The 72,089-nt window shown below is 42.8% G+C and overlaps 2 pseudogenes; both read left to right on the forward strand.

Annotated features, from left to right (window-relative positions):
• Nucleotides 1-18,159: 18,159 nt before the first annotated feature.
• Nucleotides 18,160-21,251, forward strand: LOC123085761 (protoheme IX farnesyltransferase, mitochondrial-like; annotated as a pseudogene).
• Nucleotides 21,252-22,661: 1,410 nt separating this feature from the next.
• On the forward strand, nt 22,662-25,109 carry LOC123076449 (protoheme IX farnesyltransferase, mitochondrial-like; annotated as a pseudogene).
• The last annotated feature ends 46,980 nt before the right edge of the window (nt 25,110-72,089 follow it).

Here is a 72,089-nt window from a genome sequence, read left to right on the forward strand (position 1 = left end):
TGCTATATTCCTTGGTGGTTGGGGGAGGCTGCGTCGCAGCCACGGCTAGAGGCGATTCTATTGTCGGCTCACCCACGGGTGGCCCTTGTGGGCGTTGTATGAGGTCTTCGATGGAAACAGGTGTTGGCTGGTCCAGCGCCTCCCACCGATTGGCGGGTGATCGGTCCTACTGTTTGCGGTGCCGGGCGGGGAGACGTGGCTGGACGTCACATGGGATGGTGTTCGAAGTGGTGGCAGGAGGATGGGTGGCGCCGACGAGGTTGGCACACCCGTCGCCAGCAGGGGTGCCGAACATTCACGTGGTCCGCTCCTACCTCACCGCTTCCCTGGTCTAGTGGCTCAAGGTCCCGGTCGGCTTTGGTCTTCATGGCTTCCCATCTCCGTCTGTAGTCAGGGCATGTCAGCCAGGCTTGGCCTGGACCCGTGGTTGGTGTCGGTGTCAAAACCGGCGGATCTCGGGTAGGGGGTTCCGAACTGTGCGTCTAAGGCTAATGGTAACAGGAGGCTGGGGACACAATGTTTACCCAGGTTCGGGCCCTCTTGATGGAGGTAATACCCTACTTCCTGCTTGATTGATCTTGATGATATGAGTATTACAAGAGTTGATCTACCATGAAATCGTAGAAGCTAAACCCTAGAAGCTTGCCTATGATTCTGATTGTTGTTATCCTACGGACTAAACCCTCCGGTTTATATAGACAGCGGAAGGGGCTAGGGTTACACAGAGTCGATTACAGAGAAGGAGATTTAACATCGGAATCGCCAAGCTTGCCTTACACGCAAAGGAGAGTCTCATCCGGACACGGGACAAAGTCTTCAATCTTGTATCTTCATAGTCCAACAGTCCGACCAAATTATATAGTCCGGCTGTTTGGATGCTCCCTAATCCAGGACTCCCTCAGTAGCCCCTGAACCAAGATTCAATGACAATGAGTCCGGCGCGCAGATTGTCTTCGGCATTGCAAGGCGGGTTCCATCTCCGAATACTTCATAGAATATTTTGAACAGGAGAATTGTGTCCGGCTCTGCAAAATAATTTCCACATACCACCGTAGAGAGCATAGTTTTTCACGAATCTAATCTGCTGACAATTTTTCACAGCGTGTCCTCACACCGCGGCCCGGTTTATCACGAACCGTTTTTTCCAGCCTGGCACTACACGTGTTACAAGGCGGTTTTATTGGCACGTCTTGTCGAAGCAGATATTGTGTTCCCCTTATTGCAGGATTCTTATCAACAGACCCGTCTACAAGGCAGACCAAAGTGGCCGACCGCACAGGGCCCCCAAATTTTTGAGGCCCCCAAATCACTTGATATGTGTAGGCTTAATTAGAGAAGGAAAAGCCAGGAGCGAAACTTCGAGTGCCCAGCCGTCCATCACCTATCGATCGCGCGCTTCGCCCGTTCGCAATTTGCCTATTGCCTCGATCGCGTGCCGCCTTTGCCCTAGTGCGCCGCTGCAGACGAGCGATCAAGGCCCCCTGCGCCTGCCGACGGCTGATTCCTTTCCATCTGCTGACCGCCGCCCGTACCGTAAGAAGATTTTGTTTAATCTCCAGTTTCACTTTCTACCTCAAATTCAGCACGCACGGTCAGATCTTCTGATGGGATTTATTAATCCATGCATCACAGACTTGTTCGGCCTAATTTGTTTTCTCCATGTGAGTACGTGACAGTGTTATATGTTGTCAAATTTTAGGCTTTTTTTGTTCTGGAGAGACCTTGTAGGTTGTATAGCTATTTTCAACAATGTGCAATACACTAGTAGCATAACTGATAATTAATCAATTGTAGCATTATTTGTTATAATTTAGAAAGACAAATCATTAATAAATTACTTTTTTGGTCTACAGCCCAAGGTTCTGACTTCACATGAATTGGTAGAATTGTTTTATGAAGATGGGTGCTCATACATCAAATTTTTTTTACAGGTGAGGCAGTTTATTAATTTAGCGCTACATTTCCTCTTTCAGCAGTCATGTTTGATATATTTCTAAATATTGCATGAAGTAACCCATATTTGTATGGAATGACACATATTAGAATTATTCGCAAAAAACACATATTAGATTTTATACAATTAAATAATAGTCTGATTGGATTATATTATTCTTTAGTTTGGGATTAAAAAAATCATAGCCCCATTTAACATTTCGCACCGGGCCCCGAAAATCCTGGAGACAGCCCTGCTCATCAATACGGGTGTGGGTAACCCAACTACGCCCGTTGGTATGACTCCTTATTTTTAGGCAAGTCCCAAACAGTCACGCTGAGAACGCTTGGTATTCTTCCCCTTCATAGAGGGACTGAGGCCTGTCCCTTTCTTCCCACGCTTGCCCCTTTCCCACCTCGAGTTCCAACACCCAAAGCTCAGGCTTAAGCACTTCAGACCTTCAATTATGTCCAGATCCAACCTTCAAGGTCGTTGGATGGCCTCCTCTGTCACAGAGGAGGACATTAAGAAGCTCAGGGAGGCCAGGTATCTGACCGCTGAAATCCAGCACAGGCTTCCTGCCCAAGGGCAGGTCATCCCTACTCCCGAACCCAACGAGAGCGTTGTATTCGTTTCCCACTTCATCCGTGGCTTAGGCTTTAGTCTTGATCCCTTTGTGAGGGGGCTCATGTTCTATTACGGGCTAGATTTTCACGATCTTGCTCCGGATCTCATCCTTCACATCTCGTCGTTTATCGTCGTGTGTGAAGCCTTCCTCCACATCACCCCACACTTCGGTCTATGGCTCAAGACCTTCAATGTAAAGCCGAAGGTGATCGATGAGCGACACGCGGAGTGCGGAGACGCTATAATAAGCAAAAGCGCCGATGCTCCATGGCCAGAAGGTTCCTTCCCGGAGGTGTCTGATTTATGGCAACGGAGGTGGTTCTATATCACAGCTCCCCGAGGCACAAGGTGGGCGGCCGCCCCTGCCTTCCGCTCGGGCCCTCCGCCTCAACTGGCGTCCTGGGTCAATGAGGGACTAACCTGGGGGCCTGCTAGTGATGTAATGACACTGCAGAGCCGCATTCGGGATCTTCTTGAAAGGGATGTCAGCCTCATCAAAGTAATTCAGCTAATGCTAGTTCGACGGGTCCTGCCGTGCAAACGTCGACCCCTCCGAATGTGGGAGTTCAACCCAGAAGGACCGCGAACTATTCAGCACTTCTTCGGCATGACACTCGAAGGGATGTATCGGTTATTCTTCGGACCACGAATAAAGTGTCTGGACACCACCGAGGATGCGGGCTTGAACTGCAATTGTCCAAATACCCAAGTAAGTAACTTTGCAACCAAACACACTGTTCATGTTTATCATAACTTTATTCGGAAACCTATCCGCGGCCAGGATTGGCTAAGGAAGGCGGAGAGGATCAGGTGTCCGGCCCCTCTTCCTGAAGGCTTGACGAATACGGTACTAACCTGGATGCTTAAACATGCACCCTATCAAGTGCCATCGGGGAAGGACGAAGGGAAGAGCAGAGAAGCCGAGAGCGGGCTTCACACATTGTACATCCAAACCGGGGGAATTAACGTCTCCACGAAGGAGGATAATCGGGGAGGTGAATCTCAAGTCCCCCCCCTCCCCCGCGGGAAGAAAAGGGCTGCCTCCGAAGATCTGGAAGCCCGCAAACGGGCCAGCCTTTCACCGAGCTGTAAGTGGATTAAAAGTATTTTAATAAATATATATTGCTTTTCCTCCGCGAGTAATAACCAAGATCTATCTCTTGCAGTCCGGCTTGTAGCCCTTCTCAACAGAGTTCGTCTTCGGGAGATCTTCTTCCGGAGATGATGGAGAGTGAAACTCCACCTGCCTCCCCGCCCCACGGAGCGGGCGACCCCGAAGTGTCGTCATGGAGGATTCCGGATCCATCATGGCCAGAAGTTAACGCTTTGGCCACCCGAAGCCCGGAGTGTTCGGCCCCCAAGGAGGGCAATAGGAAGAGTCTGAGACTGTCCGGCACTCAGCCGGACACACTGACGGGCGTTCTGGAGCGAGCTGCTCTCTCAGAGGCTCACCATACTTTAATGGGTACGGTGTTTGAGAAGATTTCATCTGCCAAAAGCGGGTTGAATGAAGCTTCTACGAGCCTGCTCAAAGGCTTTGAGGTACACCACGAAATACATAATCTTTCGGTTGTACCGCACACGCTAGGTGTGCTCCGTATAGATAGTATCCCCTGGGACTCTGTTTGCCAGCCCTAGGCGGCAAACGGAGGATCATACTCCCAAGTAATGATCGCACTGTATTATGTGCAGATGGCTAAGGGTCCGGCGGTTGACCGGACTACTGACTTCACTGAATTGAGGCGACGGCTTGATGTGGCGCATGCCGACATCGCGCTTGTGAACAAGCGGCCTGACGAGTCACAGGGTATGTGTTTTCTTTTGGATTATCAGCAAATATCAAGAGGAGCATGATGCTAATATCTATAATATGTTGTGGCTGCAGATGGGGCTGCTGTCGTGGAGGCCCTAAGGGCGGAACTTGCCTTAGCCAAGGAACAAGCCAGGATAAGCAATGAAGCAGCCCTGAAGGCGTCCGAAGAGTTAAGAGCCGAACAGGCGGCTCATCGCCGAAGCGAGTATAAAATAGCCGAGATGGCTGTGGAGCTGAAAGATACCGCCGGCCGATATGAGCTCCTTGGAAAGGAGAGCCAAGCGAAAGCAGCTGACCTGAAGAAGGCCTTGGATGCAGCCAAGGAAACACGCTATGAAGTCAGAGCTGTGCGGGAGGAGCTTCGACAAGCCGGACATATCACGGCTGGGAGTTCCTATTTGTCGCGGATGAAGTTCGGAGATCAAAAATACGCTCCTCTAGATCAGTTATGGAGTGCTGCAGACGCGTATGCAGACCTGGCAAAAAGTACTGCTGATGGGACCAAGTTCTTCAAGGATCAAAAAGATCATGAGGTGGAAAGGTTGTTCTGGTCGCAGTTCAGTGCTCCGACGCGTCGGCTGCCGTTGAATGAAAGGATGGCCGCTTGGGCCGAGCTCCATAGGTTGTCCGGACTTGCAATGAGATCTGTCCTAGATCATCTTTGGCCGAAGGGACCAAGGCCGGACAGTTATTTTGGTTTAGTGCAACCATTCCTCGGCGTTGTGTCGCGTATCAACGCTGTGAAGAAGTCATCGTGCATAGAAGGTGCGCAGATGGATCTTGCCCGTGTTAAAACATATTGGGCAGATATGGAAGCCACCGGTATTGCAACCCAGAGTCCGGCAGGAAGCCAGGACCCGACCGAGCACTATTTTGAGCAAGTCCTAGCAGGCGCCCGTTTAATAGAGGCTCAGTGCTCAAAGAGTATCATGTTCGAGTGACAAGTCTTTCGATTGTAAAAACAATGCTATTTTAATTATAAAGGTTGTGTTTATACTTTTGCCCGAAAGTATTGTAGTGCCTCCTGTGCGGCCGTTTATGTATGTATATAACCTGAAAGTTTGCAGTCGTTGGCTTCAGCCACCACGCCTATAATGTGGGGGTGTTTGAAAAATGTGTGTAATCACACTTGTTCCAACATCTTGGTCCATTAAGGAGGTGATCGCACGTCGAACTAGGCAACCGGACTATATAGCTTTAACACTTTCACTTAGCCATAGGAGTTTGACGGTGGGGCTACTATATAGCCCCTGGTACTTCCGCGTGTATCCGAATACGGTACGCGTATGTACATGGCCGGGAAACGGTCCTTCCTTAATGCGGAGGAATCCCGAAGATTCCGATAAGTCCTTGAGTGGTTGACCAGTCTCTCGCTGTATCATGACAGTCAATTTTCGGCTTTCTCTACTGAGGTGGTCATCCAGAATAACCAGGGCACAATCGCAGTAGTTCTCCTTTGGCCGCCTTAGCCGATAAAACGGAACGTAAGGCAGCAACCCAGGAGCAGGGCAAACCCAACATTTGACCAAAGACATGATTCAGAGCTGATGCATATAAGGCCAAACTCGCGACGCCGAACACTCCGAAGGTATTGGGCTGATGCATATATTGGGCCGAGTAACGCCCTCGATAATGAACCCGGTATTTCCAGGTACGTGCATTAATCTGTCATGGTGAAATGCCAATAACGCCAGTATCCCTCGTGGGTGTATTAAATACCCATGGGATGTCAAGCAACAAGAGACATTAAAGAAGGTTCACACAGGGGCTTAATCTAAAGAGAAACCTTTGAGCGGGGCCCTGCTGCATGTCTGCGCCTTTGTCTCCGTTGTGCCGTATCCTGGAAGGGTGTAGCACGATTGTCATCTGCAAGAAGGGAAAAAACACCCAGGTAAAAGAGTCTGGTGTAATCGTGCGAGAAGTTGGTTATTATCAATGAAACATGAAAGTGCAATATATTGTTATATTAATAGGTTCAAGCCGAACCGTGGGCTTTATTACATGTTTGCAGCCCCTAGCACCGCCTATGGGGGTATATCAATAGACCCCATCTCAGATTTATCTGGGCTATTACCACCGGCGGTGCACCGGACTTGTCTAACTGTGTCTGTGGTCTTGACGACCGATCATGTATTCTGGTTGGAGAGGCTGCTTAGTGTTCGGCTACTAGAGCCGCTACATATTCTTTCGCACGTAAAGAACGCTCTATGTTTCTGCTAACTGTGATTATGCCACATGGACCGGGCATCTTGAGTTTGAGGTAGGCATAGTGCGGTAATGCGTTGAAGCGAGCGAAGGCCGCTCTTCTGAGTAGTGCATGATAGCCGCTTCAGAATGGAGCGATGTCGAAGATTAATTCTTCGCTTCTGAAGTTGTCGGGAGAAACGAATATAACCTATAATACGAGGGAGCCTGTGAAGCGGGCCTCAACGCCTGGTATTACTCCTTTAAAGGTAGTGTTACTTTGGTTGATTCTCGACGGGTCTATCCCCGTCTTGCGGACAGTGTCCTGATATATCAGATTAAGACTACTGCCGCCGTGCATAAGGACTCGAGTGAGATGGTATCCATCAATTATTGGTCGAGCACCAAGGCAGCCGATCCTCCGTGTCGGATACTAGTAGGATGATCACTGCGATCAAAAGTGATCGGATAGGCCGACCAAGGGTTGAATTTGGGGGTGACGGGCTCTACAGCGTATACGTCTCTGAGTGCGCGCTTGCACCTTCTCTTCGGTATATGAGTTGCGTAGATCATATTCACTGTTTTGACTTCTGGTGGGAATTTTTTTCTGTCCCCCAGTGTTTGGCTGGCGAGGCTCATCCTCGTCCTCACTTGGTGTCTCCCTTCCTTTGTGTTCGGCGTTTAGCTTGCCGGCCTGCTTGAAGGCCCAACATTCTATGTGAGTGTGATTTGCAGGTTTTTTTGGAGTGCCATGTATTTGACATAGTCTGTTCAGGACCTTGTTCATGCTGGATGGTCTATCTTTGCCGCCTTTAAATGGCTTCTTCCGTTGACCGGGTCGAGAGCCCCTGAATCCGGCGTTGACCGCCGTGTTGTCCGGACTCTCTTCAATGTTTCGACGCTTGTTTTTATTGTGTCGTGGCTTCCCGTTGCCATCCCTAATTTCAGATGTGCCAGGGTCGCTGGTGACTCTACGGGCCAACCAGCTGTCCTCACCCGCACAAAAGAGGGTCATAAGGCTTGTTAGGGCCGCCATTGTCCTTGGCTTTTCTTGGCCGAGGTGTCTGGCGAGCCATTCGTCTCAGATACTGTGCTTGAAGCCCGCTAAGGCTTCGGCATCCGGACAATCAACAATTTGATTCTTCTTAGTGAGAAATATGTTCCAAAGCTTACGGGCTCACTCTCCGGGTTGTTGTATTATGTGACTTAAATCATCTGCATCCGGAGGTCGGACATAGGCCCCTTGAAAATTGACCCTCAAAGCATCCTCAAGTTCCTCCCAACTTCCAATTGAGTTTTCGAGGAGGCTTTTCAACCAATGTCGAGCTGGTCCTTTCAACTTGAGGGGCAGATATTTAATGGCATGGAGATCATCTCCGCGAGTCATGTGGATATGAAGGATAAAGTCCTCGATCCAGTCCCCAAGGTCTGTCGTTCCGTCGTATGCCTCTATATTCATGGGTTTGAATCCCTGTGGAAATTCATGATCCAATACTTCATTGGTGAAGAATAGGGGGTGTTGGATGTGTCGTGGCATGCTTTCGACGGTTGTTGTGCTCGAGGTTGATTCCGAACTGGTATTTGATCAATGATCATTTTGGTGGCCCTGATCTTGCGCCGGAACACGTCCTCTGGATCCATAGATGGACCTGGTCGCACCAACCTTTTTGTCCAGGAGCTCACGTAAATCGTGTGCTGGCTTGGGTGTAGCATCAGTAGCCGCTCTATCGTGGCCACGAGGTGGTCGGTCCCGCTGATCGGCCGTATTATTCTTCGGCGGAATGGGTCTATGGCCTCGTCGTCGAAATCGGGCAGCAGCTTGCGCTTTGGGTAGCTCTTTGTGTTGCGATCGTCGCCATATTTTTTCTTCAGTGTCTAGCACTTTGTTCCATCTGCGGTTAAGCGTATCATGCGTGGCCTTAAGCCTTTACTTCCGCTTCTTTAGGCTCTTGGCGGTGGCCATAAGCCTTCTGTGGAGGTTCTCTTGTTCCAAACGTTTTTTCGGAATGAAGAATGCATCATCGTCCGGATTGTCCTCCTCTCTGGAGGCAGGTTGATGAGTTCTACCCTCGGGGTCGCCGTGATCGGATGTCTGCTCCAGGCTATGTTCAGCGTGCCCTGGCTCATCCGGCTCCATCGCTGGGTCCGTAGGGTCGTTGTTGCCTTTGAGTCAACCGGGGTGTCAATTTTTCTGGCGCTGTTATCGCTATTTTTACTATGGCTGGACTTAGAGCGGCGTCTGCGCCGTTGCTTTGGTTTCTGCCCGGGGGGATTATCCTCCATTGCATCCTTTTTGTCGCCGTTGTTCTCCTTGGGTGTATCCACCATGCATATGTTGAGGTGGCTGTCCAGCGCCGTGTGGGCGGTGGTTCTATATCATCTCCCGCATCGACGTCCATACCGTCGATGTCTTAGGAGTCGAAGTCAAGCGTGTCGGTTAAGTCATCGACAATGGCTATTAAGTGGGTGGTGGGTGGGCAGCGAATTTCTTCGTCGTCCGTATCCCACTCGAGCCGGACATAGTTCGGCCAAGAGTCTCCTGACAAAGAGAGAGACCTTAAAGAATTTAGCACGTCACCGAAGGGTGAGTGCTGAAAGATATCCGCGGCGGTGAACTCCATGACCGGTACCCAATCAGATTCGATGGGCACTGATGCACGCAGTCTGGAACCTACGACCAGAGACAAGTCCGGGGGTTCGGTGACACATATTTCCTTAGAGGTGGAGTCTACGTTCGGCTCCAACGCCGATAAGTGTGCGGCCTCCGTGGCAGGGTCCATCCACCCATCCTCGGATGGCACGATCTGCTCCAGATTGAAGTCCGGAGCTGCAGCAGATGCGATATCCCGAATACTGTCCGATGGCAGATCTAAGTCATGCTCGTCGTGATCGTTTGGCACTCCTGACGCGGGCCCGAACCAGTCGAAGATCAAGGCTCCGCGGATGTCGGTTGTGTAGTTCAAGTTTCCGAACCTGACCTGATGGCCAGGGGCATAGCTGTCGATCTGCTCCAGCTGGGCAAGCGAGCTGGCCCGTAGTGCGAAGCCGCCGAATACGAAAATCTGTCCGGGGAGAAAAGTCTCACCCCAGACCGTACCGTTGTTGATGATTGAAGGAGCCATCAAGCCTCGTAGCGACGACACAGAGGAACTCTCAATGAAAGCACCAATGTCGGTGTCAAAACCGGTGGATCTCGGGTAGGGGGTCCCAAACTGTACGTCTAAGTCTAATGGTAACAGGAGGCTGGGGACACGATGTTTACCCAGGTTCGGGCCCTCTCGATGGAGGTAATACCCTACTTCTTGCTTGATTGATCTTGATGATATGAGTATTACAAGAGTTGATCTACCACGAGATCGTAGAGGCTAAACCCTAGAAGCTAGCCTATGATTCTGATTGTTGTTGTCCTACGGACTAAACCCTCCGGTTTATATAGACACCGGAAGGGGCTAGGATTACATAGAGTCGGTTACAGAGAAGGAGATCTAACATCCGAATCGCCATGCTTGCCTTCCACGCAAAGGAGAGTCCCATCCGGACACGGGACAAAGTCTTTAATCTTGTATCTTCATAGTCCAACAGTCTGGCCAAAGTATATAGTCTGGCTGTCCGGATACCCCTAATCTAGGACTCCCTCAGTTGGCCTCTTGGACGTCAAGACTCTAGGGCGGCAGTCCTGGTGGTGGGGGCCGTGGTGCTCGTGGGCTGAGTCCACGGCTCAGGTGCGGGCTAGTGTCCATGGCCGCGTGGGAGGCATGGCGGCTTGTGCTTGTCGCTCGGTGGCTGTGATGCGGCTCTGTCCCCGGGATGAATCACTTCCAGTTCGGAGGTGGAGTGTACTTCCTAGGTGAAAACCGTGCCTAGCATGCCCAGGCCGACGAAGGCGACATCCGTGGACGTCGTCATCTTCTTGAAGACTCAGCTGTGGCTGCTCTGTTTCTCTCTAGGTGCCCCGGATGAAAATCTCGATCCTTTGGATCGGGTGGTGGCAGCACTCCGGTGGCGTATCCTTCTTGAAGGCTACGCCTTGGGACTCATGGACCGACGGCTTGCAGCTTGGTTTCTTCTCGAGGGCTTGTTCCTGGTTGAGTGCTCCCTCGACTTCGTGTGGCCTAATGTGTATCTGTTGTGTACTTTGCATTGTTTTGGGAGTGTTGGCTGCTTCTTTGCACCTATGTGTCTTGCCCTTGGTGTGTTGGCGTGTGTGGTGGTGTGTTGTATCTCCAGTTGTAAGTTGGTTCGTGCTATATATATAAAGCCGGGCTAAAGCCTTTTTCGTAATGATGTCTCCTTGATTATCATGTGTGACGTGTGGAGATTATCTGTTGATGACACGTGATTTGCTGCCTTGTGGTGGACGATTCTGGTCCAGTTCGAAAGTGGGTTTTGATTTCCCACGATAGTGCAGTTGCGAGGCCAAGATGGTTATTGCAACATTTTGAGAGAAGACAATGATTTTTCCAACTTGTATTTCCGTGCAAGGATGAGGGAAATTGTGTACCAATGAGATAATGAAACATGCGGTGTGCACATACATGTGTTCCTAGATGGTCGGTAGTCCAAGCATACGTCGGCTTTAGACAAGCTCCCTCGTCTTTATTCCCAAATGTTATGGATTGTTTAGATTTAGAAGAAGAACATGATGACATGCTAGAGCAGCCCGTAGAAACTCCAAGAAGCTGGCAGAATATTTTTAAGACTCTACTAGTTGATCGAGGAGAATGTGAAGAGGCAGGAAAGTGATTTGTAAAATATCCGCCATTTCAAGCTACTCTTCCTTTCCCTATGTCTCCCATGTCTTGGCTTGAAACGGATTACCCTTGTGGAGAAACAAAATCTCATTCTCGAGGCTCGTGATCCCCTGATTCACTCACTCATGTTGCACTCCTCCAAGAACAGACCCCAGATTGTTGAGAAGGCTGTGCAATGCGTTGTGGCAAACTCAATTAATGGGCATGCTCCCTCACCATCCGTTCTTGTTTTCTTTCTCTCCTCCCACTTATATCATGACTAATTCAATAAGGGATTAGAGAAGGCAAGTAGTAGCTAGATACGCTTGAGCCACCCGAGGGAAGTAGGGATGGATCTGAAGGTGAGTGGGGAAAAAGTTTAGTGGTAAATGAGGACAGTATATATCACAGGAAGATGTGGAAAGTATATATCACGAGAAGATGTCTCAACTGGAACTACCATGTGAAGCAATTGGAAGAAGAAAGGAGAGAAGGCTAGGTAGAAGGCACCATTTCAGAAGGTGTGAAGAACGTGAATAGGTAGGACCGGAGGATACGTGGGTCATGGGGAGTGGATGGAGTTAAAATGTTGAAGCAGTATATTTCACATGACCATGCATATAAGCTCAGTTCTCGCACATGGACATCGTACTCTTCTATCTTGTTAGGTATTATCTCCCACAAAGCCTCTAGCAACATCATAAACCTGATGCATGCATCTACCAATTCTATTTTATTTTGTTGTGTTCAATGGTGCCATTACTTCACCATAGATTTCTCCATTAGTGGTGCTCCGTTACTTTTGTTTGTTTTTCATTAACCATCACACTTTGGTATCGATGTTGGCGGCGGTGTTTTTGTACCACCGCCCGAATCCCGCGAGATCCACCAGAGACACACCTCCACATACACTCTGACGGTTCTAGACGCACCACCAAGATGTGGGCTTGGCAGGGAGAACCTTTTTCCATCTTCAGGGAGTTGCCCCCGTCTCATCTTTCCAAACAAGACACAAACATTAGCAAAGAAACATATAAAAAATGAGCCCTCCCACCGACAAAGGGTGGGGATCCACCGCGCCCCATGGCTCTAATACCATAGGAGATGAGGCCGATAAGCGGCCTCGCCGACGGGAGATAGAAACCCTAGTCGCCTGTTCGCTTGGAGGAGGGGCAAAGGGGTAGGTCACTTTATTAATTTAAAGTCAGGCGCGTCTTGTGCCTTTTATCTAAAAAAAGAGTGGCACGGTGTAGCTTCAACATTTTTCCGAAACAAGGCAAAAGACCTGATATTTCATTAATTAAGAAGGAGCTGTAACAAAGTCTGAAGACAACAACTATACACTAGCGAATATAAAGCAACTACACACGGGGTAAAATTACGCCTAAACCTTGGGCACCCGCCAAAGCCCACAGTCCTTCCTCGTCCATGATCTTGTCCAAGAGAATCATTTAAGGCACGGAGACGTTCCAAAAGACCATAGCATTCCTCTTCTTCCAAAGTTCCCAAGAGATAAGCTTAAGGAGGGAGGCCATTCCTTTTCCGTTCGGCGAGCGCGCAAGGGCAATCTCAGTCCACTAGTGTCTTACCCTATTCATTGTCGCACAATTCTTGTCACAATGTCACCCAATCTGATCCTCGCCTTTATCACATTCCAAACCACAATCGAATATCAGCATTGGAATAGAAGACGCCCTGCTGATTCCTGAACTTGGCTGCAAAAAGAACTTGCATTTTGGGGCAACCACCCTCTCAGGTGTAGCCTATCCGCCGTCCAGACTCTATTGTGAATGATTAGCCAAACAAAGAACTTGCATTTTGGGGCAGCCCACGCTTTACAGACAATCTTTAAAAGTGGTGTGGTGGTACCCACCCCACAAACTGCATCTAGTAGGCCGAGGACGTGGAGTAGGTGCCGCTCTCCATAAGTTTCCAAGTGATCATATCTTGTGTGTCGTGGTCGAGAATTACCCAGTCCAACCTCTCCCATAGGGTAGCAAACTCCTGAATGTGGCTGGTGGCAATGCCATTTGTCATGTCAATTTGTGATATCCAGTGGTCATCGATGAGGGCCTTCATCACAGAACAACCTTTCTTTTTCGAGATCTCATAGATTTTAGGCGCAATGTCCATTGGCCTTAGGCCATGAAGCCAAGAGATTGCATCAGGTCACATCATGTGTCTCACACCTTACTTGTGGATCTGTCATGTTATTTCAGTGTCAAACAACAAGGTCTCGGTTTGTGTTTGTTGTCAGAGATTACCACATTACATTGTTGTGACTATTTGTTATATCAACCATGAAAATGACTATTATTTCTTTCTTGCTTGCTATCCTAAAGACAGCGTCTAAGCATGACTTGGCTTGAAAGACAAGTATTCGCTCATAATATTACTTCTCCTTTGAATGCTCATAAGAAAAATCATAAATAATTTACACTGATTCTTTCAACTATGCACCTTGTTGCAGATTGGATGCCAAACATCATGATCTAGTGCCACTTTTTCATAGTTGTAGCATTGCCCAAAATCGACGTGGTATTTTCGTGCCCTAATACAAATCGATCTTATAAAAGATGTGCTTCGGTGATTTATTTCTCTCAGATCATACATCCAACAAAGGCACCATGTGTTTCCGACTCCTCTCATTCAAATTCGCAAGACTATAAACTTGAATTATCTTCAACTTGCTCTCTCTCTCTTGTATTTCTTCTTGCTAGCTCTGGTATTCCATGGATGGTTTTGATAAGAGATGGGGAAGCAAGCAATGCTACAACCTCTCATATCATGAGCATTTGAGTAAGCGTTGCATGATGTAACATGCAAGGAAAAAATGTTCTATGATTCCTGCTCTATCTACTAGTAGTACCTCTCCCTTCGGGTTTATTTTTTTTCGTTTTATTAGCCGCAGTTGTATTGCTCTCCATCATATGTTCAAATTTTCAAGGTGCACTAAATTGTTGCATGCAAGGATTAAGTGAAAACTCATCAATGCATGTAAAAGTTGTGTTCATTCATAGATCTTGGTGTCACGCATGCATGCATTACAATTAATGCATTGGTGAGCACAATTTTTTTAGGAAATCAGTGCATTAATTGAGTATTTTTGGAAATTAGAAAAAATATTCCACTATTCACCTTCCACCTTGCTTGGTGAGATTTTTGAATTGAGGCCTATAAACTGGGGGGGGGGAGAGAGAGAGAGAGAGAGAGAGAGAGAGAGAGAGAGAGAGAGAGAGAGAGAGAGAGAGAGAGAGAGAGAGAGAGAGAGAGAAATTTAAGACATATCATAAGTTCATTTGTTGGGAGAATTTAGGAGTCATGTACCAAACCGTGTGAATGGGACTGAAACCCACATGAAGCTCGATGGTAGTCTCATTTGATGGCACATATAGCGAGGTTGGGCGATCGCCCTACCTTGATTTCCTGCAAAACGTTATATCTACGTATGTATATGCATAGGCCAGATTGATCGCTAATATTTTAAGGGAACTAAATCGCATCGTTGGAAAGGAAAAATGCAAAGGCATTGTGGTCTCTCTGTTGTTGAGCGAGACAGCTAGCAAGTGCTCACGCACGATTCAGTGGATGCCTTTGTTCGTTCGTGTACACGCACAACACGAGGTCATGACTCATGAAGAAGACCCACAAAGTCCAGATAGCAAGGGCTAAATTTTTAAAAAAGTTATATTTCAAAAAAACACGAAGTCATGACTCACGAACTCTACAGCAGCTAGCGGCGCTCGGCGTCTGCAGGTCAATGTACGCGACACACGACCTAGCGCTAGCTACTAGCACCAGCAGGAGGCAGCAGCGCTGCAGTGGCCACAGCCAACTGGACGGCAGCGATCAGCAACGGGCAAGATTTGGCGCATGATGCTACGGCGTTCTCGACTTTCCAGTGAAAATGGATAGGCAACATCCATTGCCAGGTTTTCTAGTATATCACATTAGCTTCATTATGGATATATCTTTAGGTCGGTTCTATCGAAATATGTTCCAATATTCATTATATTAGGTTATTAGTTTTAGGATAAAATAAAGGGAAGTGTGCATTGTTAGTTGTACGACTATTTTTGTTGTGCATCAAATTTTGTTATGTGCTTCATAATCCGTCCAACCTCAAAAAAGATTCGTCCTCCGCCATTGCATATATGTAGTTGGAGGTAATATCATAATGTCGACCAAAGGCACTTCTCACCTTTTTGGACAGTATAAGTAGAGAAGTAATAAATATGTGTAGGCCACAATCCCATAGATTGCTGTAACAAAAGAACCACAACCTTTTAAGTGAACTGTAACATAGACTTGGACCTGGAAGGCAATAAAGCATGCAAAGAAGAATCTTGAGTTCGCTAACGCTCCTAAAACAAAGCAAGAACCAACCCATGTCATCGTGGTTGCTGTCGTACTATTATGCCTCAAGACAAGATTTTTCAGAACTATACGGTGCTGCTGGAGAACCTGTATCTCAGTCTGTACATCCTACATAGTCAGCTTCTGCTTCTGGTAACTCTCATTCCTATCAGATTGTTAACTTCAATTATCTTCACCTTGCTCTCTGTCTTGTATTCTGCTAGTTATATAGTCCCCTGTATGGATTGGTATGTATGAAAGTGATACAGGAAAAGCTAACAAGACACCTCCTCTTGTATTGGGAGCTTCTCAGTAGGTGTTGCATGCTATATAACACAAACAAAAATGTCTTTAACATTAATTCAATGCGAGATTTCTGCTCTGCCTAAGCTAAGACATATGTTTGAAAAATGACTGTCGACATGCCATGATTCTTAGTATGACTGATATGCCATGTACCAAAGCAATGACTTCTGCTTGTAGACCCCAACAACCAAGGAGTTACTTCGAATAGCTCCAGAGGCCCATTACTAATTACCTTTTTTAGGGAATCTCATTACTAATTACTATTCAACCGATACAGAAAACAAATAGTTCCAGTACAATACATCAATACAAACAAAGCCACTTGTGGAGGTTCACCAAAAAAAAGGCTCCATCGAAATTAGTGTTGTTGTTGCTGGACTATCTTGCACATACTAGGCTGCTAATAGACAACGTGTGCCTCCTTGTCAACTCACACATACTTCTGTACACTTTTGGACTATCTTACACATACTATGAGAAACCTTCACATCTGACGTCAATCCTCATGGCTGGTATCCTGGTAAACTGCACCGTAGATCTGAAAATGACCGGTAATGCCTGAGGAGAGGTTAATTGCTTCATGATTATTGTGATTTATTTGGACAGGTCTGTACTCTTTCATGCATTGTTTGAATTTTTCTGTTGTAGACAGATGGTGTATACAACTATGCTAAAGTTTGTATCTTATTAGGGCTCCTTGTCTTTTCATGTTAGGGATCTGGGTGCAGTTATTTTTCATAGAGAGACCCTGAGATCGGTTTCCATTGACAGGGCCTAAACTATGGGAACCAAACTCCTGGAAATATGTGGTTTTATCAAAGCACAAATACTGAACAGCGATACGGATACTATGTACGTTTCCAAAACTAACTTTTGCATCTTGAATTCTATATTAGTTTGGTAGGGTAAAAGATTGAAATTTTAGTATGCCCCGTCTTTTTTGAGCTGAATACGTGGATTCCTTGCAGGGTTGCTCCTGCACATACAGATGATCAAGGCAGTCGGTATAGTTGCCCTCTTCAAGGGAAATCTTCAGTGTGAAGTTACTCTGTTTTCTTTTCTTCTCTGTTCTTGTGTGGTACTGGCCGCCACTGTTAGCCATGGTGTGGTGTGGTGTGGTGGCAGCATGTACAGTTCACTGTAATATATACTGTGTGTTACTATTTTGCATCTTTTTAGATATCCTGTAGAGTAGAACACTATTGGGTGATAACTACCGGTGGAACAGTGTGTGTGTGTGTGTGTGTGTGTGTGTGTGTGTGTGTGTGTGTGTGGATAAGTCAGACGCTGGTTGTGTTTGTTTTGTCCATTCTCAAGATTAAATTTCTACTGCAAATCTCAATTTGGTTGTTGAAAATATAAGTAGAACGAGATAAGATGCAATATGGGCTGAAATCTAAATTCAAAGCTATATCATGTATAAGTGACAAGTGTCACAACACCAGAGGTGGGAAGTGACCTTTGCAAAGAGTGACCCTTAACTAGTGATTTCGAACAATCATGAGCATGTATGCCACCTGCCGGCCGGTGCACCGTAAACGGAAGACAACCCGGTGAACGGCTCCAGGCAAGGACACGGTGGATACCTCCTCCAGCTGCCGGCTGGTGCATGCAAGTCAAGTCTAGAAATATGTCTTCTTGATCCATTCCTGTTTGTTCAAATAGGGTGAGAGCAAATTGAGTGATAGTATAATTTCCTTTTGTACTTTTGGTCATGTGTTCTTGCTCTGTGTAATTAGGCAACCAGGGGGCACATCCCATGTGTATTCCAATGATATGTTCTTGAGGTATATTTTACTCTCTCTGTTCCTAAATAAAAGTCTTTTTAGAGACTCCATGGGAAGTCTCTAAAAAGACTTATATTTAGAGACTCTACAAGGAGTCTCTAAAAATACTTATACGTAGGAATGGAGGGAGTAATAATTAGGTAAGTAGTTAGGCCTAGGCAGCACACATGCATGGTCTGTATACTTGCATACCTAATCTAACCAAAGATGGCAATTAGTGCCCTAGGGTTGTATAATTAGTGGTCTAATAAAGTACTGGCTCTGGGTTTGTATAATGAGTGCCCTCGCGTTGTATAATTAGGGCCCTGGTGCTCTCTAATAATTTTCATTCATTCCGAAAAAGAAAAAAGGAGAAGCTCTTTGGACCAAAGCATCCATCCGATCTTCCCGGCCTCCTCGTTGTTCGCTGTCGCCCACGCCACCATGTGGATAGGCAGCGCCACTGCCGCCTCCGCCTCTGACGTGCTGAGGCACTACGGGCGGTGCTACTGGGAGCTCTCCAAAGCCCGCCTTAGGTGCACTGTCGCCTCCGCCTCCAACGTGCTGCGCCACTACGGGCGGTGCTACTGGGAGCTCTCCAAAGCCCGCCTCAGGTCCGCGATTTGCTCCCGTTTCCTTTCACATTTGATGTTTTTCATAATGAAGTAAAGAAGATATGATCTTCAGTTCTTGTGGCTAAATTCTGAAGAAATGAATTTTTTACTTGCTCTGTGATTTGGGAATTATATGATGTAGAAATGGAATTGTAAGTGTATTGCAGACTGGGTTTGTTTGACACATGACCTCTCCTCTTCTTGTTCTTGTTTCTTGCTTCACCATCCAGTTTTGTTGTGCTTTTTGGACACATGTCCTGAAATGTTAGAGCTTGGCCAAAACTTTTGTGCACGATGGAGATCCTAGATAGCAGATCGTGGCCGCTGCCAAATCGTTACTGGTCTGGTCGGTTCACCTTGACAATGTATGCATAGTGGTCGATTAGTGGTTTAGTGTGCCCTGAAAATCTAAGATGACCTTCATAATGGTAAAAGTGAACTAGCATTTAACTACGTCCTGTTTGTTTTTGTCAAAAGGTGTTTAGTATCATTAGTTTTTGCCATTCATAAGATTTCATAAATTGTAATGGCACTCAACTTCTTGCAATCTATCCGCCTATGGTAATATATATGAGTTTGCCATGGTCTGTGTCTTGCATCTTGGAACTCCTTGTAAATGGCGAATTATTTGTTCTCTTATTGCATTTATTTTATTTTATTTTATTATATGTTCCCTTCTTTATGGTATAGTGCACTTGTTTTGGCAACATCGGGGGCTGGATATGTGCTCGGGAGTGGCAGCATTGTAGACATTGCTGGACTTTGCTACACATGCACTGGTACCATGATGGTTGCAGCATCTGCCAACACTTTCAACCAGGTATTGGCTTGTTTTTTTGGGGTAGCCTTTTCCATTGGCAGGATGGTTAACCAAACCAATGTTCATTGTGTTCACATTCTTGAAATCCTTGTGTTCATTGTCACGCAATCTCATACTTCAATATCAGTTTTTGAGAAGTCATTCTGATTTTCCTACATATTTACATCTATTGGGACTTATAGATATCATTATACAACCTGGTTATCACGCTTAGAGACGATGAACATGGTGCATCGACATCCTTTTCAGGTGTTCGAGGTAAAGAATGATGCTAAAATGAAAAGGACAATGCGACGGCCCCTACCATCAGGGCGTATTAGTCCTGTGCATGCTGCCATGTGGGCTACAAGTGTCGGAGCTGCAGGAACAACATTATTGGTTTGCAAGGTTCGACTCTTTGCCGTTTGCCTGTACTTGCTCTACACTATGTTTCAATTGTGTACGGTCACTGTAGTTGGTATAATGTTGTTATTGGAACTAAACATCGCGAAATTTTGGCAATGTCTTGCAGGCTAATTACTTAGCTGCTGGGCTTGCAGCATCCAATCTCATCATGTATGCATTTGTATACACTCCACTGAAGCAAATACACCATGTCAATACATGGGTGTGAGCAGTTGTTGGGGCCATTCCGCCACTTCTAGGGTATGTTACTGCTGATGACACATGTCTGGATTGTCTAGGTGCAGGCTGAAAAGGGTATTTTATATGTTGAATATTGGAGCGAGTCCTTCCTAATTGTGAGTTTTGCCACCGCCTTGTGCTTTTTTGACCAAAGCACATGCTTAAGCACAATTATGCTATTGTCTACTGCCTAGGCCTGCCTCTTTTTTACTATGGTTTATACTCATCTAGGCTCTTCTTAATTTAACTACACTTTTTGTAATGGACCCAACTGTATCCAACAAGGACAATTACTACTTGAGTTACTACTTTTCATGGCTTTCCTATCTCTAGCATAAGCTATCCAATGCCTTCACCGGTAAGCCTATTTCCTGCTGGCTTGTGTACCCAAGGCCATATCAGACCCGTTTGAATAAAAGCAACATATATATATCGTAGAGACATCTGGACCTACCAGCTTAAACAAACAAATTGAAGTTATGAACTACTCTCAAATCCATGGCTGCTAACATAAAGCACCAAACTGATGATACCGCTGCCTTGGAGGCTGTTTCAGGTCATACACTGACATGTTAAGCAAGCAAATAAAAAAGGGGGTTGCTTATAGGCATCATGGGCATATATTCTGTATATTATAGCACTCATGTTTATTTACTGAATGGAGCTGTGCAATATGTTCACATGGCATCTGGTCCTTATTTTTATCATGATACCGGTGGGCAGGAGCAGCATCAGAAGTGTCACTCAACTCTATGATTCTGCCTACTGCTTTGTACTTTTGGCAGTTACCACATTTCATGGCCCTTCCGTACTTATGCCGTGACGACTACGTTGCTGGAGGGTAACTCAATTATTAATTCCAACTGGTTATTACCAGATCTACCTAGTGTCTTCAAAATGTTACGGCTTTTACATTGATTCACTTGTTGATTCAGGTACCGAATGCTCTCTTTTGCTGATCCTAGTGGTAAAAGAACTGCATGGGTATCACTCAAGAATTGCCTCTATATGTTGCCGTTGGGTTACTTGCATATAAGTGTAAGTAGTAATCATGCATATTTGTTCTCTAATTTCCATTACTTGTAATAAAATTGGTCAAACTTGGGATATGTAATCATGCATATTGGGTATAACTGTAAGTACCAATAATCATATAGGTTCTCTAATAATTTCCATTTGCTTCTACTTGTAACAAATCAACTTGGTCAAACTTGAGATGTTACTCATGGAACTAACATATGGTTAATCTGTAGGGGGTCTAACATCTGGATGGTTCTGTTTTGAAGCATCACTTCTAACGACGGGCCTTACCATTGGAGCTTTATCATTTGTACTGGATCCTACTCACAAGAGTGCAAGAAGAATGTTCCATGGTAGCCTTTTGTATCTTCCTGCTTTAATGGCTGGACTTATATTGCATCGGCTGCCTAACCAATGAGACTAGTGAGATCGTTGTGGTTCTTTGTGTTGCTGAGCTGCGGGAGGACGAAGAAAGTGCTAGACAGAAACGGGAACATTATCGTGCTCAATCACGCCCTCCAGTTGACTATGCTTCTGTAGCCCAATACCTCTTCTTACCTGTACCTGTGTACATATCTGCACAAGCTCATGAGTAATGAATGCCTTACTTATCATAGCATTCCTTTTTTTTCTGTTATCAGGAAATTCTTTTCCGCTCTTCCACAAGAATATGTCCTGCTCAAGGGAGATCCACTTTGTATTGCTAAAATAAAATCTGAGAATGATGAACGTAATTTTTATTTGGAAAAAAAACATAAAGTTGAGCTGTGGCAGGGGTTTCGCGGCAATGCTCATGATTTGGAAATTTTGTTTAATGCAATCTGCACGTTGATAATGTAGGTATGGGATGCGCACGTAGAAGGTTTTACCCAAGTTAGGGCCACCAGTTCTAGTGGTAACACTATTGTTGGATGTTTTTTCTCGTATGAACGATATGGTTATGGCATGTATCTCTTGATCTTGTAAGTCTTGTCCAGATTCTATCCTGGCTTCGTCTTATGTAGAGGGGACGGAATTTGTCCAAAAGACACATTGCCGCTACATTCGACTGGATGGGACTTGTGGGGATGCCGCGCTGCGCCTCGATTACCATGTGTGACGTGTGTTGATTATCAGTTGATGTCGCAATTTGCTGGCACACGTGGTGGACGATTCCTGTCCAGTTTGAAAGTGGGTTTTGATTTCACATGATAGTGCATTTGCGAGGCCAAGATGGCTATTGCAAAATTTTTAGTGCAATATTATGTAAAGACACAAAGGCAATGATTTTCTTCTAATTTGTATTTCCGGCCAAGGATGAGGGAGATTGTCTACCAATGAGACAGTGAAACCTATGGTGTACACATACAGATGTTCCGAGATGGTGTCCAAGCATACGTCAGTCGTACACAAGCTCCCTCCATCGTGTTCCCAAATGCTATGGGTCGTTCAGATTTAGAAGAACATACTGAAGCTTGGAGGAAGGTCGTAGAAACTCCAAGAAGCTAGCAAACTATTTTTAAGACTCTACTAGTTTATCCAGGAGAATATGAACAGATATGGTCAAAGATCTGCCATCTCAAGCTACTTTCCTTTCCCTATACCTCCCATGTCTAGTGGATTGAAATGAATATTCCCCTTGTGAAAACAAATCTCATTCTCGAGGCCCTTGATCCCCTGATTCACTCCTTCAGGTTGCACTTCTCCAAGAGCAGACCCCAGACTGTTGAGCAGGGTGTGCAATGTCTTGTGGCTAACTCAATTAATGGGCATGATCCCTCACCATCCATTCTTGTTTTATTTCTCCCCTCCCACTTATATCGTGATTCAAGAAGGGGATTAGAGAAAGCAAGTAGTAGATAGGCTTGAGTCACACGAGGGAAGTAGAGATGGATCTGAAGGTGAGTGGGGATAAATTTAGTGGTAAAGGAGGAAAGTGTATATCAGATGTGGAAATTATATATCATGAGAAGGTGTCTCAACTTGAACTACCATGTGAAGCGACTAGAAGAATAAAGGAGAGAAGGATAGGTAGAATTCAACGCTTCGGAAGGTGTGAAGAAGCTAATTAAACATGCAGGACCAGAGGATAAGGGGGGGTCATGGTGAGTGGATGAGGTTAAATGTTGAAGCAATATCTTTCACATGACCATGCATACAAACCCAATTCTCGCACATGGACATAGTACTATTCTATCTAGTATGGTGTTCAATCCTATCTATGAGCAACATAAAAAAAACTACAAATACTTCACCTGGCTCCTCGGTTTTATTTGGTTTTCACATCAACCACACGACTGCTCGCGGTGTTTTGCATATAGTTCGGCAAAAAAGGTCCTTCAGATGGCTCAGCTAACTTCTTGGTTGATCATAGATTGTTGTCGATGAACAGACAAAGCCCTTTCCTGCCTTTGTACAACATGAACCATTGCCCAATCTGTTGCCGGGTGATCCGACCTACCTACTGGAGGGTAGGTAGACTTAATTCCAAGTTTGAATTATTAATTATTAATTCAAACTGGTTATTACCAGATCTACCTACTGTAGAAGTTAGATCAAAATGTTACAGGCCTTTACATTGATTGACTTGTTGATTCAGGTACCGAATGCTCTCTTTTGCTGATCCCACCGGTAAAAGAACCGCATGGGTATCACTCATAAATTGTCTCTACATGCTGCTATTGGGGTTAATTGCATATAACTGTAAGTAGTAATCATGCATATAGGTTCTCTAATTTCCTTTACTTGTAATAAACTTGAGATGTTACTCATGGAACTAACTGATGCTTAATCTATAGGGGGTCTAACATCTGAATGGTTTAGTTTCGAGGCATCGCTTCTAACAACGGGCCTTACCATTGGAGCCTTGTCATTTGTACTAGATCCTACTCACAAAAGTGCAAGAAGAATGTTTCATGGTTGATACGTACAAACCCGATGAACGAGTTCACGCCCGAGGGTCGCCCGATCTTCACGTCGTAGGATCGAATCGAGGAGGATAACTAGCTGCAAGCAGCCGGAATAACTAGCTTTATACCTGCCAAGGTTGGATGCAACCAGTACGCTGGGAATGGCTGACCGAAGGTACAAGAGCTTCAATCCGCTATCCGAACAATTGCAGAACCATAAACCGGGACTAACCCACACAAAATGACCGTAACCGTAGAGCACAAATTAGGGGGAACCAGAGGCTCCTTCTCACGAATTCGGATGAACTCACAAGAGAAAAGGTAGCAATGATCTCTAAGATCTTTGTAGCAGTCTTGCTGCATAAGCTTGTAGCTGAATGGTTTGACAAAAAGTTTCTAAATGGATGGGGGGAGATGGGGTTTTATAGCATGGACAACTCCCCTTAGCTAGGTGTGAAAAGAATTCCAAAGCAAGCATCTTTGCATGGCTTCCTTGGGGAAATAAGCGGTCAACTTTGGCAGTTGTTGAAGAGCTTCTCTGGAATTCGCGAAGCCTTGACAGCCTGGACACCTTCCACGATAATGACTAGAGATTTTGACTCACAACTCCATATGATACGGGTTTTTTTGCATTGGAAAGTAAATTTGATGAAGCTTCTGGTGATATACTTCTATGGCTCCGTCTCTCAACCAAATGGGTGTGACACAACAAAACATCAGAGGTAAAACCTGACATCATCAACTTCATTTGAAACTTGTTTTCTCCAAACTTGTTTCTCCAAACGGGTTGCTTCAAGAGTTCTTAGGTTGTTGGATTTCTTCCATGCAATACCTAAGTTCAACCAACAACAATGGGGATGAAATCATAGTTGTGTCATCAAGGTTACAAGATAAACTTAAGTTAGCGTTCACCTGGTCACTTATTAGTTTGACGCGACTTCTTGTGATTGGGCCCATAATTGTTGGATACTTGTCGATGGTTGTGGTACTTCCTGTTTTAATGGCTGGGCTTATATTGCACTGGCTACCTAATTAACAGAACGAGCATCATACTAGTGAGATTGCTGGGGTTCTTTGTGGTGCTGATGTTGAGCTGTGGGACGACGAAGAAAGGGATAGGAAATGCTACACTTACGGACTGTTTTGGCATGGAAGAAGTTACAGACTGAAGTGTAAATCTATGGTTGGTTAGTGGTGGGCCCCTCAACGGAACTCAAGGGGGAGAGATAAATAAGGAGCAGACATGTTAACCCGTAACCTCTCTCCCCTGGCGTATGCCTTGTAAGTGTAGGATATTGGAAAGAGCTACGCAGAAAAAGGAACACTCACGTGCTCAGTCTCGCCCTCTAGTTGCCTATGCTTCTGTAGCCCCATTCCCCCCTCTTACCTGTACCTGTCTACATATCTCCACAAGCTCATGAGTTGTGAAACTTTTAATATCCCAATATTCCTTCGTTTTTTGTCTGTTATCAGGAAATTCTTTTGAGCTCTCGAGAAGAATTTTCCGTACTCAAAGGAAATCCTTTTTGTATTGTTAAAATAAATGCTGAGAATGATGAATGCAACTTTTATTTGGAAAAACATAAAGTTGTGATGTCGCGGGGATTTCGTGGCAATGCTCATGATTTGGGAATTTTGTGAACGCAATGTGCATGTGTATAATCTAGGTATGAGATGCAAGATAATCTAGGTATGGTAAGCACATGTAGGAGGTTTTACCCAAGTTAGGGCTATCTATTCTAGTGGTAAGTTGGTAACACAGTATTGTTGGATGTTTTCTCCGATATGAACAATGTAGGAGATTCTATCTTGGCTTCGTCTTATGTAGAGGGAATACAACAGCCGCATTGCCGCTACAGTCAACTGGACGGTACACATGGGGATGCCACGCCGCACCTCGATTACCATGTGTGACGTGTGTATTATCAGTTGATGGCGCAATTGGCTGCCACACGGTGGACGATCTCATGTCCAGTTTGAAAGTTGGTTTTGATTTCCCACAATAGTAGAGTTGCGAGGCCAAGATGGTATTGCAGAATTTTGAGTGAAGACAATGATTTTCCAACTTATATTTCCATTAAAGGATGAGGGAGATTGTCTACCAATGAGACGATGAAACCTATGGTGTGCGCATACATGTGTCCCTAGATGGTCTGTAGTCCAAGCATACATTGGCCATAGACAAGCTCCATCGTCTGTGTTCCCAGATGTTATGGATTGTTTAGATTTAGCGTAAGAGCATGAAGACGATCCAGAGGAGCCAGTAGAAACTCCAAGAAGTTAGCAGACTATTTTTAAGACTCTACTAGTTGATGTAGGAGAATGTGAAGAGACATGAAAGGAATTTGTCAAAGATTTCCATTTCAAGCTACTCTTCCCTTCCCTATGCCTCCCATGTCTAGTGGCTTGAAATGGATTCCCCTTGTGATGAAACAAAATCTCATTTTGAGGCCCTTGATCCCCTGATTCACTCCTTCAGGTTGCACTCCGCGAAGAGTAGACCCCAGGCTGTTGAGCATGGTGTGTAGTGCCTTGTGGCTAGCTCAATGGGCATGCTCCCTCACCATCCGTTCTTGTTTACTTTCTCCCATCCCACTTATATCATGATTCAAGAAGGGGAATAGAGGAGGCAAGTAGTAGATAGGCTTGAGTCACATGAGGGAAGTAGATATGGATCTGATGGTTAGTGGGGATAAATTTAGTGGTAGAGGAGAGTATATATCACAGGAAAATGTGGCTGCATGCATCATTATGATGCAGAGGCCGAGGGTACGCCTCCATTTCCAAAAAAAAAATATCACAGGAAAATGTGGCAATTATATATCACGAGAAAATGTCGCAACTTGAACTACCATGTGAATCAATTGGAAGAAGAAAGGAGAGAAGGATTGGTAGAATGCAACAGTTTAGAGGGTGTGAAGAACCTATAAATAGGCAGGACTGGACGATAAGGATTAAGGGGGTCATGAGGAGTGGATTTGAGTTAAAATGTTGAAGCAGTATATTTCACATGACCATGTATATAAGCCCAATTCTCACACATGGGCATATTACTCTTCTATCTAGTTTGATATTATATTTCATAAACACTCAACCAACATCAATAAACCTGATGGACAGTGGTGGAGCTAGGCAAAAGGTTCAGGAGGGGCTAAAGGCAAATCATTAAAATCTGATGGGGCCAACAACTATTTTTCTCTAAATCTATGCCTCCTCATAAAGATGTCTTCACAAATATTTCAAAGTTGGGGGGGGGTGATGGATCCATCTCTTAGCAATTTTACAACTTGGGGCAGACAGGTGATGATTTAGCTGAAGGCACTCTCCAATACTCTTTTGTGGTCTTCCTTTTTTTCTGCGTATTGAAGGGATCCTTACAAGGGTGACATTACAAAAATGCATTACCAAGTGAGCACACCTTCTTACTTCAGTTTCCCTTTATCCTCCACGGGATCTGATTTAATTGCAGGATGTTGACCAAGTGGGGATGACGAATTCCATTATGATGAGGGCAAGGTTCTAATGTGATCAATGTTGGTTTCTCGAATTCTGATTAATCGAGATGTTCAACAAGAATTGTAACTTTTAAATAAATTTGATGCTAGCAGCCATGATTATCTATGTGATTTGGTACCTGAAATAGAAGATGAAAATGAATGAGTGTGCATTTGTCTCAAGATTCGCTCATGTATGGTGTCCTTGCAATATTCGTTTCTTGCTAAAATATAGGAGAAATTCAGAAAATTCTTATGTCGGTTAATATGATTTTGACGTGTGTTTGGAAATAAACCATGTATTCCTTGTTGAACCATTTAATGTGTGATCATCTTTACCTCTCAGTTTCCATTGATCTACATTTATCTACCCTATTTTCGTAACAAACATGTACTTTCCGTTTGGTTTATATCTTTGAGATTCCTTTTCATCACCTAATACATTTTGTTGTTCAGCATTACTTCATTTACTATTCTAAGCGACTGTAACACATGCCTTAATTTATGTTCTATTGTTATGTGAGGAATTCCTAGCATAGGCATATCATGGTTCGTATTTTTTAAGCAAGCAACTAAATATTCTTACACGATTATTTGTTTTAATCATTCAGCTAGGTTTTTGGCTTGTTGATGGTCCTTACCGCCTATGTAGGTACTAATTGCGACAACATGATTCTTTGTTTCACTAACTGTCGCGGCTCGGTGTTTGCATGGCACTATCCAAATTTGTTATCTTTTTACAAATCCTTATTTTATAAATAATTGTAGTCGGTTCGATTAAATATAATGGTATGTTGGTTTTAGTTTTTTTCTTTCAACTATCCTTCTTTACATTAGATTTGCTATCTTCTACTCCCTCCGTTCCAAATTACTTGACCCATATTTATCTAGATACGGATGTATATAGACACTAAACAAGTATATATACATCCGTATTTAGACAAATTCAACTCAACTAATTTGGAACGGAGGGAGTACGAATTACTGTAGCTGTCAAATATTTTTGGTCTGTATTTTAGATTCAATTGCAAGCTCAAGGGATAGAAGATATGAATATTGTTGTTCCGCATGCCAATGAAACTTTCTGTTTTGCTACCTGCGACTTGTTGGTGTTAATTCAGCTACAACTTACTAACAAATTCATTTATATGGCGTCATTACTCGTGATCTGCCTTTGGAGAATGCTACTTGGCTGTTTGTTCCTGACCACAACTTCTTGCTGATGAGGCTCTTCCTAGAATGGACTGTTGCAACAGGCTGATAGCTCCCCTTTCAGTTACTAAAAAACCTCTACTGAGGCACTTATGGCCAGCCACCTCTTATTAACGGACATTGTTGCTTGATCCATTTGTAGTTTTAAATTAATGATTGCTGCTCACAAATAGTTTAGAGGTTGATTAGACATTGTTTATCTTTGCATTCGTATTTACAATATAATAACAACATCCAGCTAATTGTCTATTTCCAGAGCGACACATCCTCAGTCTAATTGTCACTTTATCTGTAGTCTATTGTGTTTCAGTTGTAAAACAAATTCAGATATGCACTCAAAATTCAGCCTCACGCATCAAAGATGATGTAGGCCCAGTTGCTCTTGGTGCCTTTCTGTCCATTTTTTAGAAAAGAGGCTTTGCTCACAACTGAAAAACGGCACGGCAATGCGCGCGTCACCTTCTAGTCTCAGTCTATATACATCCTACATGCATAGTTAGTTTCTTTTCCCGGTAATTCTCATTCCTATCACACTAGTAGCTTATAGAGGAGAAGAAGAAGGAATAGAGGAGAAGAAGAAAAAATAGAATTTTTTTTTTCTATTTTTTCTTCTTCTACTCTATTTTTCTTCTTCTTCTTCTTCTTCTTCTCTTTTTTTATTTTTCTCCACTTTTCTTCTTCTTCTTCTTCTTTTTATCGGAAACGAGGGTGTCGAGGATCGCCGAGGGGTCGAGGGTCGGGAACTAGGCTAGAGGGTCGTGAGGGTCACAGAGGGGTCGAAGGTCGTCGAGGCCGGTCGAGGGTCAAGGGTTTGAGGGTCGAGGGTTCGAGGGTTCTAGGGTTCGAGGGTCGAGGGTTTGAGGGTTCTAAGGTTGGAGGGTCGAGGGTTCGAGGATTGTCGAGGGACCGAGGGTTTGAGGGTCGAGGGTCATCGAGGGGTCGAGGGTTCTAGTGTCGAGGGTTCGAGGGTTCTCGGGTCGAGGGTTCGAGGGTTCTAGGGTTCGAGGGTTGAGGGTTCGAGGGTTGAGGGTTCGAGGGCCGTCGAGGGGCCGAGGGTTCGAGGGTCATCGAGGGGTCGAGGGTTCGAGGATTCTAGGGTTGATGGTCGAGGGTTCGAGGGTTCTAGGGTTCGAGGGTCGTCGAGGAGCCGATGGTTCGAGGGTCGAGGGTCATCGAGGGGTCGAGAGGTTGCCTAGTGTCAAAGTATTGAAGAAACCCATGGCTTCATCATTAGCCGGAAGTAACCGGGGCATGATGGCACGAAGTTCGCCAAAGATATTCTAGAACGGAGTCCCGGATAGGATAATCCGCCTTTTGGTACAAATTTCAGCAAAGTCCTTCCAAATAGAGATATTCGAATGCTCTTGTTGTACTTTGTACCAAAAAGCGAAATATCCTATCTGGGATTCCGTTCTAGAATAACTTTGGAGAACTTCGTACCATCATGCGCCTGTTACTTTTGCCTAATGATGAAGACATGGTTTTGTTGAATCCTTTGACACTAGACCATAGAAGCGCTGCCGAGGCCACCCAAATTTACCAAGTTAAAAGAGCATTGTTGTTGAGGCCACCCCGAACCCTTGAAGCGTTGCCGAGGTCACCCCAAACCCTAGAGAAGCATTGAGGCCACTAATTAATATAATTCCTTGTTGTGATTAGCTATAGCTAGGTCTACGTTTGCCACTAATATATCCATCTGCCCTATTTGTATAATAATTGCCATGTTGTAATATTTGCAGAAACTATGGAGCACAGTCGAGACGAGGAAGCAGAACAGGTGTTGGGGGACATAATCGCAGCCGGAGGTGATGACATGTCATATATCAACGAAACCGATGGTCTCGAAGCAGAGGGTGAAGCAGGCTACGGTTATCGAACAACGGAGGAGGAAGGACATGATTATGATGGCTTGATACGTCTCCAATGTATCTATAATTTTTTATTGTTCCATGCTATTATATTACCTGTTTTGGATGTTTATGGGCTTTATTTTATACATTATTATCATTTTTGGGACTAACCTACTAACCGGAGGCCCAGCCCGTATTGCTTTTTTTTGTCTATTTCAGTATTTCGAAGGAAAGGAATATCAAACGGAGTCCAAACGGAATAAAACCTTCAAAAGCGTTATTTTTGGAACGAATGTGATCCAGAGGACTTGGAGTGCAAGTTAAGAAGCAGTCGAGGCGGCCATGAGAGGGTAGGGCGCGCCCCCCCTATAGGGCGCACCCCATGTCTCGTGGGCCCCTCAGGAGTCCACCGACATACTTCTCCTACATACCCCAAAAACATCCAAGGAGCAACCAAAACACAATTTCCTCCACCGTAACCTTCTGTATCCGCGAGATCCCATCTTGGAGCCGTCGCTGGAGTTCTGCCAGAGGGGGATTCCACAACGAAGGGCTTCTACATCAACACAATAGCCCTTCCGATGTGTTGTGAGTAGTTTACCACAGACCTTCGGGTCCATAGTTATTAGCTAGTTGGCTTCTTCTCTCTTTTTGGATCTCAATAGAATGTTCTCCCCCTCTCTTGTGGAGATCTATTCGATGTAATCTCTTTTTGCGGTGTGTTTGTCGAGATCCGATGAATTGTGGGTTTATGATCAGATTTATCTATGTATAATAATTGAATCTTCTCTGAATTCTTTTATATGATTGAGTTATCTTTGCAAGTCTCTTCGAATTATGGGTTTGGTTTGGCCTACTAGATTGATCTTTCTTGCCATGGGAGAAGTGCTTAGCTTTGGGTTCAATCTTGTGGTGTTCTTACCCAGTGACAGAAAGGGTTTCAAGACACGTATTGTATTGTTTCCATCGAGGATAAAAAGATGGGATTTATATCATCTTGCTTGAGTTTAACCCTCTATATCAAGTCATCTTGCTTAATGCGTTACTCTGTTCTTATGAACTTAATACTCTAGATGCATGTTGGATAGCAGTCGATGTGTGGAGCAATAGTAGTAGATGCAGGCAGGAGTCAGTCTACTTGTTCCAGACGTGATGCCTATATACATGATCATGCCTAGATAACGTCATAATTATTCGCTTTTCTATCAATTGCTCGACAGTAATTTGTTCACCCACCGTAATACTTATGCTCTTGAGAGAAGCCACTAGTGAAACCTATGACCCCTGGGTCTATCTCTTATCATATTTGCTTCCAATCTACCTTTATTTGCATCTTCATTTTCTGCATCTATATTATAAAATATCAAAAATATATTTATCTTATCATATTATCTCTATCAGATCTCACTTTCGCAAGTGGCCGTGAAGGGATTGACAACCCCTTTGTCGCGTTGGTTGCGAGTTGTTTGTTTGTTTGTGTAGGTTCGTGCGACTTGTTGAGAAGCCTCCTACTGGATTGATACCTTGGTTCTCAAAAACTGAGGGAAATACTTACGCTACTGTGCTGCATCACCCTTTCCTCTTCAAGGAAAACCAACGCAATCTCAAGACGTAGCAAGAAGGATTTCTGGCGCCGTTGCCGGGGAGGTCTTCGCTCAAGTCAAGACATACCAAGTACCCATCACAAACTCATCTCCCTCGCATTTACATTATTTTCCATTTGCCTCTCTTTTCCTCTCCCCCACTTCACCCTTGCCGTTTTATTCGCCCTCTCTTTCCCAATCTCCTCTCTTTTCCGTTTGCCGTTTTCTGTTTGCTTGTGTGTTGGATTACTTGTTGCCATGGCACAAGATAATACCAAATTGTGTGATTTCTCGAATACCAATAATAATGATTTCCTTAGTACTCCGATTGCTCCTCTTAATGATGTTGAGTCTTGTGAAATCAATACCGCTTTGCTGAATCTTGTTATGAAAGATCAATTTGCCGGCCTTCCTAGTGAAGATGCCGCTACTCATCTAAACAACTTTGTTGATTTGTGTGACACGCAAAAGAAGAAAGATACGGATAATGATATTGTTAAATTGAAGCTATTTCCGTTTTCACTTAGAGATCGTGCTAAAGTTTGGTTTTCATCTTTGCCTAAAAATAGTATTGATTCTTGGAACAAGTGCAAAGATGCTTTTATCTCTAAGTATTTTCCCCTCGCTAAGATCATCACTCTTAGGAATGATATTATGAATTTTAAACAACTTGATCATGAGCATGTTGCCCAATCTTAGGAAAGAATGAAATTGATGATTCACAATTGCCCTACTCATGGTTTGAATTTGTGGATGATCATACAAAAATTTTATGCTGGTTTGAACTTTCCTTCTAGAAATCTTTTAGATTCGGCCGCTGGAGGCACATTTATGGAAATCACTTTAGGAGATGCTACCAAACTTCTTGATAATATTATGGCTAATTATTCTCAATGGCAGACCGAACGATCTACTAGTAAAAAAGTGCATGCTATAGAAGAAATCAATGTTTTGAGTCGAAAGATGGATGAGCTTATGCGATTGTTTTCCACTAAGAGTTCTTCTATTGATCCCAATGATATGCCTTTATCTACCTTGATTAAGAATAATAATGAATCTATGGATGTGAGATTTGTTGGTAGGAATAATTTTGGAAACAATGCTTATAAAGGAAACTTTAATTCTAGACCGTTCCCTAGAAATTCCTCTAATAATTATGGTAATTCCTACAATAATTCTTATGGTAATTTTAATAAGATGCCCTCTGATTTTGAGAATAGCGTGAAAGAATTTATGATTTCTCAAAAGAATTTTAATGCTTTGCTTGAAGAAAAATTGCTCAAAGTTGATGATTTGGCTAGGAACGTTGATAGACTTTCACTTGATGTTGAGTCTCTCAAAGCAATGAGAATTTCCATTGATGAGTGCAAGGAAAGAACCGCTAGATTGCGTGCTAAGAAAGATAGCTTTATAAAAGCGTGTTCTTCTAGTTTCCATGAAAATAATGATGAAGATCTTAAAGTTATTGATGTGTCCCCTATTAGATCTTTGTTTTGTAATATGAATCTTGAAAATAATGGGACTGGAGATGAGTCAACTTTATTTAGAAGGCGTCCTAAGAATTCGGAGTTTTTAGATCTTGACGCTAAATTTGGTAAAAGTGGGATTGGAGAGGTCATGACTTTAAATAGTATTGAACCCACTATCTCGGATTTCAAGGAATTTGATTATGATAATTGTTCTTTAGAGAGTTTTATTTCCTTGTTGCAATCCGTTGTTAACTCTCCACATTCTTATAGTCAAAATAAAGCTTTTACCAAACATATCATTGATGCCTTGATGCAATCTTTTGATGAAAAACTTAATTTGGAAGTTTCTATACCTAGAAAACTTAATGATGAGCGGGAACCTACTATAAAGATTAAAATTAAAGATCATGAGTGTTTTGCTTTGTGTGATTTGGGTGCTAGTGTTTCCACGATTCCGAAAACTTTATGTGATATTCTAGGTTTCCATGATCTTGATGATTGCTCTTTAAATTTGCACCTTGCGGATTCCACCATTAAAAAACCAATAGGAAGGATCAATGATGTCCTTATTGTTGCAAATAGAAATTTGGTGCCCGTTGATTTTATCGTTCTTGATGTAGATTGCAATCTTTCTTGCGTTATTATTCTTGGTAGACCTTTCCTTAGAATGATTGGTGCGACTATTGATATGAAGGAAGGGAATATTAGATTCCAATTTTCATTAAAGAAAGGCATGGAGCACTTTCCAAGAAATAAAGTCAAATTACCTTATGAATCTATCATGCGGGCTACTTATCAATCAAGTGCCAAAGATGGCACTACTTAGATCTATCTTCGCTTTTATGCCTAGCTAGGGGCGTTAAACGATAGCGCTAGTTGGGAGGCAACCCAATTTTCTTTATGTTTTTTGTTTTTGTTCCTGTTTAGTGTTAAATCTTGCATCTACTTTCTCTTTATATGTGTTTTCATGTTTTATTTAGTGTTTGTGCCAATTAGAACCTATAGGATAACCTATGACATGAGTTGATTTGATTCTGCTGAAAAACAGAAACTTTTCGCTCACGAGAAAAAATTCAATAAATCACAGGAATGATCCTTCGCATTGATTCTTTTTGCTGCTGCTCAATAAACAATTTTTTAGGACTTCCTATTTTGTTAGGATTTTTAAGGTTCCAGAAGTTTGCGTTAGTTACAGATTGCTACAGACTGTTCTGTTTTTGCAGATTCTATTTTTCATGTATTGTTTGCTTATTTCGATGCATGTATGGCTAGTATGTAAGGGTATGAACCATAGAGAACTTGGAATACAGTAGGTTTAACACAAAAATAAATAAAGAATGAGTTCATTACAGTACCTTATGTGGTGGTTTTGTTTTCTTTCACTAACTGAGCTTATAAGATTTCCTGTTGAGTTTTGTGTTGTGAAGTTTTCATGTTTTGGGTAAAGCTTTTATGGACTATGGAATAAAGGGTGGCAAAAGCCTAAGCTTGGGGATGCCCAAGGCACCCCAATATATTCAAGGATGGCCAAAAGCCTAAGCTTGGGGATGCCCAAGGCACCCCAAGATATTCAAGGATGGCCAAAAGCCTAAGCTTGGGGATGCCCCGGGAAGGCATCCCCTCTTTCATCTTCGTTCATCGGTACCTTTATTTGGAGCTATATTTTTATTCGCCACATGATATGTGTTTTGCTTGGAGCATCGTGTATTATATTAATATTTGCTTGTTAGTTTACCACAATCATCCTTGCTGTAACACACCTTTTGGGAGAAGCCTATTTGATTAGAATTTGCTAGAATACTCTATGTGCTTCGCTTATATCTTTTGAGCTTAATAGTTTTTGCTCTAGTACTTCACTTATATCTTTTAGAGCATGGCGGTGGATTTAATTTTGAAGAAATTGCTAGTCTCTCATGCTTCACTTATATTATTTTGAAAGTCTCTTAGAACAACATGGTATTTGCTTTGGTTATGAATTTGGTCCTAGAATGATGAGCATCAAGTTGGGTATAATAAAAACTATCATAGAAAGTGAATTGGATGCTAGGATCAATTTGATGCTTGCTAATTGTTCTGAGATATAAAGGTAGTAATGTTAGGGTCATGCTAGTGGATAATTATGAAGTTGAGAAGTAATGTTGTTGAAGTTGGCAAGTCACGTAGCATGCACGTATGTTAAAAGTTGTGTGACAAATTTGTTGCTTGAGGTGCTCTTTTGAGTGTCTTCCTTGTGAGTGGCAGTCGGGGACGAGCGATGGAATTTTTTCCTACCAATCTATCCCTCTTGGGGCATGCGTAGTAGTATTGCTTCAAGGGCTAAGTAGATTTTTGCAATAAGTATATGAGTTCTTTATGACTAATGTGAGTCCATGGATATACGCACACTCATCCTTCCACTTAGCTGGCCTCTATTTTACCACGCAATTTTTGCTGGTAGCATAAACCCATTATTTACCTTCCTCAAAACAGCCACCATACCTACCTATTATGGCATTTCCATAGCCATTCCGAGATATATTGTCATGCAACTTTCCACCGTTCCGTTGATTATGACACGTTTCATCATTGTCATATTGCTCTTTGCATGATCATGTAGTTGACATAGTATCTGTGGCAAGGCCACCTTCATAATTTTCATACATGTCACTCTTGATTCATTGCATATCCCGGTGCACCGCCGGAGGCATTCATATAGAGTCATATTTTGTTCTAGCTTCGACTTGTAATTCTTGAGTTGTAAATCCATAAAAGTGTGATTATATTCATTATTAGAGCATTGTCCCAGTGAGGAAAGGATGATGAAGACTATCCCCCACAAGTCAGGATGGGACTTTGTACTTTATAAAAATAAAAGAGGCCAAATAAGCCCACCAAAAAGAAAAAAAAGAAAAAAGAAAGAAAAAAAGGAAAGAAAGAAAAAACGGGAAAAGAAAAAGAAAAAAATAAATGAGAGAAAATGAGAGAAGGGACAATTGCTACTATCTATTTTTCCACACTTGTGCTTCAAAAATAGCACCATGATCTTCATGATAGAGAGTCTCATATGTTGTCACTTTCATATACTAGTGGGAATTTTTCATTATAGAACTTGGCTTGTATATTCAAATGATGGGCTTCCTCAAAATGCCCTAGGTCTTCGTGAGCAAGCAAGTTGGATGCACACCCACTTAGTTTCTTTTGTTGAGCTTTCATATATTTATAGCTCTAGTGCATCCGTTGCATGGCAATCCCTACTCACTCAAATTGATATCTATTGATGGGCATCTCCATAGGCTGTTGATACGCCTAGTTGATGTGAGACTATCTTCTCCCAGTTTTTGTCCTCACAACCACCACATTAGACCACCATAGTGCTATGTCCATGGGTTGCGCTCATGTATTGTGTAAGAGTTGAAAAGCTGAAGCGCGTTAAAAAGTATGAACCAATTGCTCGGCTCGTCATCGGGGTTGTGCATGATGGGAGTATTTTGTGTAATGAAAATGAAGCATGGTCTAACTATATGATTTTATAGGGATAAGCTTTCTTTGGCCATGTTATTTTGATAGGACATGATTATTTGTTAGTATGCTTTGAAGCATTATTATTTTTATGTTTTATAAGCTTTTATCTTGAGTCATATGGATCTGAACATTTGTGCTACATTAAAGAAAATTACATTGAGAACTATGCTAGGTAGCATTCCACATCAAAAATTCTGTTCTATCATTTACCTACTCGAGGACGAGCAGGAATTAAGCTTGGGGATGCTTGATACGTCTCCAACGTATCTATTATTTTTTATTGTTCCATGCTATTATATTACCTGTTTTGGATGTTTATGGGCTTTATTTTATACATTATTATCATTTTTGGGACTAACCTAGTAACCGGAGGCCCAACCCGTATTGTTGTTTTTTTGTCTATTTCAGTATTTCAAAGGAAAGGAATATCAAACGGAGTCCAAATGGAATAAAACCTTCGGAAGCGTGATTTTTGAAATGAACGCGATCCAGAGGACTTGGAGTGCAAGTCAAGAAGCAGTCGAGGTGTCCACGAGAGGGTAGGCCCCCCCTATAGGGCGCACCCCCTGTCTCGTGGGCCCCTCAGGCGTCCACCGACGTACTTCTTCCTCCAACGTAACCTTCTGTATCCGCGAGATCCCATCTTGGAGCCGTCGCCGGCATTCTGCCGGAGGGGGATTCCACCATGGAGGGCTTCTACATCAACACCATATATAGCCCTTCCGATGAGTTGTGAGTAGTTTACCACAGACCTTCGGGTCCATAGTTATTAGCTAGTTGGCTTCTTCTCTCTTTTTGGATCTCAATACAATGTTCTCCCCCTCTCTTGTGGAGATCTATTCGATGTAACCTCTTTTTGCGGTGTGTTTGTCGAGATCCGATGAATTGTGGGTTTATGATCAGATTTATCTATGGATAATAATTGAATCTTCTCCGAATTCTTTTATATGATTGAGTTATCTTTGCAAGTCTCTTCGAATTATCGGTTTGGTTTGGCCTACTAGATTGATCTTTCTTGCCATGGGAGAAGTGCTTAGCTTTGGGTTCAATCTTGCGGTGTTCCTACCCAGTGACAGAAAGGGTTGCAAGACACGTATTGTATTGTTGCCATCGAGGATAAAAAGATGGGATTTATATCATATTGCTTGAGTTTAACCCTCTACATCATGTCATCTTGCTTAATGCGTTACTCTGTTCTTATGAACTTAATACTCTAGATGCATGCTGGATAGCAGTCGATGTGTGGAGTAATAGTAGTAGATGCAGGCAGGAGTCAGTCTATTTGTTGCGGACGTGATGCCTATATACATGATCATGCCTAGATAACGTCATAATTATTCGCTTTTCTATCAATTGCTCGACAATAATTTGTTCACCCACCATAATACTTATGCTCTTGAGAGAAGCCACTAGTGAAACCTATGGCCCCCGGGTATATCTCTTATCATATTTGCTTCCATTCTACTTTTATTTGCATCTTTATTTTCTGCATCTATATTATAAAATACCAAAAATATATTTATCTTACCATATTATCTCTATCAGATCTCACTTTCGCGAGTGGCCGTGAAGGGATTGACAACCCCTTTGTCGCATTGGTTGTGAGTTGTTTGTTTGTTTGTGTAGGTTCGTGGGACTTGTTGAAAAGCCTCCTACTGGATTGATACCTTGGTTCTCAAAAACTGAGGGAAATACTTACACTACTGTGCTTCATCACCCTTTCCTCTTCAAGGAAAACCAACGCAAGCTCAAGACGTAGCATGGCTCCAGTGACCGAATGCGGGTGCAAGAAGGAGACCGTGATGACGGCTCCGGTAACCGAACAGAGTCCGGCCAGGTATATATATTAATTAAGCCTGTGCTGACTAGCTAATTGATGCATTCATTGTTTTGGTATCTACACATATTAACTCTCGTCTTTCTTCTTTTTTCTAGCCCTCCAGATCGAGTACAACTTCGGTAAAGAGACGAGGCCCGAAGAAAAAGTTGTGCTCGGATGAAAGGTTCACGATCACAGCAATCGCGTGCGATGGCCAACCGATTGAACCCCTTCGGATCAGGGACGTTTTTACTGCTCAGTGCGGGGTTCTTGTTAGGGACATTATCCTGAAGCATCGAGCTATGGAATCGGCCTAAGAAGGAAGAGCTTCAAGTTTATTTTGTCGAAGATAGACAGAAAGAGGATCTTTGGAAAGCGCTGAAGGTAAATTTCACCCTACCGGAAGAGGAGAATCCGGAGAATCCAGTTATAGAGCCATTGATCAAGTCCTGTGCTCTCAAGAAGATGGCAGATCTATTCAGGAGGTGGAAGAATGAGCTAAAAGCAAAGTTTGTCGACAAAGAAAAGACACCAGAATTCATCAGTCGGTATGAGAAGCTCAAAGATCAATGGGACACCTTTGTGGCCAACAATACATCGGAGAGGAGTAAGAAGATGTCAGCAACAAACAAGATAAATGCTGCGAAGAAGGAGCATCACCATCGCACGGGGTCAGGTGGCTACCTCAAAGCCCGGCCGTTGTGGGCCAAGGCTGAGAACGACCTGCTTGATAAAGGGGTCGAACCAAAGACATTGAACTGGCCAGACCGTTCAAGGACTTGGTTCTTCGGGGTTGGCAGAACCTTGGACACTATAACAGGGAAGTGCGTTTGGACAAGCGAGCAACTACAAATACCCGTCACGATGCTTCATGACTATATCGCCGCTGCGCAGGACGGGAGGTTCGTTACACACAAAGAGAAGGACGAGCTCACAATGGCCCTCAGTAATCCTGAGCACCCTGGATGGACATGAGGCACGCCAAGATCCGTTCCATGGAAGGCTGGGTTTCTAGATGCAGACCGTTACAAATGCCAAGAGAGGAGGAGGAAAGTGGAGCAGAGCGAAGTACATGAGCTGCACGCAAGGGTACGGAAGCTAGAGGACCAAGAAGCAGTTCGAAGCAAGTGACCTACCGAAGCTACCCCGCCATCTCAGCAGAGAAGCAACGTGGCTTCCACCGAGCTGCTTCAGTTGGAGCCTGTCTTCACGGCTCCTGCTAGCAACCCCGTGGATGCTATCACGGAGTCTCAACATTGCCACCTTATGATGCAATGGCAGAACTACAAAGTGAAGGCAGCTGTCGGCTCTGTTCGACCTCCTGAACCCGGCGCAACGTTTCACTGTCGTCCAATTCCAGAATGATATAATAGGGTGGTGGTGGACGAAATAACGGAGGGATTTGAGGAGCTCGTGCTTGACCACCCTACCGGTGAAGGGGAGCCTAGGCTGGGTTCTGCACTGAAGACTCCATGCCTATGGCGGAAGGAGCTCATCAACCTTCCTAACTAGACGCCTCCGCCTCCTCCTCCGCCTGCTCCTTCGACGAGTGATCAGGGCACTCCGCCTCCTTCTCCGCTTGCGCCGGCGCGCCCGACCAGCCAGCCTCCTCCTTCTCTGCCTCGTCAGCAAGGGCGGAAGAGACCTGCCACCGCTCCGGCTGCTCTGGCGCATCGTAGTCCTTCTCCTCCGACTCGTAAGCAACGAAATAAGACAGCTGTAGCCGCTCGGCCTACTCCGGTGTCTAGCACTACATCCAGAGGCGGGAGGTAATACAGATTCAGTCCATCTCTCAAGACTCCAGAGAAGTTACCATACGAGATGACCGAACAAGAAAATGCAGATATCTGTCAATCCCAAGTGAAGGACTACTTTGAAATGCAAAGAGATAAAAGACATCCACCTCCGGAGGAGAAGATAGATCCGGTGAAAGTGAAGCGCACTTTGGATGCCCTACAGCAACCACCACCATATCCCCCACAAACCAACTATGAGTGCATTACTAAAAGGACATATAAGCAAGCGAAGCGGTCGGGAAGTACTTGTAGTGACAAAAGGTTACAAGAGCGAAGAAGTGGGAAAAAAATTCCCCAGCACGGCGAACAAGCGAACCAATCGTGACCCCGCTCAAGGTGTCTAGCAATATTGTTGCTAATCATCCGGGGATTTTGCCCGGTACCAATCCTGCAGATTACATGCACGACGACGATGCACATTTTGAGATAATGAAGGTGGACGAATTCAAATATGAGTACGGGAGGCCTCTCGTCGAAGATGGAACTACTCTAACAACGATGATGCGAAGATTCCATGATTGGTACATGGAAACCTGTAGAAAGTCTGGGGAGATAAAAATCGATACTTTGACGCTGAAAGTTAAAGAGGATCAGCACGACCTCCTTGGAATTGAGCAGTTGTCTGTTCCATTTGAGGAGTTCTTCTAGTTTTTCAATCAAAAGGCCCTCTATAAATTAACAGTCACTTGCTACTGTCTGTAAATACTACTTCTGTCATTAAGTTTCTATATATATCTCAGCTCTTTCATTGCATGTATACATAATTATCCTCACTATATTATGCAGATTGAAGATCGTGGAATGCAGAAAAGCTGAAATGTATGATATTGGGTTCATTAACACAAATCTCATAGATGAATATACGGTTACATTTCATCCCAAAGAAACCGAGGACAACTTGCAACGATTGTTGGTAATAAATCAAAACAAAGATACAATACTCTTTCCTTACAACTCCAAGTGAGTGTTACTGTCTTGTGCATATTCGATTTCCATTAGTTATTACTCGAGGTTATAGTAATTAATCTAATTGATGAGTTATGCATGCGTGCGCAGGTTTCACTATATTCTCTAGAGATTAAGCCTGAGCACGGACTAGTAAATGTCTTAGACGCAAGACGAAAAGATACCGAGGACTATGCAGACATGTCTAAAATGCTCGACAAGTAAGTTGAATCGGTCATTATCGCACCATATCGGCAACTTTGTTCATTTCATGATATCAAGTAATTGTTTTCTTTGTCTCGCAGGGTTCGGAAAGTATTCACCGCACAAGTTTCAGGAATGTCGCGGGATCTGCGATCGAAATACCCGAAAGTAAGTACTACCAGCTAGCTAGTTCCGCGCATCTCGCATTGATTCTAGCTACTTTCATCAATGCCATTTATAATGCTTAATTATCAGTTTTATTGACCTCTATTTCTCGTAAAGTGCTTGTGGCAGGAAGCCGGGATTAATTACTGTGGATACTACGTCTGCGAGTTCGTCTACAACGCGACAGCCAAGAATAGGTGGGGCTACTCTAAAAGACAATATGAAGTGCGTAAGCAAAAATAGTCACAAGTTTATTTTATTACCATCATTTCTATTCAGTTTCATTCATATATATGTATTGATCCCCTTCTTGGAATTAGATATGGCAGATGCGGGATGAACTCCTACCACAAGATTGCATGCGAGCAATTAAAGAGGAATTGGCTGGATTCTTTCTTGACCACGTCATCAATAAAGCCGGGAGAATAACACCATGCATGTGGAAGTTGAGTTAATACGTCATAAATAATAGCTAGTAGCGTCGGTAAGATATAAGAAAAATTGTTGTTCGATCAATCTCTCGGAGAAGGAGAGGTCGATCACTTCTGTCTGTATATGTTCATGACGATCTTCCGTACTTAATAGTTTCCTTCATTTGCTTACTAGCTAGCTACCATGTCGAGTCCTCTCTATACGTAGCGTCGACCCAAGCACAGAGATAAGAGAGGACACTTCTCTTATTAGCTAGCTAACACAATCTATGAAACCCCTAAATTAACCCTTCAAAATCCCCCAACCCCCCCCCCTCCGCCCTTTCAGAAAAAAACAAAAAACCCAGCCCCTGAACTACTGACGCGTGGAAGCCTTTTGGTCCTGGTTGGTGGCACCAACCGGGACATAAGGCCCCCCTGCCTGGGTAAGCGGCAACGGCCACGCGGAGCCCCATCTGTCCCAGTTCCTGGGCGAACCAGGACTAAACGTATAGGGCTTAAGTAACGGCACTTTAGTCCCGGTTCGGGAACCGGGACAATGGCCCTTTTTCTAGTAGTGATACTTGGTAATGGGTGGAAGGCTCAGCCTTTTACCTGGTGTTTTGTTCCACTCATGCCGCCCTAGTTTCCATCATACCGGTGTTATGTTCCTTGATTTTGCGTTCCTAACATGGTTGGGGTTTATGGGCCCCCTTGACAGTTCGCTTTGAATAAAACTCCTCCAACAAGGCCCAAAATTGGTTTTACCATTTTCCCAACCTAATAACTAAACATGATAATAAATTTGACGCATATGAAGGTAGTGCTACCCGAGGTTCATTATTCAACATAATATAGGGGGGCCTGATGAACCACAAGTATAGCGGATCTATCATAGTCCTTTCGATAAGTAAGAGTGTCGAACCCAATGAGGAGCAGAAGGAAATGACAAGCGGTTTTCAGTAAGGTATTCTCTGCAAGCACTGAAATTGTAGGTAACAGATAGTTTTGCGATAAGATAATTTGTAACGAGTAACAAGCAATGAAAGTAAATAAAGTGCAGCAAGGTAGCCCAATCCTTTTTGTAGCAAAGCACAAGCCTGGACAATTTCTTATAATGAGAAAAGCGCTCCTGAGGACACATGGGAATTATCTTCAAGCTTGTTTTCATCACACTCATATGATTCACGTTCGGTACTTTGATAGTTTGATATGTGGGTGGACCAGTGCTTGGGTACTGCCCTTACTTGGACAAGCATCCCACTTATGATTAACCTCTATTGCAAGCATCCGCAACTACAAAAGAAGTATTAAGGTAAACCTAACCATAGCATGAAACATATGGATCCAAATCAGCCCCTTACGAAGCAACGCATAAACTAGGGTTTAAGCTTCTGTCACTCTAGCAACCCATCATCTACTTATTACTTCCCAATGCCTTCCTCTAGGCCCAAATAATGGTGAAGTGTCATGTAGTCGATGTTCACATAACACCACTAGAGGAGGGACAAAATATATCTCATCAAAATATCGAACGAATACCAAATTCACATAACTACTAATAGCAAGACTTCACCCACGTCCTCAGGAACAAACGTAACTACTCACAAAGCATATTCATGTTCATAATCAGAGGGGTATTAATATGCATTAATGATCTGAACATATGATCTTCCAACGAATAAACCAACTAGCATCAACTACAAGGAGTAATCAACAATACTAGCAACCCACATGTACTAATTTATGGTTTTGGTACAAGATTGGATACAAGAGATGAACTAGGGTTTGTAGAGGAGATTGTGATGGTGAATATGTTGATGGGGATTGACCCCCTCCTGATGAGAGGATCGTTGGTGATGATGATGTGATGATTTCCCCCTCCCGGAGGGAAGTTTCCCCGGCAGAACAGCTCCGCCGGAGCCCTAGATTGGTTCCGCCAAGTTTCCGCCTCGTGGCAGCGGAGTTTCGTCCCATAAGCTTGCTTATAGTTTTTTTCTAGGATAAGAGATTTCATATAGCAGAAGATGGACACTGGAGGGCCACCAGGGGGCCCAGGAGACAGGGGGCGCGCCCAGTAGGGAGGGGCACCCTCCTGGCCAGGGTGTGGGCCCCCTCTAGTACTTTCTTTGCCCAATAATTCTTATTAAATCCAAAAATGACTTTCGTGGAGTTGCAGGTCTTTTGGAGCTGTGCAGAATAGGTTTCCAATATTTGCTCCTTTTCCAGCCAGAATCCCAACTGCCGCATCCTCCCTCTTCATGATAAACGTTGTAAAATAAGAGAGAATAGCCATAAGTATAGTGACATAATGTGTAATAACAGCCCATAATGCAATAAATATTGATATAAAAGCATGATGCAAAATGGACGTATGAACTCCCCCAAGCTTAGACCTCGCTTGTCCTCAAGCAGAAGCTGAAATCGAAAAATATGTCTACATGTTTAGATATAAAGGTGTCGATAAAAATAAAATACGGACATGAGGGCATCATGATCATTCTTATAACAACAACATATATAGATTTTGTCAAATGATTTCTTATGCTCAAGTAACAATCTATTCACCATGTCAAGTATGGAACATAAACTTCATTGGGAACTAACAAACTATAATCTCAGTCATTGAAGCAATAGCAATTTATCATAACATCAGAAAGAGTCAAGAATAGGGCTTTTCAGCAAGTCCACATACTCAACTATCATATAGTCTTCTACAATTGCTAACACTCACGCAATACTTATGGTTATGGAGTTTTAATCGAACACTGAGAAATATAGGGGCTTATAGTGTTGCCTCCCAATGTATTCACCTTAAGGGTAGTGTCAACAATAACATCTCATGCTAACGAACATCCAATTGGATATATGTATCAGGATCTTTCCAACACGATGTGCTTGCCAAAGGATAAAATGAAAAAGGGAAAGGTGGAGATCACCTTGACTCTTGCATAAAGTAAAAGACATAAAGTAAAAGATAGGCCCTTCGTAGAGGGAAGCAGAGGTTGTCATGCGCTTTTAGGGTTGGATACACAAAATCTTAATGCAAAAGAACATCACTTTATATTGCCACTTGTATATGGACCTTTATTATACAGTCCGTCGCTTTTATTGCTTCCATAACAAGATCGTATAAAGCTTATTTTCTCCGCACTAATAAGTCATGCATATTTAGAGAGCAATTTTAATTGCCTGCACCGATGACAACTTACTTGAAGGATCTTACTTAATCCATATGTAGATATGGTGGACTCTCATGGCAAAACTAGGTTTAAGGATATTTGGAAGCACAAGTAGTATCTCTACTTGGTGCAAGGAATTCTGGCTAGCATGAGAGGGAAAGGCAAGCTCAACATGTTGGGAAGATCAATGACAATATATTTTAACTGGGATGTGAGAAAACATAAACCATTACGTTGTCTTCCTTTTCCAACATCAACTCTTTAGCATGTCATACTTAATGAGTGCTCGCAATCATAAAACATGTCCAAGATAGTATATTTATATGTGAAAACCTCTCTTTCTTTATTACTTCCTATTAATTGCAACGATGACCAAAACTATGTTTGCCAACTCTCAACAACTTTTAAGCCTCATACTTTCTATGTGTGAAGTCATTACTATCCATAAGATCAATATGAACTCTTTTACTTCTTTTTATTTTCTTAAGATCATGGCAAGATAGCAAAGCCCTTGACTCAACACTAATATTTATTATAGATAGCTCACGGACTCGATTACATAAAGAGATCACAAAGAAAAACTCAAAACTAATTCATACCAAAACTTTAATCTACTAGATCAAGATATTGTCAAAAGGATCGAACTAAGAAAAACTATAAAGATAGGAGTGTGATGGTGATGCGATACCGGGGCATCTCCCCCAAGCTTGGCAGTTGCCAAGGGGAGTGCCCATACCCATGTGATTATGTATCCTTCTTCAGAGTTGGTGTTGTGATCTTCTTGGCGATGATTCCCCTCAGGAGACGATTCTCCTCCTCGAGCTTATTGACTTGTTGCTTGAGGTTCATACTTTCCTTGCGGAGCTTGCCTGTTATGGCTAAAGCTCCTTTTATCCAAGCGTGCTGCATAGCTTCTGGAGAACAAGTGACACTCTTTTTCATATTTTCATAAGAAAGAAATTTAACGTTGGAAGGGATGACCGAATTTGGAACAGACGAGCTCTGTAGTGCCCCCATTATGAATCCTGCTTGGAAGCGGGAGGTGACTTCTTGATCTTCCTCCATGGCATCTATCCTTTTCAAGTCGGCCTCCATCTCATCCTCTGTTGATGGTCCAAAGTGATAAGCATCGCTATTTGCTCCTGGACCTGGTGTCGGGTGAGACACCCGACTCTCCCCAACTAACTCTTGAGAAGACATCTTGCTCTAAATCTGTAACAAGAATAACTCGAAACAAAAACAGAGGATTTTTGCATGATACGGTGGTCAAAACCTTCGGGAGATTATATAATGAATTTTTACAGACCAAAAGAAGTAACGTGCAAGAAAACGGAGTCCGGGAGGCACACAAGGTGTCCACGAGATAGGGGCGCGCCCAGTAGGGGGGGGCGCCCTCCACCCTCGTGGAGGCCTTGTGTCCTTCCCGGACTACTTCTTGCTTTCCAAAATTCTTACATATTCCAAAACTGAGAGAAATTGTCATTAGAATTGTTTTGGAGTCAGTTTACTTACCGTACCACACACCTATTCCTTTTCGGAGTCTGAAACATTCTGGAAAGTGTCCCTTATATATTCCTCCGGGGTTACGGTCTCAATAATATTAGTTTCAACATTGATAGGATTACCTGAGATATAGTGTTTGATTCTCTGACCGTTCACCACCCTCGGACTTGTGCCTTCGAAGTTGTTGATTTTTATGGCACCGGAACGATAGACCTCCTCGATAACGTAAGGACCTTCCCATTTAGATAGAAGTTTTCCTGCAAAAATCTTAAACGAGAGTTGAATAGCAACACATAATCACCTACGTTAAACTCATGCTTTTGTATCCTTTTGTCATGCCATCTTTTAACTTTTTCTTTAAACAACTTGGCATTCTCATAAGCTTGGGTTCTCCATTCAGCTAATGTCAAATAACCTCTTCTCACCGGCAAGTTTGAAATCATAGTTGAGCTCTTTAATGGCCCAATATGCCTTATGTTCAAGTTCAAGAGGTAAGTGACATGCTTTTCGATAAACCATCTTATACGGAGACATACCCATAGGATTTTTATATGCAGTTCTATAGGCCCATAATGCATCATCAAGTTTCTTGGACCAATTCTTTCTAGACGAATTAATAGTCTTTCATAAAATTAATTTGAGCTCTCTATTGCTCAACTCTATTTGACCAGTAGACTGTGGGTGATAAGGGATGCAATTCTATGATTAACATCATACTTAGCAAGCATTTTACGGAAAGCACCATGAATAAAATGTGAACCACCATTAGTCATGAGATATCTAGGGACTCCAAACCTCGGAAAAATAACTTCTTTAATCATCTTAATAGAGGTGTTATGATCAACACTACTAGTTGGAATAGCTTCTACCCACTTAGTAACGTAATCAACAACAACTAAAAAATGTGTATATCCATTAGAGGCAGGAAAAGGTCCCATATAATCAAAGCCCCGAACATCAAATGGTTCAATAACAAGAGAATAATTCATAGGCATTTCTTGACGTCTACTAATATTACCAATTCTTTGAAATTCATCACAAGACAAGACAAACTTACGAGCATCTTTGAAGAGAGTAGGCCAATAAAAACCGGATTGCAATACCTTATGTGTAGTTCTGTCTCCAGCGTGGTGTCCTCCATATGATTCAGAATGACACTTGCATAGGATCTGTTCCTATTCATGCTCAGGTACACAACGTCTAATAACACCATCTACTCCTTTATAAAGGTGTGGGTCATCCCAGAAGTAATGTCTTAAATCATAAAAGAACTTTTTCTTTTGCTGGTATGTGAAAGTAGGTGGTATAAATTTAGCAAGAATGTAATTAGCATAATCAGCATACCAAGGAGCAGTACGAGAAGCATCAATGACCGCTAATTGTTCATCAGGAAAGCTATCATCAATAGGTAGTGGGTCATCAAGAACATTCTCTAACCTATAGAAGTTGTCTGTAACGGGATTCTCAGCTCCCTTTCTATCAATAATATGCAAATCAAATTCTTGAAGCAAGAGAACCCATCTAATAAGTCTAGGTTTAGCATCTTTCTTTTCCATAAGATATTTAATAGCCGCATGATCAATGTGAATAGTAACTTTAGAATCAACAATGTAAGGTCTGAACTTATCACAAGCAAATACAACTGCTAAGAATTCTTTTTCAGTAGTAGCATAATTCTCTGGGCAGTATCAAGAGTCTTACTAGCGTATTGAATAACATTTAATTAATTATCAACTCTCTACCCTAGAACAACACCTACAACATAATCACTAGCATCACACATAATTTTAAAGGGTAAATTCCAATCAGGTGGCTGAACAATAGGTGCAGTGATCAAAGCTTTCTTAAGTGTTTCAAATGCTTCTACATAATCATCATCAAAGCCAAAAGGAATATCTTTTTGCAATAAATTAGTCAGAGGCCTAGAGATTTTAGAAAAGTCCTTAATGAACCTCCTATAAAAACCGGCATGACCAAGGAAACTTCTTATAGCTTCAATGTCCTTGGGACATTGCATCTTTTCAATAGCATCAACTTTAGCTTTATCAACTTCAATACCTCTTTTAGAAATTTTATGCCCCAAGACAATGCCTTCATTAACCATAAAGTGACACTTTTCCCATTTCAGGACGAGACTAGTGTCTTCACATCTCTGCAAAACTCGATCAAGGTTGCTCAAGCAATCATCAAAGAGGATCCATAGACGGAGAAGTCATCCATGAATACCTCACAAATCTTTTCACAAAAGTCAGAGAATATAGCCATCATGCATCTTTCAGAGGTAGCAGGTGCATTACATAAACCAAAAGGCATACGTTTATAAGCAAAAGTACCGAAAGGGCAAGTAAAAGTAGTTTTTGATTGATCTTCCGCTGATATAGGTATTTGAGAGCAATCAGAATAACCATCTAGAAAGCAGAAATGTGTGTGTTTGGATAGTCTTTCTAGCATTTATTCAATAAAAGGTAAATGGTAATGATCTTTCTTAGTAGCTTTATTTAACTTATGGAAATCAATTACCATCCTATAACCTGTAATAATTCTTTGCGGAATCAATTCATCTTTATTATTAGGAACAACAGTAATACCTCCCTTTTTAGGGACATAATGGGCAGGGCTTACCCATTCACTATCAGCAATCGGATAAATTATAACTGCCTCAAGGAGCTTTAGTTTCTCCTTTCTTACCACTTCTTTCATCTTAGGATTTAAGCTTCATTGAGGATCTCTAACTGGTTTCGCATCTTTCTCCACTTTAATTTTGTGTTGGCATAGAGTGGGACTAATACCCTTAAGATCATCCAAAGTGTATCCAATAGCAGCACGGTGCTTCTTCAGAGTTTTTAATAATCTTTCCTCTTCCTGCTCTGAAAGTTTAGCACTAATAATAACAGGATATATCTTCTTTTCATCAAGATAAGAATATTCAAGATTTCCAGGTGATGGTTTTAGCTCAAACACGGGATCACCATTGGGTGGAGGGGGATCCACTAGGATTTCAACAGGCAAATTGTGTTTCAGAATAGGACCCTGTTGAAGGAATACTTTATCTATTTCCCTTCTTTCATTCATGAACATATCATTTTCATGGTCTAGAAAATACTGTTCTAACGGATCAGTAGGAGGTACGGCAATAGAAGCAAGACCAATTATTTCATATTTACTAGGTAATTCTTTATCACGGGGTTGTGTATGAAATTTAGCAAAATTAAACTCATGAGTCATATCATCCAAGCCAATCGTGACAACATCCTTTTCGCAATCGATCCTCGCATTAACAATATTCAAGAAGGGTCTACCAAATATAATGGGACAAAAGTCATCTTGTGGGGAACCCAGAACAAGAAAATTAGTAGGGTATTTAACTTTCCCACACAAGACTTCAACATCTCTAACAATCCCAACTGGTGAAATAGTATCTCTATTGGCAAGCTTAATTGTAACATCAATACCTTCTAACTCAGCGGGTGCAATATCATGCATAATTTCTTGGTATAAGGAAATAGGTATTGCACTAGCACTAGCACCCATATCACATAAGCCGTGATAAAAATGATCTCCTATTTTAACAGAAATACCAGGCATGCCTACAACAGGTCTATGTATCTTAGCATCTGGTCTAGCAATATTAGCAGCTTCATCACAAAAATAAATAACATGCCCATCTATATTATCATCCAAGAGATCTTTAACCATAGCAATACTAGGTTCAACTTTAATTTGCTTAGGAGGTGTATATGTTCTAGTATTACTCTTACGAACAACAGTTGAAGTTTTAGAATGATCCTTTATCCTAATAGGGAAAGGTGGTTTCTCAACATAAGTAGTAGGAACAATATGATCACTATAAGTGATAGTCTTTTCTTCAACTGTAATAGGTGCAACTACTTTTACTTCGATGGGAGGATTATATTTAAACCACTTCTCCTTAGGGAGATCAACGTGAGCAGCAAAAGATTCACAGAAAGAAGCTACTATCTCAGAGTCAAGTCCATATTTAGCGCTAAATCCACGAAAAGCATCGGTATCCATAAAAGATTTAACACAATCAAACTTAGGTGTTATACCTTACTCCTTACCATCGTCGGAACCCCAATCTTCGGAGTTGCATTTAATTCTTTCCAATAAGTCCCACTTGAATTCAGTAGTCTTCAACATATAAGAACCAACACAGGAAGTTTCGAGCATGGTGCGATCATTGAGAGAAAGCCGAGCATAAATTTTTTGAATAATCATTTCTCTTGAGAGCTCATGATTGGGGCATGAATATAGCATTGACTTAAGCCTCCCCCAAGCTTGAGTGATGCTTTCTCCTTCGCGAGGCAAGAAATTATATATGTAATTACGATCACGGTGAACAAGATGCATAGGATAGAACTTCTGGTGAAATTCCAACTTCAATCGTTTATATTTCCAAGATCCCGTATCATCACATAGCCTATATCATGTCAGTGCATCCCCTTCAAAGATAAAGGGAAAACCTTCCTCTTAACAACATCATCAGGAATACCTCCAAGCTTAAATAATCCACAAACTTCATCCACAAAGATAAGGTGTAAATCGGGTTGCAATGTTCCATCTCCTGCAAAGGGATTAGCTAGCACTTTCTCTATCATACCCGAAGGAATTTCAAAGTAAACATTTTCAGTAGGTTTAGTAGGTTGAGGAGCAACTCTTTGCTCTACTGGTCGGGGTGAAGATACCCCGAACAAGCCCCTCAAAGGATTAGTTTCCATAGTAACAAGTGACAGAAAATTTCATCACACTATATAAATGTTTCCTTACCAAGTTCCACTCACCAAAGGCGCTTCACTCCCCGGCAACGGCACCAAAAAAGTGTCTTGATGACCCACAAGTATAGGGGATCTATCGTAGTCCTTTCGATAAGTAAGAGTGTCGAACCCAACGAGGAGCGGAAGGAAATGACAAGCGGTTTTCAGTAAGGTATTCTCTGCAAGCACTGAAATTGTAGGTAACAGATAGTTTTGTGATAAGATAATTTGTATCGAGTAACAAGCAATGAAAGTAAATAAAGTGCAGCAAGGTGTCCCAATCCTTTTTGTAACAAAGGACAAGCCTGGGCAATTTCTTATAATGAGAAAAAAGCTCCCGAGGACACATGGGAATTATCGTCAAGCTAGTTTTCATCACGCTCATATGAATCGCGTTCGGTACTTTGATAGTTTGATATGTGGGTGGACCAATGCTTGGGTACTGCCCTTACTTCGACAAGCATCCCACTTATGATTAAACCCTATTGCAAGCATCCGCAACTACAAAAGAAGTATTAAGGTAAACCTAACCATAGCATGAAACATATGGATCCAAATCAGCCCTTTGCGAAGCAACACATAAACTAGGGTTTAAGCTTCTGTCACTCTAGCAACCAATCATCTACTTATTACTTCCCAATGCCTTCCTCTAGGTCCAAATAATGGTGAAGTGTCATGTAGTCGACGTTCACATAACACCACTAGAGGAGAGACAACATAAATCTCATCAAAATATCGAACAAATACCAAATTCACATGACTACTAATAGCAAGACTTCACCCATGTCCTCAGGACCAAACGTAACTACTCACAAAGCATATTCATGTTTGATGTCTACTACACAACCTTCTTCTTGTAGACGTTGTTGGGCCTGCAAGTGCACAGGTTTGTAGGACAGTAGCAAATTTCCCTCAAGTGGATGACCTATGGTTTATCAATCTGTAGGAGGCGTAAGGTGAAGATGGTCTCTCTCAAACAACCCCGCAAGCAAATAACAAAGAGTCTCTTGTGTCCCCAACACACCCAATACAATGGTAAATTGTATAGGTGCACTAGTTCGGCGAAGAGATGAAGATACAAGTGCAAAATAGATAGTAGATAAAGGTATTTGTAATCTGAATAATAAAAACAGCAAGGTAACAAGTGGTAAAAGTGAGCGTAAACGGTATTGCAATGATAGGAAACAAGGTCTAGGGTTCATACTTTCACTAGTGCAAGTTCTCTCAACAATAATAACATATATAGATCTTATAACAAGCCCTCAACAGGCAACAAAGAGTCACTCCAAAGCCACTATTAGCGGAGAACAAATGTAGAGATTACGGTCGGGTACGAAACCACCACAAAGCTATTCTTTCGGATCGATCTATAAAAGAGTTCGTACTAGAATAACACCTTAAGATACAAATCAACCAAAACCCTAATGTCACCTAGATACTCCATTGTCACCTCAAGTATCCATGGGCATGATTATATGATATGCATCACACAATCTCAGATTCATCCAACCAACATAAAAGTACTTCAAAGAGTGCCCCAAAGCTACTACCGGAGAGTCAAGAACGTGTGCCAAACCCTATGCATAGGTTCATGGGTGGAACCCACAAGTTGGTCACCAAAACATACATCAAGTGGCACATGATATCCCATTGTCACCACAGATAATCACGGCAAGACATACATCAAGCATTCTCATAAAGACTCAATCCGATAAGATAACTTCAAAGGGGAAACTCAATTCATCACAAGAGAGTAGAGGGGGAGAAACATCATAAGATCCAACTACAATAGCAAAGCTCGGGATACATCAAGATCGTGCCATAGAGGAACACGAGAGAGAACACGAGAGAGAGATCAAACACATAGCTAATGGTACATACCCTCAGCCTCGAGGGTGAACTACTCCCTCCTCGTCATGGATAGCGCCGGGATGATGAAGATGGCCTCCGGTGATGGGATCCCCTTCCGGCAGGGTGCCGGAACAGGGTCCCGATTGGTTTTTGGTGGCTCAGAGGCTTGCGGCGGCGGAACTCCCGATCTAGGTTCTGTTCTGGAAGTTTTTGGGTACGTAGGTATATATGGGTGCAGGGGGTACGTCGGTGGAGCTACGAGGGCCCCACGAGGCAGGGGGGCGCGCCCAGGGGGGAGGGCGCGCCCCCCACCCTCGTGAGCACCTCCCATATCTCCTGAAGTGCACTCCAAGTCCATCGGGCGACTTTCCTTCCAAAAATAACTTCTCCAATTGATTTCGTTCCGTTTTGACTCCGTCTGATATTCCTTTTCCTCGAAACACTGAAATAGGCATAAAACAGCAAATCTGGGCTGGGCCTCCGGTTAATATGTTAGTCCCAAAAATAATATAAAAGTGGATAATAAAGCCCAATATTGCCTAAAACAGTAGATAAAGTAGCGTGGAGCAATAAAAAATTATAGATACGTTGGAGACGTATCAAGCATCCCCAAGCTTAATTCCTGCTCGTCCTCGAGTAGGTAAATGATAAAAAAGAATTTTTGATGCGGAGTGATACTTTGGCATAATTTGAATGTAAATCTTCTTAATTGTGATATGAATATTCAAATCCTAAAGATTCAAGACAAAAGTTCATATTGACATAAAAATAATAATACTTTAAGCACACTAATCAAAATAATTATGTCATCTCAAAATAACATGGCAAAAGAAAGTTCATCCCTACAAAATCATATAGTTAGGCTATGCTTCATTTTCGTCACACAAAGATGTTCCCAACTTCTATACCCCCGATGACAAGCCAAGCAATTGTTTCATACTTAAATAATCTCAAACTTTTTCAACCTTCACGCAATACATGAGCGTGAGCCATGGATATAGGACTATGGGTGGAATAGAATATGATGATGGGGATTATGTGGAGAAGACAAAAAAGGAGAAAGTCTCACATTGACGAGGATAATCAACGGGCTATGGAGACGCCCATCAATTGATGTCAACATGAGGAGTAGGGATTGCCATGCAACGGATGCACTAGAGATATGAATGCTCAACAAAAGAAAACTAGTTGGTGTGCATCCAACTTGCTTGCTCATGAAGACCTAGGGCATTTGAGGAAGCCCATCATAGGAATATACAAGCCAAGTTCTATAATGAAAAATTCCCACTAGTATGAAAAAGACAACTTATGAGACTCACTATATGAAAAACATGGTGCTACTTTGAAGCACAATATATGAGACTCACTACATGAAGAACAAGGTGCTATTTTGAAGCACAAGTGTGGAAAAAGAGATAGTAGAATTGCCCTTTTTATTTTTATTTTTATTTTTTTGGGCCTTTATTTTTTTTATTTTGGCCTTTCTCTTTTTATTTTTTTGGGCAATGCTCTAATAATGATGATCATTACACTTCTATTGATGACAACATGAGGATTACAACTCGAAACTAGAACAAGGTATGACTCTATATGAATGCCTCCGGCGGTGTACCGGGATGGTGCAATGAATCAAGAGTGACATGTATGAAAAATAATGCATGGTGGATTTGCCACAAATACGATGTCAACTACATGATCATGCAATGGCAATATGACAAAAGTAATGTATGTCACAATAATGATGAACAGAACGGTGGAAAGTTGCATGGCAATATATCTCGGAATGGCTATGGAAATGCCATAATAGGTAGGTATGGGGTGGCTGTTTTGAGGAAGATATAGGGAGGTTTATGTGTGATAGAGCATATCGTATGACGGAGTTTGGATGCACCGGCGAAGTTTGCGCCAACTCTCAATGTGAGAAAGGGCAATGCACGGTACCGAAGAGGCTAGCAATGGCGGAAAGGTAAAAGTGCGGATAATCCATGGACTCAACATTAGTCAAAAGAACTCATATACTTATTGCAAAAATTTAGAAGTCATCAAAAATCAAGTACTACATGCATGCTCCTAGGGGGATAGATTGGTAGGAAAAGACCATCGCTCGTCCCCGACCGCCACTCATAAGGATGCACAAGCCAGGTACACTTCATGCTTCAAATTTGTTACACAACTTTAACCATACGTGCATGCTACGGGATTTACCAACTTCAACACAAGTATTTCTCAAATTCACAACTACTCAACTAGCATGACTTTGATATTATTACCTCCATATCTCAAAACAATTATCAAGCATCAAACTTATCTTAGTATTCAACGCACTCAAAAGAAAGTTTCACATATCTTGAACACCAAGTATATTAACATTAAGCAAATTACCATGCTATTAACGTCTCTCAAAATAATCTAAGTGAAGCATGATAGATCAATAGTTTCTTTAAAACAAATCCACCACCGTGCTCTAAAGGATATAAGTGAAGCACTAGAGCAAAAATTATCAAGCTCAAAAGATATAAGTGAAACACAATGAGTATTCTAGCAAAATAATTATGAAACTATGCAAGGACTCTTTCTCATTAAAGAATTTCATATCTTGGTATTGTATTCAAGCAGCAAGAAAAATAAAATAAAATTACAATGCAAGGATAGCACAACTCATGTGAAGAAGGCAAAACTTAGGTCAACCGATACTAACCGATAGTTGTTGAAGAAGAAAGGTGGGATGCCTACCGGGGCATCCCCATGCTTAGATGCTTGAGACTTCTTGAAATATTATCTTGGGGTGCCTTGGGCATCCCCAAGCTTGTGCTTTTGTGTCTCCTTAATTCCTCTCATATCATGGTTTCTCTTCTTTTTATCAAAAGCTTCATTCACAACAAACTCAACAAGAACTCGTGAGATAGGTTAGTATAAACCAATGCAAAACCTTATCATCTTGTACTGTAACAAATCACTAAAATTATTATTCAACATTGCATACTAAATTACTCTGAATATTTAATACTCGTATCCTCAAATAGAATCATTAAACAAGCAAACATGTGCAAACAATGCAACCATAACAGCAATCTGTCAAAGCAGTACAGTCTGTAAAGAATGCAAGGGTAACAATACTTCCCTGACTCCCAAAATTATGAACTAAAATTCCCACTGTAATAAATTTATCAGAGCTTAATATTCAAAAAGATTCAACGTTAGACCACGCTCTGACTTTTCTGAGGAATTTTTGCAACAGCGGTAAACTTTCTGTTTTCAAACAGCAACATGCAAACTAGCAAAACAAGCATGGCAAAGGCTATCCTTGACTTTTTTATTGAAACTAAAGATGCAAAACATTATTCTAACTAACAGAAAGCAAAAACTAGCAAAAAAATGACGCTCCAAGCAAAACACATATCATGTGGCGAATAAAAATATAGCTCCAAGTAAAGTTACCGATGAACGAAGACGAAAGAGGGGATGCCTTCCGGGGCATCCCCAAGCTTAGGCTCTTGGTTGTCTTTGGATATTACCTTGGGGTTCCTTGGGCATCCCCAATCTTAGGCTCTTTCCACTCCTTATTCTATAATCCATCGAATCTTTACCCAAAACATGAAAACATCAACCACACAAAACTCAAAACAAAACTCGTAAGCTCCGTTAGTATAAGAAAATAAATCACCACTTAGGTACTGTAATGAACTCATTCTAAATTCATATTGGTGTAAATCCTACTGTATTCCAACTTCTCTATGGTTCATACCGCTTAATACTAGCCATAGATGCATCAAAATAAGCAAATAACACATAGAAAACAGAATCTGTCAAAACAGATCAGTCTGTAGTAATCTGTATAAAACGTATACTTCTGGAACCCCATAAGTTATGCAATAAATTTCTGGACCTGGGAAATTTGTCTATTAATCATCTGCAAAAAGAATCAACCTAAAATCACTCTCCAGTAAAAAATGGTAGCTAATATCGTGAGCGCTAAAGTTTCTGTTTTTCACAGCAAGATCACATAAACTTCACCCAAGTCTTCCCAAAGGTTCTACTTGGCACTTTATTGAAACAAAAGCTATAAAACATGATTACTACAGTAGCATAATCATGTATACACACAAAAACAGTAAGGATAAATATTGGGTTGTCTCCCAACAAGCGCTTTTCTTTAATGCCTTTCTAGCTAGGCATGATGATGACAATGATGCTCACATAAAAGATAAGAATTGAAACATAAAGAGAGCATCATGAAGCATATGAATAGCACATTTAAGTCTAACCCACTTCCTATGCATAGGGATTTTGTGAGCAAACAACTTATGGGAACAATAATCAACTAGCATAGGATGGCACAACAAGCATAACTTGAAGATTTTAAGCACATAGAGAGGAAACTTGACATTATTGCAATTCCTACAAGCATATGTTCCTCTATCATAATAATTTTCAGTAGCATCATGAATGAATTCAACAATATAACCAGCACCTAAAACATTCTTTTCATGATCTACAAGCATAGAAAATTTACTATTCTCAATATAAGCAAATTTCTTCTCATGAATAGTAGTGGGAGCAAACTCAACAAAATAACTATCATGTGATTGAAAATTAAGATCAAGATGACACGTTTCATGGTTATCATTATTCTTTAAAGCATACGTGTCATCACAATAATCATCATATATAGGAGGCATGCTTTCATCATAGTAAATTTGCTCATCAAATCTTGGGGGACAAAAAATATCATCTCCATCAAACATAGCTTCCCCAAGCTTGTAGCTTTGCATATCATTAGCATCATGGATATTCAAGGAATTCATACTAACAACATTGCAATCATGCTCATCATTCACATATTTTATGCCAAGAATTCTATGTAATCCTCTTCTAGCAGTTGAGCACAATTTTCCTTTCCATACTCACGAAAGATATTAAAAAGGTGAAGCGTATGAGACAAACTTAACTCCATTTTTTGTAATTTTCTTTAATAAACTAGACTAGTGCTAAAACTAGAAACAAAAAGATTCGATTGCAAGATCTAAAGATATACCTTCAAGCACTCACCGTGCCAAAAAAGAGTTTAATGACGGAGTGTGAGTACCCTTTACCTAGCCTCCCCGGCAACGGTGCCAGAAAAGAGCTTGATGTCTACTACACAACCTTCTTCTTGTAGACGTTGTTGGGCCTGCAAGTGCACAGGTTTGTAGGACAGTAGCAAATTTCCCTCAAGTGGGTGACCAAAGGTTTATCAATCTGTAGGAGGCGTAAGGTGAAGATGGTCTCTCTCAAACAACCCTGCAACCAAATAACAAAGAGTCTCTTGTGTCCCCAACACACCCAATACAATGGTAAATTGTATAGGTGCACTAGTTCGGCGAAGAGATGAAGATACAAGTGAAAAATAGATAGTAGGTAAGTAATCTGAAATAATAAAAACAGCAAGGTAACAAGTGGTAAAAGTGAGCGTAAACGGTATTGCAATGATAGGAAACAAGGCCTAGGGTTCATACTTTCACTAGTGCAAGTTCTCTCAACAATAATAACATAGATAGATCATATAACAAGCCCTCAACAAGCAACAAAGAGTCACTCCAAAGCCACTATTAGCGGAGAACAAACATAGAGATTATGGTCGGGTACGAAACCACCACAAAGCTATTCTTTCGGATCGATCTATAAAAGAGTTCGTACTAGAATAACACCTTAAGATACAAATCAACCAAAACCCTAATGTCACCTAGATACTCCATTGTCACCTCAAGTATCCGTGGGCATGATTATACGATATGCATCACACAATCTCAGATTCATCCAACCAGCATAAAAGTACTTCAAAGAGTGCCCCAAAGCTACTACCGGAGAGTCAAGAACGTGTGCCAACCCCTGTGCATAGGTTCATGGGTGGAACCCGCAAGTTGGTCACCAAAACATACATCAAGTGGCACATGATATCCCATTGTCACCACAGATAATCAAAGCAAGACATACATCAAGTGTTCTCATAAAGACTCAATCCGATAAGATAACTTCAAAGGGGAAACTCAATTCATCACAAGAGAGTAGAGGGGGAGAAACATCATAAGATCCAACTACAATAGCAAAGGTCGGGATACATCAAGATCGTGCCATAGAGGAACACGAGAGAGAACACGAGAGAGAGAGAGAGATCAAACACATAGCTACTGGTACATACCCTCAGCCTCGAGGGTGAACTACTCCCTCCTCGTCATGGATAGCGCCGGGATGATGAAGATGGCCTCCGGTGATGGGATCCCCTTCTGGCAGGGTGCCGAAACAAGGTCCCGATTGGTTTTTGGTGGCTCAGAGGTTTGCGGCGGCGGAACTCCCGATCTAGGTTCTGTTCTGGAAGTTTTTGGGTACGTAGGTATATATGGGTGCAGGGGGTACATCGGTGGAGCGACGAGGGCCCCACGAGGCAGGGGGGCGTGCCCAGGGCGGGAGGGCGCGCCCCCCACCCTCGTGAGCACCTCCTGTATCTCCTGACGTGCACTCCAAGTCCATCGGGTGGCTTTCCTTCCAAAAATAACTTCTCCAGTTGATTTCGTTCCGTTTTGACTCCGTCTAAAATTCTTTTCCTCGAAACACCGAAATAGGCATAAAACAGCAAATCTGGGCTGGGCCTCCGGTTAATATGTTAGTCCCAAAAATAATATAAATGTGGATAATAAAGCCCAATATTGCCTAAAACAGTAGATAAAGTAGCATGGAGCAATCAAAAATTATAGATACATTGGAGATGTATCAATGTTCATAATCAGAGGGGTATTAATATGCATTAAGGATCTGAACATATGATCTTCCTCCGAATAAACCAACTAGCATCAACTACAAGGAGTAATCAACACTACTAGCAACCCACAGGTACCAATTTGTCGTTTTGATACAAGATTGGATACAAGAGATGAACTAGGGTTTGTAGAGGAGATGGTGCTGGTGAAGATGTTGATGGAGATTGACCCCTCCCGATGAGAGGATTATTGGTGATGATGATGGTGATGATTTCCCCCTCTCGGAGGGAAGTTTCCCCGGCAGAACAGCTCCGTCGGAGCCCTAGATTGGTTCTGCCAAGGTTCCGCCTCGTGGCGGCGGAGTTTCGACCCGTAAGCTTGCTTATAGTTTTTTTTCTAGGATAAGAGACTTCATATAACATAAGATGGGCACCGGAGGCCACCAGGGGGCCCAGGAGACCACTACAAGAAACCTATTAATCCATGACGGATTTCCGGTGACAGTCTAGGAATTCATCATGTACCGCCTAGTACAAACCCACAAGCCCACTAAAGCTAGCCTAAAGCCCGTCTAAAGCCCTAAAACTTTCCCCCATATAAATCCTAACCCTAAGACACTCTCGTCCAATCTCTCTATCCATCCGCCGCCAGCACGCCTCGCCTCTCCTCGGCCCCATCCCCCGCCTCCGCCTCCACACCTCCACGTCTCCGCCCAAGATCCATGGCTACCGCGATTGCGCCGGCCCGATGGAAGCGGTGGCCAACCCTAGCCACTATGGCGCGCCTCTGGTGCTCACGACCTGGGCCATGGATCTGCGACAGGGGCCTCCGTCCTCCTCCTAGGCGGCGCAACTGCCTCGCCATCTGAAGATTTGGAGTAGCAAGCGCCGGATGTGGAGAGGACGAGGATCATGAGCTGCGGGAGGCCCGAGCTCGACCTCTCCGGCGACGCCAACGCCCCGCACAAGGTCCCTCCCTGCTTCCCCCAATTGTCTCCTCTCTCCTTCATTACTTCATTTTCTATCCCATCCCCTATCAAAGTTTCTTGATTCGATTCAGATCAGTAGGACCTCTCTGCCTTTTCAGTTCAATGGAAGTGGACCACTGAGACCACACGCTCCAGCCCGACGAGCTCGATGGCCAGGTCCTATGCCCTGACCCCCAGGATTCTGCAGAGAACAATAAGGTTGACCCTTCTCGCTCTGAGTTTTCTTTTCTTTCTTGTAAGTGATTGCTACTCTGCTGGAATGTAATTCTCCAGGGGCTATCCTTTTCTCTTGGACTGAACCTGAGACAGAAAATGTGGCCACTTCGTTCCTGGTACTCGTAAGCTACAACCAAGGATAGACTAGTACTGCTTGCTACTTACTTTTTTCTTCTCTCGCCATGCGGGTACTAGCAGTGTAGAATTTGTGAGATCCACTAGTTAGTTAAGAAACTAACACTTTAATAATTAAGTGCCCATGAGATGCTTCTGTTTGGTTCCTTGGATTTTTAAGGCCCTTTTTATCACAAGCATATGTCAGCTTATTGTTTTGATGCTCTTTATCTGGTTAATTTCGTACAGCCAGTTTACATTGTTTGACCGACTATTCATAACTTAATATTTAGAAGATGCTGTCTCTAACTCATGGTTCATATTCTTTATTTGAACTGTTCGATGTCTTCAAGCAAGTGTTGTGTTATGCAAATTTGCAGTAGACGTTTCGATAAACAATTTGCTTGACAACTAGCTAAAAAGATTAGAATATTCATTTCATAAATGTATACAAAAAATAAGTATTGTCTTTGCAACGTCCAACACTGAATATCTCTGCACATTTCTGAACCATCTACCTTATATATATGATGTAATTTGTAAGCCATGTAATAAATTATATTTGTAGTTCTTGTCACCTTCTGTACAAATATACTGGTTTGTTTCATTTCATTATTTTTCCTGTTATAACTAATAATACTCTGAATATTGGCCAAGAGAACATGTAATACATTTTTTTTTCACTTGTTGTAATACTCTTGTCTCTACTATCTATGAATCTGCAAGAATCTAATGTTCTTTTCAATATGCTAGGTATGATTGGGTAGTGGGCTACATAGTGCTACCCAACATAATTCGCGCCATGACGTGATGAGATGACGAAGAACCTGAACAACAGCCTCGAAAGTTTATGTGTTTTGTTGATGTAAACTGGATTGTAGTAACCTTGTTGTGTGATATATTTAGTGAATCTATGTTGTAAATTATCATTACATGAAGGATTTCTAAACTGCTATCTTGTATATATACACAGAATTCTTTTGAGAAAAATATATACGTACAGTTTGCCGCATATTCTGTGAACTATTTCAAATTACTTCCTCTTTGGCCCAAAATTGGCTAAAAAATATACTGTGTCAAAACTGGGCCAAAAGAATGGGCTAGACCATATTTAAATTCTGCCTACATTCGTGACGATTTCTGTGACGAAAAGTAGTATCCACGTAGGCGTCCACATCATTCCAATTGGCGAATAGGAAATCCAACATGGCGTCAGGCTATGACGGCTTGTTCCGTCACAATGGTTTGGGCCTGGGCGGGCTTGGGGTAGATCCATGACGATCAAGAACCGTCAAGGAAGGCACAATGTCAAATTATGACGCGATATACATGACGGACTCCAGGTCCATCATGAATGGGCACCGATGACAGTTTTTCACTCATTTGTGACGGATCAGCACCGTCACGTATTAACATATTTCTTGTAGTGACAGGGGGCGTGCCCAGTAGGGGGACGCGCCCCCACCCTCCTGGCCAGGGTGTGGCCCCCTCCGGTACTTTCTTTGCCCAATAATTCTTATTAAATCCAAAAATGACTTTCATGGAGTTGCAGGTCTTTTGGAGCTGTGCAGAATAGGTTTCCAATATTTGCTCCCTTTCCAGCCAGAATCTCAGCTGATGGCATCCTCCCTCTTCATGATAAACCTTGTAAAATAAGAGAGAATAACCATAAGTATTGTGACACAATGTGTAATAACAACCCATAATGCAATAAATATTGATATAAAAGCATGATGCAAAATGGATGTATCATGGCCAGTGCTGATTGTGTTGGTCCCAAACTAGAGCCCCTTGTAGTGCCACCACGGGAAACTCGAGGACTGGTTTTAGTTGTACGGACTGCTCATCCGGCCGTGTCCTGAGACGAGATACGTACGACTACTATCAGGGTGTCGGCATGCCCGCAGGTGTTCCTGGACTTGTTTTACCATAGTCAAAATGTCTTGTGAACCGGGATTCCGAGCTTGATCGGGTTGTTCCGGGAGGAGGATTTTCCTCCATTGACCATGAGAGCTTGTCATGGGCTATGTTGGGACATCCCTACAGGTTTTGGACTTTCGAAAGCCGTGCCCAAGGTTATGTGGCAAATGGGAGTTTTTAATATCCTGTTGTAGAGAACTTGATACCAGATCCGAATTAAAATACACCAACCGCGTGTGTAACCGCGACTGTCTCTTTTCGAGTGAGTCGAGAAAAGAACACGGTGGGGGTTATGTTTGAATGTAAGTACTTCAGGATCACTTCTTGATCATTACTCTTTTGCGACCGTTTGCATAGTTTCTCATCTTATTATTGTACTCGTAAGTTAGCCACCAAACAATGTTTAGTGCTGGTGCAACCTCACCACTTATCCAGCCCATACCCATTAAGCTTTGCTAGTATTGATACCCATGGTAATGGGATTGCGGAGTCCCCGTGGCTCACAGATTACTACAACAACAGATGCAGGTACAAGTAATGCGATGATACGACGTGAGAGCGATGCATGCTGGTTTTGGAGTTCTTCTTCTACTTCTTCTTCGTCGATCTTGGGATAGGTACCTGGTCGGCAGCCTGAGCTAGCAGGGTGGGTGTCGTTTGAGTTTCTGTTTGTGTTTCATCCGTAGTCGGATGTTGTTCTCATGTATGATGTTTGATGTATTCATGTGGCATTTGTATGCCTTGTACGTATCCCCATCTATTATGTAATGGTACGATGTAATGATATCCATCTTTCAAAAGCATCTTCAATATGTGGCTCTATTATTGGTGGGACCTTCGAGTTCCTCTCGGATAGCATCGCATATTGGGCATGACAGTTCCCCGCCCTCACACCATTGGAACAGGCAAGGGTGGGTGGAACCCATGGTTTTGAGGCGTGCTTGGATGGAGGCCACATAAGCAGCTCCTTAGCAAGGAAATAATCTCAACCTCAGGCTTGAGAAATCCAAGGCCTAAGATAGTTGCCTGAATCAGGTAGTTTTTTGAGGAAGCAAAGCAAACAGTCCCTCGATGTTGGCGCGATGGGGTACAAAAGTATCTCCTTATTGCCTCAAGGGGACAGAGGAGAGTAGGTGATCCAACTTTCCCGTGGATGGCTACGCAATATTTATATATAATCGAGTAAAAACCAACTACTTTTTATGTGGACGTGTTCTTTGAAGTTAATAAATGTGCAACCAGGATGCTTTGTAGATTTGTGCACACTTGTCAAGACTTCTAGCCATATTAATGCTATGATTACTTCTCGAGTGTGAATGTCAAGTATGATATGCAGTTAAGCCATGAATCTCGCTGCTTGGCTCAGATCAACCATGGTGGCAATCACGTTTGAAGCAGAAGGCAGACCAGGTCCACGGTTGATCGAAGGATGTGCGGCTGCAACAATCAGCTAGCCAAAAAGTCTCCGACCACCACGATCCCAACACCGTTGGAACTTTCTTTTTTGCCGATTCGGCGTGTACATATGGCTGCCACCAAATCTAGAGAAAAAAAAATTCAGATTACCAGTTCCTTTCAGGATGGACATGCAACACATGATCTTCAAAAAGATGACAAAAGACATGAAGGTGCTAGCTCCCATCACTTTGTTCAACGACAATCTAGAGTTGGTTTCTGAAAATGATATGGACAACCATGATAGTAAGCTCCCTCTCATTCTTCTTCGTGCATTAACTTGCTTCCAACAATTTGCTACCATCCAACCACGGAATCATGCCTAGCTTGCACAAATTACATGGACCATGAGCGTGAATCTCCCCCCACTCTTTGCCACTTCAAAGATGCATATATTGGCGGCCTGCACTTTTGGTTGCCACATAGAAAATCTGACGAATTACCCAAAGAATGCACACGTCATTTTCAGTGAAGAATCTCGTACGCCACTTCTCAGTCTTGCAGGCATCTAAAGTGCGACAAAGTCCCATTTTCATAAGAAATGTGTGTTGCTGAGCTAATTTGTGCACATGGAAGAAGTTTGAAATAAGTTGTGCATCCCTATCAGCTGAGTCTCAGCCTATACATCGTAGGTAGTTAATTTCTGTTCCTGATAGCTCTCAGCCCTATTGACAAGACACTGCATCTTCTCCTTGCTCTTTATCTTGTATTTCCACTAGTTATAGTATCTTGTATGGATGAGTATGTATAAGAAGTGGAGGGGGGAGCAAACAAGCCACCACCTCTTGTATTGCAAGCTTCTGACAAGTTGCAGCATGCTATATAACATGCAAAGCAAAATGTCGATGACATTTATCCAATGTGAGATGTCCGCTCTGCCTGAACTAAGGCAGTATGTTTTCAAACATTAATCTAATCATGCCTAGGTCCAAGCACGGTTGGTAAGCCATGTAGTAATGCAACCACTTCCGTTTGAACATATTGAGAGGTCATCACGTTACATGACAACCATCAACAGAAAAAAAAAATCTTTCTATTATCATTCCTCGGTATACAGGCCAACCACTCGTATAGGTTTGCTCATAAAAGGCAACATCAATGTTTATCTTCGCGGAAACGGTTGGTGGTGGTTCCTATCGAATGCTTTTCTCCCTGGACTTTATGTGCAAAGTAAATAATTGCATTCGGTTACATATCGTCTTATAGTAAATTGGTTCATGCATGATTGGTTTACTTGGTTAAGTTCCACAAGATGGAATTTGACATGTGCGCACGATGTTGCTCATATAGAATTGGTCATGCCTAGCCTAAACACCAATTACTGCACAAATGGATGTCATTTCCAGGGAGAATATTCCGTTGTTGACCACATCATGCCGAGAAGAAACAGATGGAGATGAGCATCTCCTTGTTATCGGTTCTCTCTTCATAGCTGTGTTCGGTTTAGTGATCAATGCAAAGACATGAGATGAAGATATTAGGGGCTTGTGAATGCATTATAGCATTAGAGAGAAACACGTACATCCTCGCATATATTTGGGGATCAGTCTTTTGGAGAAGGAGAATAACCCCCAGCTTCTGCACCAATCAATGCATGCAGGCATATTATTAAATAAAATCATAACAAAGTCTTAAGATCCAGAGAAGCTTATAATCTGAGCGTAAGTCGAAAAATAAAGTGGAAAAGTGCCACATCCGGCGATAAAAAACAGACTACGATGCCTACACACCTAGCCTATTACTACCTCGCCATCCAAATCGGCTGAAGATAGCGCGTGCTACCGCCCCCCAGCGGTTGCACCCAATAACCAAAAGCTCCCTGAAGTCCGCATGAGTGAGTAACGACCACATACGGATCCAAGTTGTAGCTTAGTAGATAACCTGCAAAAAATTAGTGACGTTTGACTCTTTAAAAAACAAATCATTCCTAGTATTTCCTATAGTCCAAAATAATGCACATATCTCCCTATTCGAATATGTTTAGCTATGTATACGTTCACTTCATTAAGCCACGTCCCAAATAACATGTTTATGCTCATTGGGCGATGAACGTTAAAAGCTATATGTATTGATCGCCATAATAATTTTGCATGTGGGCACTCGAGAAAGAGGTGTTTAATCGAGTCATTTCGATCACAAAAACAGCACCTAGAATTACCAACCCAATTCCTTTTCACAAAGTTATCTTTGGTCAGAATAACTCTTTATGGACGAACCACATAAATATTTTAATTCGAAGCAGAATTTTAATCTTCCATATGTGTAATGACCTTGACAATGGCCCGGAATCAATTAAGTCAAAATACATAAATTACACTGAGAAAATTCCGGCCGTAGTTAACTTCTAGCGAACTGTATCAACCTGATCTGATAGTTCAACATCCATTAACCTGCGGACCAGGTGCAAACCAAGCATTCCAACGTTCCCCTACTAGGCATCTCCTAAATTGGATATTAAGCGGTACCGAGTTTAATACTATGGCAACATAATCCTCCTTAGGTTGCACAATATTATATAAGAAAGGGTATTGCAAAGCCAAAGGCGTCTCCCCTTGCCATGTATCCTCCCAGAGTCTAGTAGTGGTACTATTACCAACTACGAACTTCATCCGTTGGAAGAAAGTTACTTTTGTCCTCATTAACCCCTTCCTAATGGGTGAGTCCGTTGGCCTAGCGGTAACCTGGGCCAAAGTCTTAGAGTGTAGGTACTTATTCCATAAGATTTGTACCCACATAACCTCGATCTCAACAGATAGTCTGTATAGCCATTTGCTAAGCAGACATCTATTCTTTACTTCTAAATTTTCGATCCCTAACCCACCCTGGTCCTTTGGTCTACAAATAATATCCCATCTAGCCAATCTATATTTCTTCTTGGCCTCATCACTTTGCCAAAAGAACCGGGACCGATAGAAGTCTAGTCTTTTTCGTACCCCTACCAACACTTCAAAGAAAGATAAGAGGAACATCAGCAGACTCGTCAAAACCGAATTTCTCAAAACCACCCGACCTCCGTAAGACATTGGCTTGCCTTTCTGGCAAGTTAGTCTTTTTTTTTCAAATCTATCTTCTATACATTTCCATTCCTTGTTCGTTAAGCGCCCATGGTGAATTGGGATCCCCAGATAACTAAACGGTAAGGATCCCATAACAATTTTCTGTAATCATCTTGTTCCTCTTTCGCTCTCCCAAAGCAGAACAATTCGCTTTTGTTATAATTGATTTTTAGCCCAGACAATTGCTCCAATAGGCATAACACAACCATCATATTCCTAGCTTTTGCAAGATCGTGTTCCATGAATACAATAGTGTCATCCGCGTATTGTAGAACGGAGACACCCCCCTCTACAAGGTGGGGACGAGTCCTCCTACTTGGCCATTCTCTTTAGCCTGACCAATAAGGACTGCCAACATATCCGCTACAATGTTGGACAACACAAGAGACATGGAGTCCCCCTGTCTTAACCCCTTATGTGCTTGGAAACAATGTTTATGTCATCATTGACTTTTATCCCCACACTGCCTTTCTATATAGTGAATCCACATGGGATCTCCAAGATTCATTGAACCCCTTCATATGTAAGGCTTGCCGGAGGAAGGGCCATTTGACCTTATCATACTCTTTCTCAAAATCCACTTTGAAGATAACACCATCTAGTTTCTTCGTATGGATTTCGTGGAGTGTTTCATGTAGGACAACAACCCCTTCTAGGATGTGTCATCCTGGCATGAAAGTAGTTTGAGTTGGTTGCACAATCGAATGGGCTATCCGTGTCAACCTATTCATGCCAACCTTGGTAAAAATCTTAAAGCTTACATTGACAAGACATATCGGTCTGAATTGCTCAATGCGAATAGCCTCCACCATCTTTGGCAACAGCGTTATTATTCCAAAATTGAGGTGCAAAAGATGCAAGTGGCCATCGAACAAATCATGAAACATAGGCATAAGATCTCCCTTTATGATATGCCAGCATTTCTTATAAAATTCTGCCGCGAACTCATACGACGGGGGGGGGGGGGGGGGCTTTATTATCACTAGTAGAAAAACACCTAATAGTCCCGGTTCGTAAGGGCCTTTAGTCCCGGTTCATGAACCGGGACTAATGGGTCGTTACTAATACCTCCACCCATTAGTCCCGGTTCAAACATGAACCGGGACCAATGTGCCTCCACGTGGCCCTATGCGCCGAGCCCAGTCAGGGGGCCTTTGGTCCCGGTTGGTGGCTCCAACCGGGACCAAAAGGCATCCACGCGTCAGCATTCCAGTGGCTGGGGTTTTTTTTTTTGAAAGGAGGGGGGGTTGGGGATTTTGGGGGGTTAATTTAGGTGTTTCATATATTGTGTTAGCTAGCTAATTAATAGAGAGAAGTGTCCTCTCATATGTCCGTGCTTGGTCGATGCTATGTACTATATATGCATAAGTGATCGAGAGAACCATTCAGTACAGAAGTTCGTCATGCATACCGAGAGAAGTGATCGATCGACCTCTCCTTCTCCGAGAGATTGGTCGAACAACAAGTTTTCGTATCATGTATCCGACGCTACTGGCTACATACATGTACAATATGTATAAGATCTCTTAATTACAAACCCCTAGCATTTGAAATCAATTTCCACATGGTATTCTCCGGCTTTACTGATGACGTGGTCAAGAAAGAATCCCGCCAATTCCTCTTGAATTGCTTTCATGCGATCTGGTTCTAGGAGTTCATTCCGCATCTGCCACGTCTAATTTGAAGAAGGGGGTTAATTAATACATATATATGAATGAAACTCAACAGAAATGATGGTGTAATAAAATGAAATTGTGAATATTATTGCTTACGCACTTCATATTGTCTTTTAGAGTAGCCCCGCTTGTTTTTCAAAGTCGCGGTGTGGATGAACTCGCACACGTAGTATCCACAGAAATCATTCCCTTCCTCCTGCCACAAGCACTTTACGAGAAATAGAGGTCAATCAAACTGATAATGAAGCATTATAAATGGCATTGATGAAAGTATAGCTATAGAATCAACGGGAGATGCGCGCAACTAGCTAGCCAGTAGTACTTACTTTCGGGTATGTATATCGCAGCTCCTTCGGCAGTCCCGGAGCTTCTGCGGTGAACTGTTTCCAAACCCTGCAAGACAAAGAAAATAATTATTATTACTTGAGATATCAGGAAATGAACAAAAAGTTGCCGATATGGTGCGATAATGATCGATTGAACTTACTTGCTGAGCATTTCAGTCATGTCCGCATAGGTTTCGGGATCTTTCCGTCTCGAGTCTAAGACGGTTACTAGTCCCCGCTCAAGCTTAATCTCCAGAAGAATATAGTGGTACCTGCGCACGCATGCATAACTCATCAATTACATTACTATAACCTCGCTCGAGTAATAAGGGAAACCGAATATGCACACGACAGTAACACTCACTTGCCGTTGTAAGGAAAGAGTATGGTATCTTTGTTTTGATTTTTGATCAACGATCGTAGCAAGTTGTCCTCGGCCTCTTTGACGTTCTTTTCAACCAGAAATACATCTATGATATTTGTGTTAATGAACCCAATATCATAAATTTCTTGTTTTTTGCACTCGACGATCTTCAATCTGCATAATATATTGAGGATAATTAATTATAAATACATGCAATGAAAGAGCCGAGCTATATATAGAGACTTAATGACAGAAATAGTACTTACAGGCAGTAGCAAAAGACCATTAATTTATCGAGGGCCTTTTGATTGAAGAACGCGAAGAACTCATCAAATGGAACACACAACAGATCATTTGAAACGAGGTCGTGCTCCTCTTTAATGTTCAGATACAAACTGTTCGTCCCCTCAGACTCTCTGCAGGTTTTCATGTACCAACTATGGAATCTTCGCATCATTGTTGTCAGAGATTTTTCATCTTTGACGAGAGGCTTCCCGTACTCGTATCTGTGTTCGTCCACCTCCATGAAATCAGGAAGTGCATCGTCAGGCAGGTAATCTTCAAGATTGCCATAACCGGCCACCGTCCCCGGAGCATTAGACACATTGAGCGGGGGGAACGATTGCTGTGCTTGTTCGGCGAGCTGGGCAATTTTCTCCCCTTTGCTCGTTCTTTTAACCTTTTATCACTGACAGTAGTTCTCGACCGCTGGGCTTGGAGATATGTCTGTTCAGTAATGCACTCATAGTTGGTTCTCGGTGGAGACTTTGGTGGTTTCCTCAGGGCATCGATAGTGTGCTTCGCTTTCACCGGATCTACCTTCTCCTCTGGAGGTGGATGTCTCTTTGCTTTCACCCCTTCAAAGAACTCCTTCACGTGGGTCCGCACAATCGTATCGTTTTCGTCCTTGGACCTCTCATACGGTAACTTCTCTAGAGGCTCGAGAGATGGACCGTATTTGTATTGCCTCCCACCTCTGGTTGTGCTGCTAGACGATGGAGCAGACGGAGCGGCTGCGGCGTCTGTCTTCTTTCGTGCTTGCTTACGAGGCAGAGGAGAAGGAGTACGATGCGCCGGAGCAGCCGGGGCGGCGGCGGGTCTCTTCCGCCCTTGCTGGCGAGGCGGAGAAGGAGGAGGCTGCTGGCTGCTCGGGAGCGCGGGCGCAGGCGGAGAAGGAGGCGAAGTGCCGCCACGCGCCGGAGAAGGAGGCGGAGTGCCGCCACGCGTGCCCTGATCATCACTCGCCGGAGGAGGAGGCGGTGGAGGAGGCGGAGTGCCCTGACTCACCGGAGGAGGAGGAGGAGGCGGAGGCGTCCAGTTCGGAAGGTTGATGAGCTCCTTCCGCCATAGGCATGGAGTCTTCAGAGCAGAACCCAGCCTAGTCTCCCCTTCATCGGTAGGGTGCTCAAGCGGGAGGTCCTCAAATCCCTCCGTTATTTCATGCACCATCACCTTAGCATATCCTTCTGGAATCAGCTGGCAGTGATAAGTTGTGCCGGGTCCACTGGGATAAACTTGGCTAACAGCCGCCTTGACCTTCAAATTCATCCATCGCGCCATAATGTGGCAATGTTGAGACTCAGTGATACCATCCACGGGATAGCTGGCAGGAGCCGTCAAGACATACTCCGGCTGAAGCAGCTCGGTGGAAGCTACGCTGCTTCTCCGCTGAGATGGCGGGGTAGCTTCGAGGGAAGCTTCGGCAGGTCGTTTGCTGCGATCTGCTGCTTCTCGTTCCTCTAGCCCCATTACCCTTTCGTGCAGCGTCTGCAGTTGGTCCTGCTCCAGTTTCTTCCGCTTCTC

Source organism: Triticum aestivum, chromosome 1B (assembly GCF_018294505.1).
Source record: "Triticum aestivum cultivar Chinese Spring chromosome 1B, IWGSC CS RefSeq v2.1, whole genome shotgun sequence".
Lineage (NCBI taxonomy): Eukaryota > Viridiplantae > Streptophyta > Magnoliopsida > Poales > Poaceae > Triticum > Triticum aestivum.